Raw genomic sequence first — 69,443 nt, forward strand, 5'->3', positions numbered from 1 at the left:
CTTCACTGTGATCATTGAAGAATTACCAGGGCCATAACAATGTGGGCTTGCAGATGTAAATTAGCCTAAGGCTAACTCTGGTGTAATGCATCAAATGTTTACATTTATGTTATTAATTGCACATGGTCCCTTCTAAATAAAAATCAAAAAAAAAAAATTGGGAATGCTCATTTGGACACAAAGATGTATTCAGGGTATCATATATAGAACATATTGAAGAAATTAAGTTGAGCTTAAAGGTTCCCTGTGGAGTTTCCATTCAGTGTTTCTCACCAAAACACACTGGGCCTTAAGTCTTACAGCAATGTTAGAAAGTGGGAAAGATCTTTGATTAGGCTATGGGTCTTATTTTGCAGCCCAAATAGCTTACGAACCTTTTAAATGTGCATGCATTTCAAAACGCTCTGAAGGCAGTAACTGTACATACACTGAACAAAATTATAAACAAAACACTTTTGTTTTTGCCCCCAGTCATCATGACCTGAACTCAAAGATCTAAGACATTCTCTATGTGCACACTTTGGAGTGGCCTTTTATTGTGGCCAGCCTAAGGCACACCTGTGCAATCCCCATGCTGTCTGATCAGCATCTTGATATGCCACACCTGTGAGGTGGATGGATTATCTCGGCAAAGGAGAAGTGCTCACTAACACAGATTATGACAGATTTGTGAACAATATTTGAGAAAAATAGGCCTTTTGTGTACATAGAGAAAGTCTTAGATCTTTGAGTTCATCTCCTCATCAAGTAATACAAGAGCTAAATGAATACCATGTTTACATTAACTTTTATTTTACTCAACAAACTTTTTTTGGACACTGATTATTCCTTCACAGATCTGGTCAGGTTTGTTTTGACCATGTGTCCATCTCGCTGTCCCCTCAGACCTGCCAGATAAATCTGGGGTTTGGGCACACTGCTCTCACTGTCTCTCTTGCTTTGGCAGGCAGTGTTTTTCGGCAGCCAGGTCTGAGTGACGTTTTCCCGTCTCATGTGGCTCAGATCAGTCTGCGCTGAGTGCGTCACTTTGGTCAAGAGATCAGCCTAAAGTTATGACGAAAAAAAAACAAGCAAAAAAAAATGCATATCAGTAATAAATTAACAAGATTCTTTAAGTCAGACCTAATACGTAAATGAGTTGAAATCCATCTAGTGATTTCTGGCTCACCAGTTTAATAGCTTTTCTTCGCAGCTCCCACTCATTCCACTCGTACGACTTGACCATGTTTGACTCCACTGGGTGGATGTCAGTCTGTGTGCCGCTCTCACACATGGTGATGGGCTTTACCAGGAAACTCTCTCCTGGGTGCATCTGCAAAACCACAAGGCAACAACTTTTTTCTGTTGGATCAAATTGCCAGTGGTCAGCGGCATGCAATGCTGTCAGCCACAGGATCATTCTATTTAAGTAATACATTTTCAAATCTTACATTATAAAATGTTTAGCTTTCTACACTTTCCACACTATACTGTTGGTTTGTAAAGGGTGGTAAAACTGTGGCTCTATAACTGGGAAAGTCTGCCCACCTCAGAGTAAGGACTGATGCAAGAAAACTGTTGGTGGAGTTTGAGGAGCTGGATGAGTTCAGGGGAGTGCTTGGCTTTCTCTGCCACCTCTGCAATGAAGTCATCTGGACTGCAGGCAAATTTCAAGGCAGCTTCTTTGGAGCTAAAAACATAGAGCTTCTCCTTGTGTTTAAGGATTCCAATGTTTGGATTACCTGCAAAGGAAATGTCAGATATTCCAAACTGAATGGACTCAGGCACAAGCAGTTATATTAAGGTTGCTCATCATAGTGTTGTACAGAGAACAATCCCAGGGCTGGAGGAAACAAATGATGTTAACATATTACATAGGCCTCAGTAATACAAAGCTCCTGTTGAATTATCTAACATGAAATTCTGTGTTGACAGTGTGAACGTTGGCAGGGTTTGGACTCTTCTCTCTACCACTACAGTCACTTTTCATGTGTACAACCGAATCCATAAAAGTCTTCAAGGAGAGACTGTCTAAAGGTGTATGCTGTTTTCTGGACTACAAAGACCAGAAAAGAAGGGGCCTTAAGGGTTTACCCATTGGGTCTACATGCAATTCGTGTCCCTTGGGGTGTCTTGTGGGGTACCTATTCTGTTTGTGTCTCAAGGTGTAGCTGATGGAACAGTCTCAGGTTTGGTGACCTGAGGATTGGATCACTTCTTTTTGCAGTTTGCAAGCAAGTGTGGAGCACCTAGGATGAGAATCAGCACCTCCAAGTCTGAAGCCATCGTACCCAGGCTGAAAGAAAGGCTCTTTATGTCCATGTAAAGCACTTCAAGTATTCTAGAGTTCACAGGTAAGATGGACCAGCATACTGAGAAACAACTGTTTAACCCTGTGGGGTTAAACAGAGCTGAGCCTGAATTTACACTCAATCTAGGTTCAAACCATCAACTATGAACTTAGGTGAACAACTGAAAGAAAGAGATCAGGGATACAAACAGCCCAAATGAGTTTTCTTCGCAGTGTGGCTGGGCTCAGAGACAGGATGAGGAAGATAGGGAAGTGCTGCAGCTTCACTCAAACTCAAAGAAGAAGAGACCAAAAACCTTCACACTGGTGTATCACGAGAAGAGTACCTGGTAGAAGAAGCCCATCTCTGTTGACGAGTGTGTAACCACAGACTCCATTATACTGTGGCAGCAGCTCATTAAAACTGGCTGTTGTTTCAGGCAGGAGCCATTCCTGTTCTTTCATCTCAGCTGGAACAATACGCTCATCTGAAATGCATAAAGAAGAAAAATAATAACACTTAGGGGAGCTTGGTACACAGCCATTTTTCTCTCCAGTTTTCAGACTAGCGGAACATGGAATTTATTATTTTAGAGGCTGGCACAGTATCTGTTGGTGGCAGCAGCCATACCTGAGGACTCAGCCATTCTCTGTTTGTCTGTCTTCACCTCTGACGCTCCCAGCAGGCCGTCCAAATAAGCTTCAGAAAACAGCTTAGCCTGAGAGGCAACGAAGGGCTGCAAATCTAGCATGATGTTATTGAGGATGTTCAGCAGCTCAGCCTCATCCTGAAGTCCGGACCACAGCTTCGACAGGGCCTTGAACAGAGGCTGGAAAAAGTATCAAAAATAGAACAACAGAATAAAACACTACAATATGAAGAACGTAAGAAATTCTGAATTCAAAAACATCTGGCAAACGCTGCCTTTGCGTCTCATCCAGCACAGTGGGGGAGCATGGAGATGTTACCACCCTGCTGCCAGCGGAGAGAGATGGCCGGCATAATGACTCCAGCTCTGTACGTACCACACAGACATGAGATTGTCTTCATCTCACTCTCAAAAATAGCAAATATGTGTATTTCCCAAAATGTTGAACTTCTTCTTTAAGCAATGATATAATAAGACATAATAACAGCAGTAACCAAGACACTTACAAAAACCTTTGCAGTGGGTACAGCTGTCTTTGACTTCACAGTTTCTTTCAGCAGCTTGATCTGTGCTGAGAGCTCCGTCTGCAGGATATCAATGTGCTCTGCACATGAACATGCATCAGCCTGGTGGCAAAGGGAAAACTGCCTGCTTTACTTATCGAGCTGCAAAAATGCCTTTTTATTATATACACATTCACATTATAATAGTAACAGAGTTAGTTACATGAAAATATATGCAACCTATAATTCCCAGCTACTGTTACCTCACCAGTAACAATTTGAGGAAAACTTCATGCTGCCTGACGTTGTAGAGAGCCTGTCTGAGCAGGACCATAGGCAGGTCACAGGCTCCAGGCTGGCTGTCGGGGTCCGTCAGCTTCTCCAGCAAAGCGGTGTACTTCCAAGCCAAACTCTGTGAGACGCTCAGCTCGTTTTCCATGCTTTTACTGGTGACTGGAAGAGCTTCCTTAAGAGCTGTGGGCACTGTGGAGAAAATGTAAAAGGAAGTGCCAAAATTACTCAGAGTGTGATGTCCACAGGCTGCTGAATGCACTTTAGGAGAGAGTAGAACAGTTTGCAGACGTGCTGTATGAGACACTGGAACATCATTTGTGGGTTGTAATGCAGTGTAATGCTGCCGCTGTATACTCATGAAGCTCTAGCAAAGGTTCAGTCAGGAAGACTATTCTTTTGCATGTAGTTTATTTGTCATACCATCCTGCCAGTCACTCCTCTCACACGTCACTCATACCTAAAATAGTCTATGTACAATATACTGCTACCTTCCTGTTTAATACTGTTAGGAGTGTAAGAGAGGGTTTGAGCACTATGGTGACATGTGCAATATTTGCTACATACAGTATATACTGTAAATATATCATGTATATGGCATAATGTGAAACAATCCATGATTCTGTTTGATGTTTTGAAACTTAATACTTGGGGCCTTTGTGCGTCTGAGCCCAGAAGCCCATTCTCTCATGACCCGTACATGATGGCACATTACTTTGTTCTCTCTTCTATCATCTGCACCCGCTTGGGCCAGAGGGAGTTTACTATGTAAACTAAATCTTGCATGCTGTAATTTCATAATATTATAGCTTCACGTGGCAACTTAATGATTCCAAAGAGCAGAGGGGTAACAGTGTGGAGCTCAGTCCCCAGTAATGATCTAATGAATGGGGGTATGATGTTCTTCCCTGAACTAGCCAGCCCCACTTAGTGATCTACTTAGAAGGTGGTATTTTTACATAGTAGCTAATGTGCCTGATCATTTAAAAAAGGCACATCACACTGTCTGACCACATGTGATAGTAATACTAATAAGCTCATAGCATGTTACATAACAACAAATCATGTGTGTCAGTAGGCTGGGGTACTGTACTTAGTTCATGGAGGTCAGTCTCCTCCTCTCCTGTCTTGTTGGCATTGTTGAAGAGCCGGATCCCTGTGACAATCATGGCGAGCTCTTTGAGCTGCTGCTCCTTGTCCCTCTTTAAGAGCACCATGAAGGCTCCCAGTTCAGTCTGAGGGAAAACGCTCTGCAGGGCAGCTGCGACAAGAGAAGAGGAAGAGAAAATTAGAGTCAGGATCCAGTCCACATGATCATCATCATCAAAACAATGTACACTGTGTGGTCAAAAGCATGTGCTGGGATTGGCTCCCATTCAGTCACATGAGCATCAGTGAGGCTCAGCAATGGAGAAGGGTGATGAGGATCACAGTCGGCGTCCAGTTCATCCCAAAGCTGTCGGAATGGGGTTTAGGTCAGGGCTCTGATCAGTCTACAAAGCAGCTTTATGGAGCTGGCTGTGTGCATATCGATTCAGACAAACACACAAACACAAACTGCTGACACGAACAAAAGTTGGTCATAAAGTGCACCAGGCTTCTCAGGAGCATGTCAACAACATTTGTTGATTCTCAAAGAGCACAGCCCCAGACAGTTCTGTCAAACATTTAAACATAAAAAAATTTTTTGTGGAAGTTGCCGCATCCAATCTTTAGTGTAATGATTCAACAGTTTATCACCGACCTCCCTATTTACTGTCTACAAAGCAACCTCTGAGGCAACTCAGAGTGTGATGTCCACAGGCTGCTGAATGCACTTTAGGAGAGAGTAGAACAGTTTGCAGACGTGCTGTATGAGACACTGGAACATCATTTGTGGGTTGTAATGCAGTGTAATGCTGCCGCTGTATACTCATGAAGCTCTAGCAAAGGTTCAGTCAGGAAGACTATTCTTTTGCATGTAGTTTATTTGTCATACCATCCTGCCAGTCACTCCTCTCACACGTCACTCATACCTAAAATAGTCTATGTACAATATACTGCTACCTTCCTGTTTAATACTGTTAGGAGTGTAAGAGAGGGTTTGAGCACTATGGTGACATGTGCAATATTGGCTACTGGGTTAAACATTTTTTAGATGTCTGTTGATAGGAAATTATTGATTATTTGTAATGTATGCAGCATCACTGATACCAAAACGTATTTCCCCATGGGTGCAATAAAGTATATGTTATTGTAATTTCCTGCTGTCATTAATATTATGTTATATACACATCATCTGTTCTAACTGTTATCATCATTCATCCGCCCGTCTCTCCGGACTGAAGTTACTGCAGTTTCCAAGAAACTGAAAGTGTGAAACCTGTAGCCTCCTGCAGCGTGCTGACATCTGTAGGTGAGCCCATGCCGGAGCGCAGCAGAATGTAGCTGATGATTTTACAGTATAAAGCATCTAATTCATCCCGTGTTTTCACCCTGCTGTCGGTGATCTCTCTGCTCACTGGGCTCAGCCTGGACTCCAACAGTTGCTGGATTTCCTCAAGAAATTCACCTGCACAAACACAAACAACCTGCTTAGATGTGAAATTCATATGATCACTGGACTCTTCTCTCTTGCGCTTTAAAAGTTAACAAGAAAGAATTTGAATTCATTCTAAAACATGTGTAACATGCACCCCTTTGTTAAAAAGAGTGTTCTTTCCATTTAAAAAAATCCAGGAATCAATTAAGCTAGAATGTATTTTAGATTCAGGTTTTAATGCTGCAGGATCAAAATCCAGATTTTGTTCAATACTAAAAATATCTGTCTGGTCAGTTTACTTAAATTATATTTTCCATCTAGTTTCTGTCAGACCTGTACAGCATGCAGCAGAAAACTAATCAACAGCAATACTGATAATTATTCTCTGGTTTTAATTTCTCCAGTGTGTTAGGACATGCTGTCTTCTTTCCCTGAAACTGAACATCAGGTTTTGGGATGTTGGTCGGACATTTGTGATGTCATTTCTCACTATCTCACAGAAAAAACTGTCAATTAATTAAACAGATAATTCACAGATTTATTGATAATGATAATTTATAATGAAAATAATGTTTACATGCAGCCATAGATGAAAGTCTCTCAGAGTGGCAAACCCAAACACTACATTCAGTCAAATCAGTGTGGACCCCATGCTGAGGAGAAGATCTGTATATTCCTCTTTTTACAAACAGATGGCATTACTTTGTCATTCCATATTGTGACACTTACGTCTCGAAGTGTAATTCATGTCAAAATACACCTGCATTTTGATAGTGTCGAGGGACGGGCTGCACTTTTCCATTAGTTTATCCAGACACAGCTGTAAGAAATATTGCAGATGGAGATCAGAAACAAACAAACGTGTGGTTTTCAGGGTCACTACTCACACTGTTGATAATGAGGTCATGTTATGTTCTACAGTTCAGAAGTAACACTTGTTTCAGGCAGATTCAAATATTTTCTAAACCCAATCTTTTTCAATCTGACCACTTTCCGGTACATAAAGAATTCAGCAATCTCCACCAGAATGTATAGCCGGCAGTGTGGAGAAGGTTTTTAATCTACATCTAAATGCTGCAGTATTAACAGTTTAACAGGTAAATAGAATGTGAAGAATGTCAATAATTTTTTAAAATTAATAGAATTTTATAGAAATTTAGAAATTTAATAGATTTTATTTGTGGAGTCTAGTTAGGATATTCTGGTGGGGGCTTGGCCTCATGACCTCAGTATTTCTAAACCCCAAGCTAAATATTCAACTAATGAATGAAATGTACACAAGTTTACCAACATCGTGGTAACTTGTAGTAAATATCATATTTATAGTATACTGGCTCAACATACATACAGACATCGGTTCATTTCTAAAAAACTTGAAAGCAGGAAGAACTGAGGTGAGAGGGAGAAGAACCTGGCGTCAGTACCTCACCTCTTCAAGTTTCTGGACATCTTGTTTGGTCAGTGTCCGGTCGACATTAAACCCATTCCTGGGGTCCAGCACGACAGCCTTCACCTGAGAACATTTTAAAATCACAAACGTTGAGTTTTATACAGCAGTACCGTTAGTTTCCAAAATATAGTTAGGGCCAAGCTGCGTTCACGGGTAACGTTAGTGGAATATTTTCCCGAGAACGTCCGAAAAGTGACTGTTTAAATCCTCACAGCGTAACGTTACGTACGAACTTCACCGCACCGTGAAGCTTTAACATCCAGCTAGCTAACAGTTACCAACGTTAGCCTACTGACCATGAACGCCGCCAGCGTGTCGGACACCGCCTGTCCTCTCACTGCACACTGCTGCACTATTTCACCAATGATGTTCTTAATCACGCTTTCTGCGTGAGCTCGAGACATTTCTGCCGACATCGATCCTAACTTCACTTCACTGTTAGTAACACAGCCACCCCAGCCTGTTGATGCGGGTTGCCATAGTAACAGTGCCAGGGGTGCCAGTGTCCGCTAGAGGGCGCTGGAATTCAGCGAAAAGGTTTGTGTCGCTGCAAAAGAATGATGTCCACGCTTGAAGCAGCTTTTTAACTTTTCTTGGAATCTTTGTACAGAAAAAGCGCAATAGATAAAACACCACCACAAATTGTCAGTTAATCTGTAAGACAGTTACATAACATAGACTGTTTAAATACTAGCAACGCAGAGGGTAACTCTTTCAAAGAGCTTAACCTGCACAGTCCAGCTTGGCAATTTAAGCCAAACAGAAGGATTTTTAGCCAAATGTTTGTGTATTTCATTAAATGTAGAGAGCAACTTAAAAATGATATGCAATTTTTGACACTAGATGCATAGAATGGAAGTTCTACTAGTTCTATCTGGAGTGTTTCCAATTTACTTCTTGCTTCAGCAGGCTAAGGAATGCATTTGTTTCAGCTACTGTCTGTGTAGTAGATCCACTATGTTCAATGAAGTATGTGACACATGAACAAGGGACAACAAAAAAAAAAAATGCAGATTAAAATATTTATTATAAAAACAGACATGACATAAATAGCATGGTTTGGGTGATACATTGCTAGAGTCAGTCCAGACTGTTATAGTGCATTTAGAGAAGGAGACTCCGATAAAAACAGACTGAGCAGTTCATCTGTGCCATGACACAAGGCTCACAAGGTCACGTTTCATGGTGATTTTTAAGTCACATGACAGCCCCATGCCGTTTAGAGGCAGTTTACAAAAACACAAAGAAAGACATGCAGACAAAGGAGCACATGCAAGAGGTGCAACTAAATGACACGCAACAAAATCATTTCATGCAAGAGAAAACATTTTAAAAAGTAGACCATGTATAAATTATATGGGGCTGACAGGGGTTTTCAAAAGTCAGGTAATGAGATAAATGCAGCAGTTTTGGCACCACTGGAACACCTTTCACAAAAATCAATACTGCTGTGCAGGTGTTCACATAACCACAGTTCTCAGATCAGACGATATTTTAGAAAATTTGTGGCAAAACACTGCACTCAAATAGAAAATATTAAAGAGAAGTTTAACTTTAGACAATAGACAACACACACACTGTACCTGCAGCAGTAGCATTTACCATCAGCTGCCTGTTCAACAGACTGACAGAGTGAAAGACATTACCTGACCAATACTGTACACCACATCTTCAGTTATTACCAACTGCACACTAACCCACAGACTATCAGGTGGAGAATCACTACACAGGAAAATAACCATAAGTGAGACACAGCTCAGCTAACTGTTTTCTAGAACTTCATATTCCACAAATCCACACTTCTATTCTCCAGTTTACAACTGCTCAGCAAAAATTCATGTACATTGATCTTTTGTTTCGCACGATAATTGTATTACGGCCACTGCTAGGGAAAGAAATGGCAAAAAAAAAAAAAATTGCAAAAAAAAAAATTACTGAATACAGTTGTTACAAGAAAGTCATGTTTAGAAGTCTTGAGAGAAAAAAAGTTGTAATGTTATGACAGAAAAGTTGGAATTTTACATGGAAAAAAAAATACTGAGAATCTAATACAGTCACCATAATCATCCTCCATCATAAAGATCATTTAATAATGCTTTAAAAAAACATAGTAGCTGTGAACACTGCACAGCTGCACTGCTCATGCAACTTTCACCATGTCACACAAAGATAATTTGTTATACCAAATTTACTTTTAAAACTGTTGTATAAATACGCACTGTAATTTGATATTAGATTCATATATTTATATCTGGAGTCGGCACATTGAGTTTATGTCCCTCAAGTGCTCATTCTGGAAACAAGTTGGCAGACATCAATTAAAGGCCGGCTTCAATTCTAGTCCCTTAATCACAAACATTAATAAGCTTAGGCTTTAAGTCTCGGGCACAGACATACATTCCCAAAATGGGAAACTTAAGACACAGTAAAAGGTTCTTAAGGGAGAGTAACATTGAGGAATTGTATGACAAACACCAATTTCATCCTGGCCATGTTGGTGGATCTGAGATAATCATAAAACAAGTACCAGGTGATCACCTGTTTCAAGCTAGAGCCCACAGGTCAGGATCCACACAGAGTGCGAGGGGTAAAACGGACTCCACAGAAAAAGTCATCAATACATAAAGACAAAAAATATCCATGGCATTGTATTAGAGCTGTAGTTTTATTGCACTTGGTGAAATAAGATGAAGTGGTACATTACACAGTCCAGCGTGCACTCCCCAGGCCGTCTCAGAAGCACTTCCTGAAGACGATCTGCGGCCCGTACTCCTCATATTCTTCCTGACTGATCCATGCAGAGCTGAAGGTGGGCAGGTTGGCCAGAACTGCTCCGCCGCTCCACACTGAGAAGTCTCTGTCTTTGGGGCTGCTGACGTGAACGCTCTCCCCCATGTCGGGGGGAACCAGTCCTTTGATTTCAGCCTCCAGACGCTCAGGCAGGCCAGGCAGAAGAGTGTTCCCACCTTCAGCAAGAGATACAAATAACAACAACCGGCAAAGACCAAAATTAACTGGAACGGGACCATTTCAAATCCACATCAAAGCATAGAGAGCATGGCAAGCTGTGCTTATGACTCACTGGCACAGCTCAAACAAGAAACAGCTGTTACCTGACAGTATGATGTTTCCCAGGAAGCAGCGCCGCAGGTCAATGTCTGAGCTCAGGATTGACTTGAAGACGCTTTCATGCATCCCATAATGGTCTCGTCCAATCAGCTCAGGTTTGAAGAGAATCTCAGGGGCCCTGGATGAACAGTGGGGGTGGGGAGGGGGGTAAGTCTGTTAGAAGCAGTAGCTTCGCTGTCTCTACAGTCAGACATGTGTGCAGCACCTGCATGTAAAGTCTCTCTGCTACTCTGGATCTGCAGTTGAGCTGAAGACCAAGGCGAGGCAGACAAGGTACTGATTACGCCCAAACTGACTGCTGCAATGTTGGCTCTTCACCTTTTTTCAGAACAAATTAAGTAATAGGGTTTTGACCAAAACTAGTGACACTGCCTTATACTCCAAGACCCTGAAGTAAAAGACCGTACAGAGGAACTGAAAGCAAATACAGTGATCAGGAACAACAATGTACATGATGATTAACATGATGATCTTTGTTGACTGTTGGGAGAGGACTCATGCTTATTATGTTTACCAGTGAGATGAATTATTACAACATTCTAAAACAGTTCTCACATTTCCAGTGTTAATACTGGTTTCCTTTAGGACCCCACTTAGTGTCCATCTGGAGCAGGTGTGTGGACAGTTACCTGAACCTCTCCATGCCCAGAGTGACCACCTGTCCGTCAGGCATGGTGTAATGCATCTCTCTGAAGGACGACCCCCCGCAACTCAGCTCAGCTTCATAGTTGAGAGCCACACAGCAGCACTTCTCCTTCATCTCCCTCACTATCTCCATCTCTGCTGTGGTGCGCATGCACACCCCTTGTTCCTGCAGAAGCTTTAAGCAGAGGGACAGCAAAATGGTCAGGGATGGCAGACACAGAACATTAACCTACAGGTTCAGAAGGCTGTCTGTAGCGCTTTTGTGAGGGAGCTTTGTCTTTGTGTAAATGTTCTATAGTGACTTTATATCAGGGATGAAACCACCACAAGAGCCACAATGCTTGCACCATATCACCACCTGTTCCACAAAGGGAGCAGTGGTTCTGCTGGAGAATAGAGGTGAAAGTAATGATGTGTTCTCTCAAAGTGGCAATTTGAGCTTCAGAGATGTTCACTTGTCACACTTATACAGTATACACGGTGTATGAGGGATATACAGAACACATTGCACAAGGGGATATTCAGTCATCATGCTAGGATGAAGTACTCGTTAAGCTGTTTTGATTTTTTTTAATGTTTTGACAGTTGAAGTTGTGCTTCAATCCCTAAATATTACCACAATAACTTCATCATTTCTGGTCTAAGCCCTGACCCTGACTAAATATTCTGAAAGTGTGTATTAAAAAAACAAAAAAGGCAGTGAATACCTTTTTAAGATGCATTGTAACATCCACACCAGCCAGAGGGAAGCGCTGCACTGCATGAGGTAGGCAGTATCCCTCAAACACAGGGACACTGTGGCTCACCCCGTCTCCAGAGTCAAACACCACACCTGCGAGAAAGATAAAACACACACACACACACACACACACACTGTTTGTTCCAAGAAAGACAGTACGGCTGTAACACAGCAGCTTGCCAGGATGAGACATTAGTGCTATTAAATGACACATTTCCAACACAATGCAAGTAAAGTGCATACAAAGACAGAATTGACCACATTACCAGTGGTCCTCCCCGCTGCGTACAGTGCCAGCACTGCCTGCATGGCCACGTAGGTGAAGGGAACATTGAAAGACTCAAACATGATCTCCACCATGCGCTGACGGTTCTCTAGGGGGCTCATGGCTGCCTCGGTCAGCAGGACAGGGTGATCCTCTGGATCCACACACAGCTGCTGGAACGTGTGATGCCAGATCTAAAAGTCCAGTCAAACATATTAACATATTTATTCTGGGTCCCCAAAAGTGTGGTGTAGTGAGTGATTAGCAGCTGACAGACACAGTAAGCAGCTGCATTCAGTGAAGACAGGGAAGGAAAGGAAGTGTGCCTTCACTTTGAGCTGCTGAACAAACAGGTGAACATTTCTTTGCATTTAGAGTACCAGGAAAGGGATTAAAGCATGACCCGAGGATCACGCCTCCCTTTGTACTAACAGGAAATTATCCTGTATATGCACTGATGAATGCCAAACTGCAACTTTGGAATGCCAATTCAATTCATTCTTCACATCCATTATAACAAGTAGCATTATCTTAGTCAAAGATGATAAAAATGAACAGCCACCACTCTACCCTGATATCAAATGCATACCCCAGCGCCACTGGAACCAATCCACCCATACATGCAAAGCAGGCTGGTTCTGACATTTTCAAAGCATTAAAAACACACATTCAGTTCTACATCCCATCTCATGTCAGGCATATGCATTCTTTTCACTCACCTTTTCCATTTCATCCCAGTTACAAATGATCCCGTTCTTTATGGGATGCTTCAGAGCCAGGACCCCTCTCATGTGTTGAGCCTCATGTCCAATGTAGGTCTCCCTTTCAAGGTTACTATTCATTATTTCCTGCAAAGACAAAAGACAAAACTGAGTTCTTCGAATGAGAAAAGCTGGCTAGAAGCAAAGCATCACTGTTCCAGAGTATTACTTTCGTAGAGCACAAGTGAAGTATATGCCCTTACCTCATATTTTGGCATTCCAATAATTGTTGGAAATATAATGTTTGGGAGGTCTTGATCTGCAAATCCTGCTTTCATCAAACCAGACCCTGTATCCAGCACTATGGGGGTCTTGAAAGCTGTCATCTGCAGTCACATCACGAAAGATAAATTAATTTGACTCAAATGAACGACAATGCTGGGGATGCTCAGTGATGGGTAACACTCCTCCTCTTAAGGCTCATGACTGCTTTAACTCTTTCAGGTGAAGTACAAGGGATATTTTTCATATTCAAATTATTTTTTTTACAGTGCAATTTCACTTTAAGAAGTTCCAACACTGCGGAAAACAGGCAGAAATGCTTTAGTTCAGAGAGAAGATTGATATAAATCTACTGTCTCTGTTTTTTATGTGAGAGACATTGAAAGATCAAACTAGCAACTCCACGTATTACAGCAGATAGTGTACCTCTCTCATGTTTATGTTAAGCTGGGCCTGAATCCCACATGTCCCGGAGCCAGATATGCTCATGGTCTCAGAGCTCTGAACACCATCAGCCACTTCTTCATTCAGCTCATCCGCTGGAGGCTGGTCAGGAGGCGGCTGGGAGGCTGACTGTTGATGTGGGCACTCTTCTGCAGGAGATAAGGTCTGGATTTCCTCTGCTGGGTGTACATCTCTCTGAAACAAACATGCAGGTACCACTGATGCAGCCTCTTCATCTTTGGTGGTCTTTTCAGGCAAGTGGTCCAAGGACACCTTGCATGTTTCTGGGAAAGCACGGTTATTATTGTTGTTGTTGCTGCTGTGTTCCTTCACATGTGGACTGACAACAAAGGTGTGACTGATGACTGGTGTCACATTATCTGGCAGTGCGTCACTTGATTTATCTTGTAGATCAAGTGGGACAAAACCAGGATCTTGAGCAACTAAAGACAGAGCCGGATTCTGCAGCCCTGTGGAATGAGGAGTTTCCTGTTCAGCGAGGTTGTCATTCACAGGATGGGAAGCCTTTCTTGGCTTAGGCACGAGAGGGAGGTGTGGCTTTCCACCCGGGTCGAACGCGCCATCATCTGGCCTCATTTCAAGGGTTAAAGAAGGTTCTGGTTTGCATATGGTAGGGTTTTCACCAGATTCATCTAATACTTTCCCACAGACGCATCCCTGAGGTTGGACTCCCTTCTCTTCAGGAGGTTCTGTCAAACCAGAAGTACTATTAGAGGTAGTTATATTTAATACGGATGGTTCAGCTTCAGAGCAATGATCTTGACTTTGGGAATCTGGGAGTTGAACCATGTCTTGGAGCGTAGCCTCTTTGGTAACACCAGGACCCAATACTGCTTGAACATTTTCACTTTTACAGGTATCCTGGGTATCCTTCTGGACCCCAGATGTTGAATGCGTTTTCTGTGATCTGTTCCAACAACCTGATAAAAGCTCAGAGAGTGCTCGGTCCTCCTTATTCTCAGTTCTAGCCTTCTCCATTACAGAACATTTTACAACCTTTCTACCCCTCTCCTTTTGTTTCTTCACTTTAAGCTCTTTGCCCAAACTCTTCTCAAGCTTCTCCACCTCCCTTTTCTCCTTTTCCAGTTTTAACCTAAAAGCCTCCCTCTCTTTACTCATACTCGACAGCCCGTTCACATCCAAAGGTTTGCTCCCCATGAGTTCCTCGTTGGGGTTTTCTTTGCAGTGTCGCAGCTCGTGGATCTTCAGGTTCTCCTCCATGATCAGCTCATCCAGGACATAGACTTCCCTTAGCTCTGTCAGCAGGCCAAGTCTGCTGTGAAATGCCACAGCGTCTGCTCCTGAGGCAGCGTCAGTGCAGCGCCAATCATCTTCAGGAGCCTTCGTTTCACTTGCAGATCCAGTTGATCTGGGTTCACTGAGGTTGTCAGATTCTGCAGGGATATGATAATCCTCAAGGCCAAGAACACCAGCTTCAGCCAGCTCACTAGAGGACATCTTTAAAAACAAGCATAAGCATAATGAACAAATGTTCTACTGCAGCCTGCAGTTCTGACTGAAACAAGTGAATTTTAAAAGACTAAAATGCATATTTGTCACATTTTGATCAACTAAATCAAATCGAGCTCAAAAGTGAACAGAGCTGGCTACTCTTAACTTCTAGCCACAAGGTTTTTCCTTTTATATCTTTCCAGAAGCAGAAATCTGCGTTTTTGTTTTTTTTTTTTAATATAAGAAAATTGATAGTCGGCATTTCCAGTGAAGGCCACCAGGGTTAAAAAGATCACCGCCTCCAGTAATACAAAGTTCGAGACAAAAAACCCCCCCAAACACTTCAGTTGGCAGTTTATCATCACTTTAGCCAGAACTTTGATCTCTGGGAAATGTAGTGAAAATCATACATCCTGGAGATTATGAAAATGATTTTCCATAAGTCACCCAAGGTCACTGATAATTAAGATGTTGCAGTTTGCATCTTTGACTTAATCTCCAGAAAGCTCAACATACCACACCGAGCTGGTCCTCACTGTCCCACAGTGGCCACGGATCCTGCTGGTCCTCAGATCTCAGCAAGGCATCCAGCACAGCCTCCTGAGCCAAAACACTTTCTTCTTTCTGTAGAGCAAGATGTTCATGTGACTGTAAATACTATGGAAGAAGTGAAGATACATCATTGGGCTCTTGTAACTTTGACATTTTAAAGACTCAGTGAAAATGATCACTAGTTGTAGCAGGATCCAGCCCTTTACTCAAATGGTGCATGTCTTACCTCCAGTATTTCATCAGCCCTGTCCAGGATCTTCTCCACTTCCCTCAAACCCTCCTGCTCCTTCACGTCCCAGTCCTTCAGGGAGATATCAGTCAAGCTGAAGAAAAGCAAGAGAAGTGCCATTTAACTGTACACACCAAAACTCTACAAACCAATACATCCCACTGGTGTCTGGCCGTTGCTAACCACAGTCAGGTCCACTGAGAACTAACAGCCCAGTCTGCGGCTTTCAGATGCTTTCATATCCTTGTCTTAGTCCCTGTGATGACTGGTGCATGACGACAGCTCCTGCAGAGTTTTAATACATTTATACTGTGCTTTTAACATTGCACCATCATCTTTTAGCAGGTAACCAAAATAAATAGAATGAAAGTTGACAATCCATAAATCTCTGCAGCACTTTAAGAGTCAGACTATGTGGGTTTTGAACTCATAAGCAACACATAGTTTAATACAAAACTGCTGCTAAGGTTCACTAAGGTTCCGTCTCTTAAGTTTGTGCTACTGTTAAGATACGTTTAACATTTACCATCAACTCGTATTTGTTGTTAGCCAAACTCCTCCCCTGAACAGCAACTGTCCAATCATAACTAAGCAATTGTAATAACCTTGTCACAGCAGACATTTTGACTTGTTGAAGTACGAAAAGCGCAGGTCAAACACATTTCATTGACATGGTTCAGTTAGCGATGACAGCGAGTCAGCAAGACCCTGGAACCAGCTCACCGAACTGGGTTTTTGTGCTAAAAGTAAAAATCTGCCAAGTCATTTAATTTCATCTACAAAAACTGACTGTTGCCACCTAGATATGAGAGGCCAATTGTAAGAACAGTTATTTGCTTAGATCAGACACTGTAAAATGTAACTAGGTCAGCTGTAACAGCCCGTCACTCGTGTGGATGGAACTCTAAACCTTAAACAGTAACCGCCTAGCTAAAATGAATTTGAATTCAGAAACCGGTGCATTACCCATCAACAGCATCCTGATTCTGGTCATGGAGGTCATAAGAATCCCAGAGAAGAGTGGGAATCCCATCTGTGGTAGAGATGGACTTGTCTCTTCCATCAGTAATAGTACTGGAGAGGATGTTGCAAATGGGACTTAGTTCAGCACCCTCCAAACTGCTCTGTGAATGTAGTATCCAGTCCCTGCTTTGTGGCCCTCCGGTCGGTGTTCTGCTCAACGCCTCGGTCTGTGTGGGCTGATCTCGATACCTGTTGGACTGGTTGGAATCAGTGCAGGGGTCTGAAGGATCATGGAACTGTGGGTCTTTGTTTTGCGCGGTCGGGGTCTGTGTAATAGTAACTGTGTACGACTTTTCCAGATCATCAACAGGCAAGCTAAGCCAAGGATTATTGGGTAGCGCAGCCGAGCGCTTGACTTTGATCTCCAAGTTGAGTGACTCTACAGTTACTTTAGGCATGATCTGGATGCTAGCCCTGGAGGAGTTCCCCACAGAGCCAAAGTCAAAGTCTTCTCTGTGATCTTCACAATCCGAAACACTGGAGAAATTGTCTTTGTGGATTTGAGGTTGGTTCAAGTCAAGTCTCACAGAGTCACTGGTCCCAGCTAATCTAGACAGACCTTCCGCTGCTTCTTTCCCTCCGCAGGCCTCCAGCTGGCTACTCCCGGCCCCATCGAAGCCTGAGTCAAACGAGCTGAGGGAGGGGGGTTTGCCCTCGGCTGATATTATTCCAGAAACTGATGTGGAAGGTGACGTTCTGAGAAGGTGGGCAGCTTCCTTACCGCCTTCACATTTAGGGAGGTCTTGAATGTCCTTAGCAGTTTGGTTGGTAGCACCGTCAGCAGGGGAATGATTTACACGGCTGCTCCACAACAACTCATACTGCCACTTTAAGGCCAGCTGGAGGTGACCGACAGCCACTGGTCCCGAAGAAATGAGGAGTTTCCTCAAGGTCATGCACCTGGTGAATAAGATGACTACTGTCAATTTAGCCATTGATAGGAATGTGTCTATGTTGATAGACCATCTGTCAGCACACTTTCTGCTCAGCCAAACTGTTCCACATCAGACCCAGCCACCTCAAACCTTTGTCTGCAGACACCGTGGTGTAAAAACTATTTGAATGACCAGTATCTAAAGAAAGCTTAGTCTTCTTTTACTGTACGGGAACTTTAGAAAAGGGAATCAGGAACAAAAAGCGTCCCATCAACTACACTTATGCAAATAACTCCAGTGTATATAAATGACTCCTAATTAAAATAAATATGCATAAAGTTCACTGGTTAAACACAAAGTACACCTCCAATGAGCCAATAGTAAACTGCACTTCCAGGCAGAAAGGTGTGCTTGTTTAATAAGCACATGTTTCTAGTAGGGCTGGGCGATATGGCCAAAAATGTCAATATAAAAACTTTCATACCATTAAATATCGATACTTATCACGATAAATGTCTAATCATTATTTCTTTCTAGTTTAAAGGCAGATTTTTGCTTCTGAGCCCACTAATATTTCACATCTGTGAGACACTGCTGTAAGAAGACTAATCCAAAAGACAGCCATAGTCTTCTCTTCATCGCCTCTCTGTGAATAAATGCTCTCTCACCGCTGAGACATCTGCTTGCCCGCCTGCTGGACCTCCTCATCTGGGAGGACATTAGACAGATGAGCCAGATGAACCAGCTCCTCCATATCTGGTGGGGGATTCTTCTTCAGGAAAGTAGACATTCTGTGCCTCCATGCAGGGATCGCCCCCCAGTTCCTCCTTGGCCTCTGTGTGGAAACACCATCTCCACTTATGCCTGATAGCAGCTCCTGGAGGAAGTTCTCACAGAGGACCAGACTGTACCAGCTGCTGGCCTGTAAGAGGAACACTTACCAGTCAGATTACGTAGCATACACAATTATTTACTCCTTTATTTAAGAGGGACCCCCCCCCCCTCCACACAAAACCACATTTTAGTGCTGCTGTGCCGGCAGACCAATTATAAGCCACTACAAAATGTTACAGAAAACCATCAGGAAAGTTTGCGCAATGGTTAAAAACTACAGGTATCACAAGAGGTCTAACAGCCCAAAAAAGGAGGGGAGCCTGCCTCAAGTAGCCATTTCATGAACTGCAGTTGTTGGAACTTCATTTTACAGCCCCAGAGATTGCTGCTTGGTAGCAATGCGTTTCCACCCCCAGCTCTACCCTCTCGTCCAAATATTGTCATGTCTGGTTCCAAAAAACCAGATAGCAATGGCCAAAATGCCAGACTCAAGGCATCAAAACAGTAGTCAACAAACCAATAGGTGACGTCCTGGTGGCTACATCCACTTCTTTGATACAGTCTGTGGAGCGGACAGCAGTACAGAGGCCAGCTGGAGTCAAGTTTTACTCCATCTGAAGACAACTCGAGTAAAAAGTGTAATGAAGTTGTTGCTAAGCAATCTAAAAACAAAGCTGTCTGCATGTAGTGGTATATCTTTCTAATTCCAACATTAAGTTGTATTTAAAGTATAAATCATTTCTAATCCTGTTCTGAATTTATTCTATTTTGAAAATGGTAGGAATACTGCTGAGATAAAAACACGCCGATATGAGTTGGGCAAGATAAACAATACCCACCCCTACAGCTGGTCAGTGGCTTCACCCTGTCTTTGGGAGAATGAATACGTCACTGTTCAAGCCTTCACTGTTTAAGCAGTGTGATTTTGTGGGACACAGCACGATCACTTCCAGAGATGTGCAGGCTGTCACACTTAACTCTTTCACTTTTTATTTTTTTCTTATGTGTATAATATGAAAAACTGCAACTATATTGTTTGTTGTGTCTAAAAGAGTTTCAGTTTCTGGAGATTCAAGGCAGGTTTTTATCCACCTGTTTTTAGAAGACATCTGATCTGTGTTGAGCCATGAGACTGAATGCATGAAAACAGAAATGCTGAATGCCAACTTTCTCAAAATTTGGTCAAAACCTGTGCTACATTTGGATGGAAACCTAGATACAGAAAAGCTGCAATTCCTCATGTTGGAGAAGATTGAATTTATAGACTTTGAGAAATTACATGACACTGCATTTGATGGTCTCTAGACTACAGCAAACACCACACCAACGGGCACTGAGCACGAAGTTTCTCAATTTCTGAAACCTTGCCTTGCTGTAGTAATGATGGTATGTGCAAACTGCTTTAAGGGTTTGGAGAGTCAAGTGTACAGCAGAGTGGAGTTTCTCCTTCAGCCTCTCCAGATCCAGAACCCAGCTCTCTCCGGTCTGACCATTGAACGGCAGGATCTCCACTAACGTGTGGTTTACGTCTTCAGCACAGCGAACAAGTGCCTGTAGGTGAGAAAAAGTGGAACCACGGGGAAAATGACAGCAGTAACACGACACCGCTTGTGACTGATGTTACATATTCAAACTAACCAGGATTAGACACTTCAAGGACTATAAGAGAAAGGGTGAAAAACTAAAACAACAGGCTACAATGAAGTATCACAAGTTCTTACCATAGCAGGAGTGTGAATCGACGCCTCAAATTCGGACACCAACATCATTGCCTTTGCAGGATCCTTGACAATCTCTATTTTGTAAGGGTCAAGTTTGTCTTGAAGAAATGTTTTGATCTGCTCTGTGATCTGGAAGCAGAAGTAAAGACATTCCGTTCATAGATGTAGTTCAAAAGGTGAGCCACGGCTCACGGCGAACAGACATTTTAAAAAGGCCTCAATCATCCTGGCCAGGCCACCACCATACTGTTAAAAAGTCCATCGAGAAACAACAATTCATCACAATAGCAGGTCCTAGAAACATAAGATTGATTTCATCTTTAGTTGTGTTGCATTGGTACTTATTTTAAGAGGAGTACCATGCCTTTAACAACGACACTCAGGGCTCTTTCAAACCTGTAGCTCGGTTCATTTGGTCTGGACCAAGATTACCTAGGACAGTGAGTTCCGTGATGCAGACCAGTCTACAGGGCTGACACATGAAGATTAACAGCTATCCAGAAACCAACCATTTAACCTAACCTACGTCTCGAATTACCAGATGATTTGCATAAAATACATATGTTGCTTATAAGATCACTTCCTTGACAATTCACAGCAACTACAGGATAGTATGGCTTTTCAATTCATGCTAAAAATCACATCTTCAGTCAGTTTTGCTTTTAAAACACAAACAACTTTTCAGGTGTTCTCTGCCCTGTTGTCAAGAGTTTGATTAACAGCTTTTACACCAGCCCAAATGCACCACAGTTACGGTGAATCAGACAGGTCAGGTGTGAAAGCACCCTCAGATCCAAATGGAGTCCACTAACTCACCTGTAGTGCTTCCTCTCGGAGCTGGAACACCTGCAGCTGGAGACGGGCCTTAGAAAAGGCCTGGTGCCACAGCAGCTCCACTTTCTCCACAGCTGCAGTTATCCTGTAAAATAATTAAGCCCTTTAGCTAACAGCTGGCCTCAGTCCATATTTATCATAACATACTGTGTGTCACTTAGTGGTTGCTTTATCTCAAACACCTTAAGAACAAGATGACATTTGTATTTAATTGACAGTCTAAATGCTTTTTCATGCTGCTCTAGCTTTACACAGATGATTCCAGAGCGAACCGTTGTGATTTTGGTGCCATGAATAACCATAACACTTGAGCTACGATTATGTAGATTAACACAAACAAAAGCTAGTCTAAAGCATGTTGGCTCTGTGCTTCAGCTGTTCTTGCAACACAAGACCTTTGCAACATTGTTGTATGGTATGCAGGGGAAGTGTTATTACAGAGGATTAAGATAAAGGCAAGCAGTACTGTGTGTACTCTGACTGGGCATGCTGGGGGCTGGGTCCCTGCAGTACCTGCTGTGGTTCTGCAGCATGTCAAAGGCTGTGTGGGTGAAGAGGGCAGTGCCGGCCATCGCCTGGTAGCACGGCTCCTTCTCAGGGTAACGCAGCTTCTCCACCATACTCTCACAGTGCCTCAGCAGCTCATCCAGCCCCAGCTCTCTGCACCCCCAAACATCCATACAAAGAATGTGAGAGGAGATTAGAAATACAGCCTAGACACTGCTAATGTGGCAAAAGGCTGATTTCAGCAACCACCACTCCTGTGTTCCAAAGGCGCATTCTGTAAGATGATCCTAAATTACCTCCTTAAAAGTACTCAACATTAGAAAGCCTTGTGCAGTCATCTTAGCACAGCTCAGAACTGTTTTGATGTTTAAAATAAAACTGGCCATCTTTGGGCTACTTCAGTATCTGAATCAAGAGCAGGTTTGCATGTGCTCTCAAAATGGCCAGAAACAAGGAGCTTTCTATATAAACTCGACAATCAATTGCCGTTTTAGAAAAGGAGGGAAACTATTGTACAAGGCTGTGCACTTCACTTCATCCAACAGCACAAACCGGCTTTAAAATACTTCATTCCAACCCTGCTCTCAATGTATTCTTGAAAATAATATACTTTAAAAATAAATTTAGTAATGAAAAAGAACACGAGTATTGATAAAGAACCGTTAAGAGTAGTACCATCAATAAAATCCTAACAATACCATCTGACACACTGTGTCCTGAATCACTTTATTACATATAAAGATTAAAAACATGACAGTTAACTTCAGTGTTGTTGTTACTTGATAACCGCTAATAAATAAAACTATTTGTATAAGGGCAAGCAAAAACGACTTGGCGAGTACTCTGACCCCCGTACCCGACAGGGCAAGTGCAAAAAAAAAAAAAAAAAAAAAAAAAACAACCCTTAACCGTGAACCTGACCTCCTGAGCTGCTGGAACTTTGCTTCGTTGGTGAAGCAGAAGTGTTGGAGCTCTCTGAAGGTGGAGGGCAGGGGCAGCCTGGCCAGAACCTGCAGGGTGGAGATGCACGAGGGCAGCCGCTGGACTACAGACAGGAACTCCTGGACAAACGCATCGATCTCCTAGAAGGAGCAGCACAGAGCCAGAGTCTGTTTAAAAGGCCACATCATCAATAAGACCAAGATGATTCATGAGACGTTTGCAGTTGTGTTGGAAACAAGGCCATGCTGCAACTTTTCACTATGAACATTTGTTTGGATTAGCGTGGGTTTTTAGATTACGCTCTCTTTTAGTCTAATTGTGATTCTTATAATAAATCAAGCTGACCAACGGAAGCCGTAATTGCTCAACACCTACAACCTAAATGTAGGTCTGGGGGAGATGGTACAGTTGCATCCTGAATAGGTCTCCTATAGACAGATCTGCCATGGCTAATGAACCCCGTCATCACGGCCAAATGACTGAATGTATAATGTCATGCAAAGAGGGGCTCCTTTCACTTGCTAATAAGGTCAGCTGATTACGCGAGGCATTCGCACAAGCTTCACCAAGGTAACAGACAATAGATGCAGGCCGCTTGGACGGATCTCATGAATAGATTCACAAATGAAAACATCTCCTGAATGATGGAGCTGAGCACGCTCTCTATCACAACAACGCAATATTTACTGTGGCTGGAATATTGGATGTCAGATTAACAGATTATTATTATTATTATTATTATTATATTATTCTGCTTACGTCTGAAGTAGCACACAAATATGCTGGAGGGTGTATTTGTGTGTACACACACAGAGCAGCACAATGTTACTCTGTGTTAACGCCCCTGACTGATCATAAGACAGCTTCAACTGTTTTGCTTTGAATCACTGAGTTCTGTGTTTCACAATCAGAGCTGGTCAGAATGGTTGATTTATGGGCGGATGCTAATTTATAGCATATATTTACTGAATAATAGTATATTTGTCAAATACTTGGCCTCACGCAAGAACATTTTTGTATTCTAATCCTGCATCTAAGGTTAGCTTGTACACGTGTTCCAAGCCAAACCCTCTCAACTGTACAAACCTGACTTTAAAATCGCTTGTTTAACCTCAGTGAATTCCTGTACACAAGAGCTGTGATCATTAGCCTAATTCACACAAATTGCTATATAAGTCTACTTTGGCTGCGTTTGTTCAGCCCCATTTGTAGCAAAGTTTAATTCACAAAAATGTCACCCAGGAGCAAAAAGAACTTCAGAATTTCCTGTTAATAAACAGAAGTGATGTACTTTACCATTTTGTACTCTACAGCCTTTGTTGCACATATATACACACATACACACACAGTATTATGCTGTTTTGACTTGTCCCTGATAACTTTACCACTGTTTAGTGTCTGGTAGTGATGGGCAGATGCTTTTTTTCCCCATTTGTATTAAACCCCCCCCGAAGTGCCACCAGACCTTGCTCACGTGTGCTATGAAGTCCAAGAAGCCTGCATGTTCTTATTAAAAATGCTGCTGCAGAGGTTACTGTGCAACTCGTTATAATGTAAAATAACATATACATTACCTGGTGTCAAGGTCACTGGTGCATGTCACTATATTTCTCTAGTTTCACCTCTAATCACAGTAATGTGCATATCACAGTTTAGCTGCAAAACCTTAAGACAATCTGAACTCTGAAGCAGCAGTGACGTTTGAAGCTTCGGCTGTCACTCAGGGCGGCTGTGGCTCGAGATAGAGCGGGTTGGCCGTTAATCGGATGGTCGGCGGTTCAATCCCCGGCTCCCCCTGCATGTCGCAGTGTCCAAGATACTGAACCCTGAATTGCCCCTAGTGGCTGTTCCACCAGTGTGTGAATGGTGAATGCAGATGTAGTGTAAAAGTGTTTGAGTGGTTGAAAAGACTAGAAAGGCGCTATACAAATACAGAGCATTTACAATTACATGGTAGTCTTCAGTTGACACAAGCTCCAACACAATGTTTTAAAACCGTATCAAGTCATCCACCCATCTCTAGTGCTTAGAGAATACCAGCCACTTTGTTAACTAATCACAGCATCTGGTCACCAATACAGTAGCTACTCTTGTATAAAGTCCTTAAAGTAGACGTTTTTTATTTTAAGATACCCAAAAGAGGATAGTAACAAAAATGTAATTATAATTCTTGTATTTCCAGCCTCTTTGTTCACTACTGCTGCTTTTTTCTACATTGTTAGTTAGTTAGCTAAGCTAACTCCAAATCATGGAATCTAGGGCAAAATAATGTACAGTTAACCCAGTAGTACTTATGGGTTCCTTGGATGCAGTCAAGAGCAGAGCCACTGACAGAGGTATGACATTTTCCAAAAATGATTACCTTAATGAAGGCAACCCAACTGTGGTGACAGTAAATGAGGTAGCCGCCTAACGATGCGGTAAGCTGGCTTCGGTCAATGTAGATGGAGAGCTCCGAGATTTCTTTCAGAAGGATTTTCTGCAAAAAAAGATGAGATCAGTGCTGCCTAGTGAAGTCAATCAAAACAACCCCAGGGGTATGGTATGTGCCCTTTCATTCACCTTCACAGAGGCAGTGTAAGACTTTGATGGAGCTAGGAGTTTCAGCAAACGCTTAGCATCCTCCTTCTTTTTGGGCTGAATTATGTACACACTGTGGACAGTCCGTTTGTGCAGCTAGAGAGAAAGGAAACATATTTTTATATTACATATAGTCAACTGACTTGGGTTACTCAAGCAGTTGAGTCAGAATTCCAGCAATTTAATATTTTGCTTCCATAAAGTTGAAGGATCCTGAGACAGATTAAAGTCAAAAATCTAATCAAAATCAAAAGCAGCAGAGGCCAGGATAGGGTAAGCTCTGAAGACACAGGATCCTCCAATACAAATAACACAGCCAGCATGTTTCGGTCTGGAGGTGTGGGGGTCAGAGACATGTTCGTTTATGAATCTGTTACCAAGACTGTTAATAACTATTCTCCAAATCCAAGCCCAGATGTCATCAGCAGCAGCAGTCATTTTCTCACTGGACGCGCACGCACACACACACACACACACACACACACACAGCTCAGGCTTACTTAAGCCTCCCATGTGCACTATAGTCCTTCTCTGGCTTAGCTGGCCTCTGCCGACTCCCTATACATGAATATATCTGTCCTTTCCTTTGTAATAATTTTATTTGTAAGAAAAGAGAATTTGTGCAGCAAGTGACCTGCAATTCCAACTGTGGCCCCTACACCCATGACCAGATAAACCTGTCAGGGAGTCCCAACGCAAAGATTTGGTCTTGGCTACATATTGACCCCCAAATGTGCACAATATAAACCAAAACAATAAAGATCGCAACTACATTTTCACACAGGGCCCCTCCACAAGACAAGCTACCAGCGGACCAGTTTGAAATATTGCAGGGAGTAACAGAGAATCAGGAGCAGCACAGTGAGCTGAGAATAGTTGATCTGGGCGCAAAAATGCAGCATCCCCTACATAACTGTGGTCATTTAAAGTCATTTCACTGAGGCTTCCTATTAAATAACCAAGCATGTGACCAGCCATGCATGTGACCCCCACCCGCTTCCACACACACACACAATCAGACTACAGCTCTTTGATTCAAAACATATGTTGCATAACTTTATGCTGCAAGAAAGAGCTGTGCTAGTCAAGAGGGCACTCACAAGTTGAGCACGTCACTGTACAGCGAGTCCTGTTCATGCATAATTCAGACAGAACCAACTGCACAAACACCCAGCTGCCGTTTCACATGAACCCTGCGTCTGAACTCAACTTGTACAATACTTTAACTTGCAACACGCACGTTTGTTTTTTATATATAGTGTACTATAATGTTAGAGTTGTACTTTTCTCTCCCATAGGAAATGAAAAGTTGAGCCATCCTTTTTGGTAACTAGAATGAGCATTGTGTGCTGCGTTTCTGGACACTGATGTGAAGACGTTGCAGGTACCTCATGTTGCTTTTTAGGGCTGCCAGCATGTAAGGTAACAGTACCCGGTGCAGCTTTCAGGGCAGTAATGTGGAATCCTAATGGTGACAGGGCTTCTTTTCCATTGACAGTGGTGTACCTTATAGGCATGTATTTGAACCATCTTTCAAGTGTGTCATAATACCAATGTGGTATCAATCTGGCGCTGGGAGATAGTGTGCAGGCTGTGCAGTGGGCTGCACAACATGGAAGCATGCCAGAAAAACATTTGTGGCTTATTTTTTCATTTAAAGGGAGGGGATATTCAGCTTTTTGGCTTTCCCACTTTCCTTTCTTATTTTATATATCTATCTTTTTGTGCATGTAATGGGTTCACAAAGAAAAAAAAAAAAAAAAAAAAGGGGAGTTCCCATCTCCCACAAAACAACTCGATTGTAGTTCAGCCTTTACTTCCGTAAACTATCTGCGTCACTATGTCACATGGGTTGCCCAGACATTGATTTATTTGTGGCGGCCCACCACAATATTAACGCTGACCACCATATATTGATTTGATTTTAAAAACACTAGTCCCATTTAAAATCATATCTGACTGCAGAGCTGCGCGCAGTGCATCTATTCACGCAGCACCTCCTCTCCCTCTCTCATGAACGTCGCTGCACAAATCTTTCCAACACAACGCATTTAATAACGAAGACCCACCTTTAAAAAAAAAAAAAAAAAGCCTAGCTAATAAGGATAGCTATTTTAATGTTAGAGTATAGCTTGGTTGTCGAGGTTAGCACGCTGTATTAAAAAACAAACCACACACCACACACACTTTACTCCACTCTGAAACTCTTGCTTCAGTCTAGGTCGAGAAGCTGGTTCGGGAAAATGTACAACTCATCCGAAGCCTGGTTACCAGCTTGTCAGGACCCACCTTCTGATTGGCTAGTAGTTGTTGCCTTGGTTCTACGCATGTGCAACACCCAAAAAAGATCAAATAGAAGTCCGATGCTTCACTTGGTAGATAAAACGGAACGGTTAACACACTGGCTGAAAAGAGGTGCTGATATTCATGTTTTTGAAAATTAAACCATGTAAACCTATTCTGGCACAACCTCTAAACCTGAAAACGAGCATAACATGACCACTTTAACGGTTTTCATGGGAGTGAACCGGCACCATCTTGGAATCCAGTATTCTCCTCATGCATCCATGGTCAGTCCATTTTTTTTTTTTTTTTTTTTTATTAACCTATTACTGGGGAAATCTATGTGTCACTTTCTGCATGGGGTGGACATCTAGTTTCAGAGCAAATATTGGAAACATGCTGCAGGCCAGTTTCAGCAGCATCAAAGCGCACTCTGCCAGTACCTCAAGCAGAAGCAGAGTCTCAGTGATGAACTTGGTTGTAGGGAGCGAGGCATGCCTTAGATCAGCCACCACTGACACCAAACTCTCCTTCTGCTGCTTTTTACTGTTGAGAAAGAATGATCCAAGCATCAGCGCTGCCTGCATTACCTCTCACATGCATATACCAGTATACACAATAAGCTTTTTTTGAAGCCACATACTTGTGCAGAAACAGAAAGTAATTTATGAAGTCCACCACTTCTGCTTTGCTGAGTTCTGAGGAGAGTTTGGCTTGTCCATCCACTGGGAACACGATCAAAGGGCAACCATGTTGATCAAACGCACCTGTAGACAGATTCAAGTGAAAAAAAACAAAAAAAACTAAACATTGTCTAACATTTACAGGGTTCCCAGAAAAAAAAAAGACAGGTGTGGCAAACTATTCTATTTGGTATCCATATTTAGTAAAGGACATTTTAATCTGACACAGGCACTGGCATTTAATACGATTCATTTCGGTGTCTTTAATCTTGCAAACTTAAACTGGACTGCACACATCTCAATATTTAATTCACAAAACGTTGTTAGCGTTGTCACTTCAACACACTGACTGGGAAAGTGTTGAGATAAGCAAGAAGTCTTAATTAGTACTCTCCCAGCCAAGCTTGCCACAGATGCAGGGTCAGCCACACACGGCTGCAGATGTACAGTAAGAGGCAGAGCAGTGAGGACGAATAGCTACCGGGGAACAGCACAGCTCCGGAGTTGAGCACATGATCAGCAGGCAGCGGCGGCGGGGAGGGGGGGCACTCCGGGACGTCTGAAAGGTTCGTGGGAAATGATTGTTTTTACTGAAAACACGCCAGACAAGACTTTCCAACCCTCCTTGCTATATGGCCACTGGAGGAACCGGTCCAGCAAATTCCTCACCGCTTCTGAAAAAGCTGGCTAAAGAGCAGCAGCCTATAAAGTGATGAAGACTGTAACTTACATTTACTTCATTTTAACCATCAGTAAAATACAAGTGGCCGCAGTCACAGCGCACGCGACCAGCTCCTTCGTAAAGGGGATGAGGACGCTGCTCGCGTGCTGTTTGTTGCCCTGTCTCTCCTACCTGTTGCGTGCTGACTCATTTCCCCAGCAGTGTTGGTCTCGTAGTGTCAAAGAAAAGTGTCCTCTCACTCTGTACCAGAGACATGACACAGAAAGCAGCTCTACAGCGGTGCTGGAGCACTGGACCGCGGCTGCTCGCTGCCTCTCTCCGCCATGTTGCGTCCTCTCAGCAGCGCTGTTTGAGCTAACCCCGCTGGCTGGATGCTGTTCGGCTCATTTATAAACCAGAGAGGGCGGAGAAACACCGAGGAGGCGGACAGGAGCGGCACACCACGACACACCACGGCCCCAGGCTGATGACAGCTGACCGGGTCAGCAATACTGCCGTCGTAAGTGGTCCCTGGTCAACCAAAAGCAATTTTCATTTTGGCCAATGTCCTGATATTTTTTATTGTATGCTCACAACATTTGAACTTTTGTTACCAAGATATGGAACTTGTTTGGAGAAAGATATACTGTACTGTGTATCAGGCTTCCGTCTGTTCAGGGACCTTTTAAAGTGTAGATTGTAACTGATAGTAAATGAATTGATGCAAACAAGACATTAATTCCATAACTTTGAGCTTAAGATAAAAAATTAATCTTTCTGGCTCAATATAGTGTTATCACTGGTGTGAGACACTACTGTGGGAGATTAAACCCTCAGACTGGGCCAGAGGCCTAACGGGCCCTCACTCTCACACTCTATACTCTTGGATATAGCTGTAACTTAGACTTTGATGGTTGATGAGAATTGTGGTCGTTTCAATGTAAATTGTATTCTATAGAATGACACACAGATTCCAATAAAGTTCAAATAAACTTAAGTTTAGTGATAATTTCAAGCAAATAAACAAATACATGTGTAGCCGAGCTGGTCCTAGGAGCAGACTCCTCACACTCAGTATTCATTAATTGATAAATCCTGTCTCACTCCTCCTCTTATGGGTCTTAGGGTCAGACCCACCTCCACACATATTCAATATTAAAACAATAGTATATTCTACCCTACAGGACTTCTAAAGACATAAAACACCTCCAAAGAAATACAATATCATCAATTTGACATCATCTTGATATTAGCAAAACATTGTACATGCATAAGACAATCAACATTAACACATGCATTCCAAGTTTGTGTGCTGTGTCACATGATGACCTACAGAGCTGCAGCCTTCTTGCAAAGCCCCCTTTGTATTCATAAATCTAGTCTACTACACTTATCAGGCCCTCCTTACCAGGGCCTCCTAGATTAATAAATCTTAGTTTACTCTTATCGTGCCTGGACCCAGGTGCTATCAACTTCCAACAGGGCCCCATTGTCTCTCGTTTGGATGTCTAATTCATGGTGTTCACCCTAACTTCTCCTCTGGCCAATTTGCAGCACTTCTTAATTGGCCATGTGTGTGTCTTTGCACAGTGTGATGTATGTGCGTGTTTGCTCTTGTGAAGTCTGAAGCGTGTCTTTCTACAAATATGTGAAGGCCATAGGCTGAGAGTAATAAGGCCAAAGGCTGAGCGAGAAAACTGCAACTTAAAGTTCACCATAATCACCTTAATCATTATTCTAATAAACATGTTAAACATTATCCTAATCAAGCTACGCATATAAAATATTCAAACATAATAAATAAATATTTTCAACAATACCTGTGAGACACGTGACATACCTGTGAAATACTTGAGACAACTGTAAGATATTTGAGACACCTTTGAGACACTTGTGAGATACCTGTGAGACACTCATGAGACACATGTGAGACTAATGTGAGACACCTGTGAGACACATATCAGACTAATGTGAGACACATGTGAGACACATATGAGACTAATGTGAGACACCTGTCAGACACATATCAGACTAATGTGAGACACATGTGAGACACCTGTGAGACATATATGAGACTAATGTGAGACACATGTGAGACACATATGAGACTAATGTGAGACACCTGTCAGACACATATCAGACTAATGTGAGACACATGTGAGACACCTGTGAGACATATATGAGACTAATGTGAGACACCTGTGAGACATATATGAGACTAATGTGAGACACCTGTGAGACACATATCAGACTAATGTGAGACACATGTGAGACACATATGAGACTAATGTGAGACACCTGTCAGACACATATCAGACTAATGTGAGACACATGTGAGACACCTGTGAGACATATATGAGACTAATGTGAGACACATGTGAGACACATATGAGACTAATGTGAGACACACGTGAGACACATATGAGACTAATGTGAGACACCTGTGAGACACATATCAGACTAATGTGAGACACACGTGAGACACATGTGAGACTAATGTGAGACACACGTGAGACACATGAAACTAATGTGAGACACATGTTAGATGCCTTTTGAGATACTTGTGAGACACCTGTGAGACACATATCAGACTAATGTGAGACACATGTGAGACACATATGAGACTAATGTGAGACACCTGTGAGATGAAGAGGGAAAATGCTCAGAAACACACTTTCTCAGTTTATTCGTGGTCACTAAGTGTTGTATGTCTGAAACAATCTTGCCAGGAGTTTAGGACTTGCAAACTATAGGTGTAGGCTATGTATAGGATCCAGGATGTTTGGGGTTTGAACAATACTTGGGACTAAAAGTCAGGATACTGCAGTACTAAGTGCAGTGCTAAATCTCCGGAGTATACCTTTATACACTCTTCCTGTGTTCAGTCAATACTTTCATATTTCCTGTGTAGGAACAGCCAACCCAATCCTTCATTTCTTTTAATACACTGGACTGGTTTGACTGCATACCTTATGGCAACATCATTCTCACCCAGAACCTTAAGTCATTCATCAGTTTGACTATGATGTCCTACTCCAGTTAGGCCACAGACAATTACAAATGCAGGTTTAAATGGGAGAGATTGTTTCCATACGGAGAGACTTCATACTGAATCCAAACTGTGGGCTAAGCTTCATTAGACCTTTTTTGATTTGTCAGTCTAATCTTACGATTCTTACAGCCAACATATTATTCAGACTGCATACTGAAGTCTGAGAGTGTCCCCATTTGCACAGTCATCATACAATAGACTAATTTTATTACTATGAACACTTGGCCTCACTGATTTTTAACAAAGTAAAATTATTATTATTATTAGCTTACTTGTGCTTCATATAGAGGGTATGCGTTGATGTCACTTCCCCTTCCGGAACACGCTGGACTGAGTGGCAAAACATCTGTTACCATGGCTGCGTTTAGCAAACCGGGAGTAAAACAAGTGATTATTTGCTCAAATTAAAGGCAGTCAGACTCGATAGTGATCCTTACTGCTTACCAAAGAACCAGTGGTCCAGTGGTCTCTTTCCCATTTTAGATGTGTTGTTTGTGATTTATCTGATTCAAGCTAACACTGCTGCTCGTCTTTCTGCCACTCAGTGAGCGTAACTGTGTTCTGTGACATCATGCGCATACCCTCTGTAGTGATTACTGCCATTGATTATTTACTCCAACTTCCTACATAACCAGATCATCTTGGGGTTAAAAGATTAGACCAACCTAAACTGTTTTGTGTCTTCACAAAAAGAATCCACGAATCCACCAAAACCAAACTGGTGATACACGGGTCAGTTTAGAGCCCTTGTTGTTTTTAATTTACATAATGCTCTGCTCAGTGTTGGTAAATCACTGTCATTATGAAAATGAAACTAAATCATACATTTGTTACAAACTAACTTGGGTGGGTACTTGCCATACAAAATTGCAGAAGTTTTAGTAGTAACAAAAGTGATTTGTTAGAATTGTCTTTATGCATGTTACAGGGGCCACACAGATTACTTTTTTGAAAGTTGAGCAATTCTCAGCATTTTAAAAATCAGCTAACTCCAGGTTTCCCAATTTGTTATTTCAAAAACTCTCTACCTTCCGTCTTATTATTTCAGCTTACACACTAGTACACACAACTAGGTAGTTGTGGGATTTGGAAAATAGAAAATCCCATTTACTGACAGAAACGTCTACTAAATTGTATAAATGAAATATGTTTAAATCTTCAAAGCTCTGCTCAGTGATCATGACACTTGCACATACACTTGCTGAGGTGGTTCAGAGGTCCTTTGTAGTTTAGACTTGGTGAACAGTGCTGAACTCTCATGTGTAATCTGTGGAGCCAAATCAGCCTTGTAGCACTTGTTGACTTTTTGAGCCATCTCCATTTCCTCCCTGTAGGCACCTGTCATGCTTACTTCTTCTCTTTATGAATGACATTGTTCTTTCCGTCGGTCACATTCTTGGCAGGCTTCAGTTTCAGCAAAAGAAAGAGTTTCATCCATTGTTTATCTCGCATATCTGGGTCAGAATTACAGGGGAGACATGACTTGGCACAAGTTCCCAGCCACTCTCAGGCATTATGGGAGATTCCCAGCATGTTCTACAGGTTTCTTCACTAACATCTGAAAATATAAAGAACACTATCCCATAATAGGAATAAAAATAGAAAATATGAAAGAGGAAGGGGGTGGGGGAAAAGAAGGTGCTGACCTTCATTTTGACAAAGACAAGCATATTGGGTGTATTTGTGTTGTTGTCCTCAGGGAGGCAGTAGAGGACAGGCCAGCATGAGTGAGGTGAGCATGAACATTATCAACAAAGTACCCACTGATAACCTTATTAACAGATACATGGTAAATGTGTAGCAGTTACTGACACGTGTATTTATCATTTTTATAGCTGTGACCTGGACAGTTGTTTTGCTTGCTCTGTATTCCAACTTGACTCTGGTCACATGTCAGGACAATGTTCTGACTCAGTGAAACAAACCCTTTAGACACTTTAATAAAGATCTGGTTAGCGACATCCATAAAAAAGGAGACTGACGTGTTCATTTTTACATGCAAGCTCATTATATTGCAGACACTTTAGACATTTTTAAAATGTCTGCCGATTAGTTAAAAAAACAGCAGAAATACTTGATCACTTTAAGTGAAAGGCTATCCTGGAAACTGATCCTCACTGCTTATACAGGAAGAGTGGAAATTTAAAATCGAATCAGATGAAAACATTGATCCTTCTATTAACTGCTACCTATTATTTGCAAAGAATTACAGACATTGTGTGAGTACAGTGTCATCAGCACAACTTTCCATTAATAAATATAGACCAGACAGACAAACAGTGGTAAAATCATCCCTATGTCTGTAGGGGGCCTGGAGGAAAAAAGCAGTTGTTTGCCCCTAATGAGGTACCACACGTACATTTCCCCATCACATTTTGCCCAACACACATTTCAACAGGACCTGGCCTCAGGTTGGCTGCGTGTTATTTGATTTGTGATGATCAGAATCTGAATCAGACTCAGTAAATGCTTTATTGCCAATAATTTTTACACGTACGAGGAATTTGCTTTGGTGATGAGGTGCTACACGTAGACAAACATACAGCTGACATGAATAAATGTAGAAATATATAAATATGGAATAGACAGATGTTATAAATATATAAACTGACAAAATATAAAATATAGAAGAATAACGATTAACACTTAACAACAAACCACAAATATGTGCAATATACCAGGTATGTTCAATGATGTGTGCAAAGATTTACAGTATTTGAGAGGGCAGCGGGGAGTGTGTGAGGGCCCCGGGCCTTGTTGATGAGGCTAGCTACAGAAGGGTAGAAGCTGTTTTTGTAGTGAGAGGTTTTGGTTCTGATGGACCGCAGCCTCCTGCCAGAGGGGAGAGTCTGAAACAGTTTGTGACCGGGATGGGAGCTGCAATCTTTCCTGCACGCCTCCGAGTCCTGGAGTTGTACAGGTCCAGAAGAATGAAAATGATTTGGCTAAACACAGAACTGTTTAAGAATATGAATCAGAATCAGCTTTATTTGCAATAGGTTTACACATAGGAGGAAACAGCTTTGGTAATTTGGAGCATAGCAATAAACAGTGAGCAGAAAATATAAAGAAAGATGGGGGGGTATAGACAGATCTTTATTGTCATTGCATGCATACAACGAAATTCTGTTGGAGCAATCTCATCTCTAATTAGCAGCTTATAGTAACAAATAGATACTCTAAAAATATGAGAATAAAAATATATTTAAAGATATATATGAGGGTCAGTGTCAGTGGGGCCTTGTTGATGAGGCCAGCTGCAGATGGTACACAGGAGGAGAACAGGGTGGGCTGGGGTTATTAAAACTTTAACATGCTATATTTTTGGGACCTAGTAATTCAAATTAATACTTTTGACATGTAATTTTTTTAAACTTAGTAAGTAGTTTTGATTTTAATTTTAACTTAATCTAGCCCATATCTCACAATAAGTGTTAGCTGTATGCCAGAAATGAGCGAGACATTGGCTCACTGTCGTTCGGACTGGACAAGTGTGGTCGCATGGTATCAAAAAGAGGGAAACTGATCAGAACCGAGGGGGTTGAACTACCAGAAGGCCACATTGCAGATGTTCAGGACAGCTACAAATACCTTGGGGAAACCAGGAGGAGGCAGCATGGAAGTCCACCACAGCCAAATACCTATAAAGAGTAAGGCAGGTCCTAAAAAGTCAGCTGAATGGGAAGAACAATATCTGAGCCATCAACACATACGCCCTGCCAGTCATCAGATACAATGCTGGTATAATAAACTGACCAAAGGAGGAAGTGCCCTGACGTCAAGACTAGAAAGCTCCTCTCAATACATAGAGGGTTTCCCCCCATATCCAGCACCTTGACTGTACACCAAGCGTAGCGAGGGAGGCTGAGGTCTAATTAGTGTCAAGACCACTGTCCAAGATGAAACAACAAAGATCCAGGAGAACATCAGGAAGATGGTCCCCAAAGATGAAGTACTAGTCATGGCGGCACAAGAACAGGCACTCAGTACAAGATCAATAGAGGCTGGGGTCTACCACACCAGGCAGGACCCCAGGTGCAGACTGTGGAGACTAAGGATGCCCCTGAGACATTCCACTGAACCAGACTGAGAGACCAATTAAAGGCTCAGGAACACTTTGCAGGTGTTTTGGATTAATTAGCTGATTAGAGTGTGACACTTTGGGCAGCGCCCCTGCCCAGGGATGGGACCCCACCATCGAGCCTGTGATTTTTTGAATGCACCCAACAAAAGCACAATACTATAATAATGCATACAATAACAACAACCATCAAAGGAACAAAAAATAGTTTAGAGCAATAACAATCAACACAGGAAAAAAGAGGAAACCACCCACTGAACCAAATTTAGAAATAGTTTGAAGGCAGAAAATGGTGGCAAGAAGTATGACTAAAGTTGCATCGACTAAATATAGATGAAAACTACATTGATTAAACAGAATATTAGCTCATCTCACTTAAAAAGAGTCCAAGATAATTTAGAAGCAGGAAAACTGTCAATCTGAGGGCGCTAGGAAGGAGCGTGTGGATGTATGAGTGAATGCTTGTCTATGTCTGAGTCGCGTCTTTCTCTGTTTAGTCTTTGCATGTTGTCCCTGCCTCGTCTTGTCCTGTCCTTATTAAAGAAAAGCAGGGAAAAGCAGTCCAGTAAGAGGGGGACAAATATTCTACTAATTTTTTTTCTTCTATGTATGTGGAGGTAGCCTTGTGCCTCTCTCCTTTGTTTCGTGTTGAGAATTTTGAGTTGATGTTGAGAGGACTGAAATAAAAATAAATAAATAAAACAATAATATTAATTGGAGCACTGGGGGCTGTGACCCCAAAACTGGGAGAGTGGCTCCAGCAGATTCCAGGTAAAACATCAAAGGTCTCTGTCCTGGAGAGTGCAGTCCTAGATACTGATACCTCTTGTAGAGGACCCGAGCCTGAGGATGACACATAACAAGGGGAGATTTAAATGTAATATTCCTTGCGAAAGTGAGCTCGTTTTATTTTGTAAGTTGGAACCGGAAGTTACTTTCCCACATGCTAGCCTCCTTGTTGACAGTGGTGCTAGTGGATGTGATGCGGGTGTTGCTGATGTGATGTAGTTTCTCTTTTCATTTTCGTAGCATCATTGCTGCTAGCCGACTACCATTGCACATCTCGATATGTTGTAAAGGTAAATCCTCTAACCTTACTTCGAAACGGGTCGTGGGAACATAAAGGTGAGATCCTAACGGACACTTGTGATATTATCTGCGTGTTATTTAAAGTCGTCACTGTGTTCAGCCAGCGAAAGGTTCATGACGTAAGGCTAACGTGCTAGCAGTGAGCGTGCCCCGTATCAGCCTTATTTTCTACACTAATCTACGTGAAGAGGGTCCGGTCATGTGGTTGGAACCCTGAGGTCCACTAACGATACAGCGACATGTGAAGGAGGCGTTTGTCGGTAACTTAACGGCAACTGACAGTAACGCGAACGTTAACGTTAGTTATCAACGACCTGCGTCTGCGCAGAAATGAACACGCCGCTCGGACGGAACGGGTTAATCGGGCTTGCTGTGGGGGCTACAGCGGGCTTGGGCTTGGTTGCCTTCATCATTTACAGAGAGGTCAGCAGGAGAAGATGCCAGAGAGTGGTGCTGGAGGCCCAGCCTGCTCCCCGGCTGTTCGAGGCGGCGGATGGAGCAGCGCTGCTGCGGGAGACGCTGGAGGCACAGGGTGGGTAACGGGCTCTGCTCTGCCCGGCGCTGGTGCGCTGATGTGTGTGTTAGAGAGAGAGAGAGAGAGAGAGAAATGCTTGGTTCCAACTGCGCAATCTCGTCAGGTATGGTGATAAATGATGCATACCACATGTGTGATGTTAGAGGTATTTTTCCCGAAATGCATTGCAGTTATTATCAACCACAGCTCACCGTAATCACTGTTTGAGTTCGAGATGGGTTGTATTGCATTTCATTGGAATTTCCTATTACAGGACTGTTTATTCTGAGGCTTTAACCTGGCCTGTGTGTGAGCAGGGTTTTAGGGCTTACTGGCCAGAAAACAGCAAATAACCTGATGGTTCTAACATTTGCAAAGGTGCCTTATCTCAGTTGTTAAAACCCTGAGACTCCTCAGACATGTATTTCCTACACTTAAACTGGAGGTAATTAAATAAGAGATGTGAGCCTGGGGACAGCATGCTGTTGCCCTTGCCTCTGCCTGCCACGAGGATAGCAGTCCACATGACCTCATTCTTAGCCTTGCAAGTTGCCCTTAGTTGGCCCACAAGGCTGCAGCCCCACATCACTCCTTCAGGCTGAGCCTGGCCATTAGGTCTCCTACTTCCACATGCTGACAATACCTTTACATGGAGGCATCCAGAAGACACCCTAGGTCTGATCAGTGGCAGGCCTGGGATTCTTGCTGATCTTGGGGAGGTAGCCCTTTGCCAAGGTTGCGCTGCTCCTTAAAGGTTTTTGCATTGTTCTTACTTTGAGACCAGTTTGCCCCCCCTCTTCCTGCCCCACCACCATGTTAAAGCGGCAGTTCACTGAAGCCACAGCTTTACAATTTGCTAGATATCTGGAAGGAATGAAAAAGAAGTCCATGGTATTGGAAAGAGCCAGTACATGGTGGTTCAGGCCTCATTAGGGTGTCTTCTGGATGCCTCCATGTAAAGGTATTCTCAGCACATGGAAGTGGGAGGAGACCAGGGTCCAGAAAGAGCAGGAGGACGTAAGTAAGGAGAATCTGATGTAGGGACATCTGGGCTGCTGCCCAGTCAGCCTGGGTAAACAGGGGAAAATGGATGGATGGATGTTCATGTTTGGTGGGTGGGAGAAGGGTTAGGGATTGGGGTACAGTTAGGGATTGACTAAATTACAAATCCAAACCCACATGTTAATATGTCCTGTCTCCTTGTGCAGAGGTGGAGGCCCAGCAGCAGGCTCTGGCAGCAGTGGAGGCAGTGGTGCAGGGCCTGTCCCCAGAGCAGCAGCTGGAGCTCAGGAACCAGCTGGACCAGGTGCTGAGCTGCGTGTCCTCGCTGCGCGTGGAGGTAGCTGAGCTGAGAGGCGGCCTGCAGGACATCGCCGTGCAGATCATCCAGGATGTCAAGTGAGTGGTCGGACTTTGAAAGCTGCTTTTTATGAAGGTGAAACATACGACCTATAGCACAGTGAGAGCTGATCGGTATCAGTCCGTGTAATAGAGGGGGGTGTTAGCTATCAGGATGTTCTGATAATGGGATCAAACAGACCACGTGAGGGTTGGGGCTGATGTGTTCGTGTTCCTCTTCGCCCACATTCAGAAAGGGAGTGGAGGACAATCAGCGGGTACGTCGGCGGCGCCACGTCATCCACAGGGAGCGTACCGACTCCACCGGCTCCAGCTCCATCTACTTCACTGCCAGCCAGGGCGTGGCCAGCACCTTTGAAGAGACCAGCGAAGGAGGGTATGTCCTGGGTTGGAGTTGTTAAAAAGGACTTTTGTTTTTCATTTGTTATACTGATGTATGTGACTGATGAACCGGCAGACAGATTCATTCATTCATTGTCCGATACTTAGCGTCCTTTTTGCTGTGATAGTCTTAGTTACTTGATCTTGTCACTTTAAAGCTGCTGATCAGTGCAGATCTTTTTGTTGTTCCTGTCTTTGGTCTGTGGGGCAGATCAGGTGTCTGAAGTCATCTGCCTCCTTGATTCTTGAAAACAGCCTGGCCTGTGAGTCCAGTAGAGATGTACCATTGTGTAGGGCTGTGATCCCGGATTTATACCGCTGTGGACATTTGTAATGGTTTCTTAACAAGCTTAATGAGCTAATTCGTGTTAATCTCTAAAACGATTAAAGACGGGTAAATAGTGCCACGTGTGGCTAATATTATGTAACTGACTGACATTTATTCGGCCCAGGTGTTTAGAATGAAGCTCGCACTGGGCTGGTGAGGCATGTTTCAGGTACCTGTGAGACGATGAAATAGAACCCAGGAAGACCGGCTTGAGTCCAAGACCGATGAGTTTGAAGGCTTATCAGGTGCACTTGATAGTACAGCATTCATGTTAATGTAGTCGACCAGGAAGGCGGGCTTGCATGTCACTGATCCATGCTGATAGATTTAACTGTACATGTCCTTGTTTTGATTCTGAGACCCTTTGTGTCCTAAACACTGTGAACAGCTTCATAGAGACTACTCTATCCCCATGTGTGTCCCAGGTACTCGACGGCCTATGCTGAGTCGGACTACACAGACCGGGACACAGACAGAGAGGAAGGTGAGCGGGAGCCTGAACATGAGTCTGAGGAAGAGGAGGACAGGAGCTGTGCCACTGTGCTCACCCTCCGCCAGGAAGACTCCCAGGAAGAAGAGGTGGAGGAGAGAGGGCTGGAGGAGGAGGAGGATGAGGAGGAGGAGGAGGAGGGGGGGAGGAGGCTGCATCTGTTGACTGAAGTTCCCAGCGGGGAGCTGGCCCTCCTCCTGGCTCAGAGTGACATCCTCCACACAGGAGACGCTAGCTTAAAGGCAGAAGGCTTTCGCCTGCTGCTGGACAACAGAGCAGAGGTACGGGACAGGACTCTGATCACATGACCATTTCAATTTCAAAACACTATTTATCCCCAAGGGGCAATTGTGAGGCCCGTAGATTTGTACAAATTAAATAAAAAACATATTTCATAATAAACATAGCCTAATAAATTGATAAATAAATAGACAGATGTATATGAGCGTTGTCACCAAAGTCCAAAGCAGCATTACTAAATGATATAAGTACATTATTAAACATTCATAAGTAATTATGTAAGTATAAGTAATTCAGTAATTCATGTACTGTATAGGTGGATTGTAGTGAGTATAAATTCAAGGCACAATGCAGCCCTCTGCTTAAGCAAAGATGGAAGAGCTGTATCATCAATGTACTTCATCAAGCGACAGTTTGACTGGGTGTAAAGAATAAAAAGCAGAGGTGAGAGGACAGAGCCTTGCGGGGAACCAGTTGATGTGTACAGGCCATCAGATAATGTATCATTGAGCAGGACTCTCTGTGACCTGTTGGTAAGAAAGTCCATTATCCACAAAATCAGTCGGTCGTCTAGGTGGAGAGTTTCTCAGCGAGGATATGTGGCAACAAACTGTTAAATGCTGAGGAGAAATCGGCGAAAAGGAGTCTGGCTGTCGTGTTGGGAGAATCCAGATGTTTGTGGATAGTGTGTAATACAAACCTTTGCATCGTCCACCCCTCTGCCTGAGCGATAAGCAAACTGAAGTGGGTCCATCTGTGCATCTGTTATCTTAATAATAATTAGAATAATGGGTTACTGTAGGACCAATAACAGTAGCTGCTTGTCTTGTCACACACAGTCAGGGTCAGTAGTCATTAAAGAACAGTCAGTAACCAGGCTAATTCCATGAGTTTAATGTGGGGAAAGTAATCTGATTACAGTAACGTGCAATGAATTACTGGTACTTTTCTGATTCTGTGTTGGCAGTATGGAGACAGCAGGGAGTTTCTATGGCGACTGGCTCGGGCTTACAGTGATATGTACGAGTCCACTGAGGACAAACAGGAGAAGAAGACCTATGCGCAGCAAGGTAACGGACACTCACCCTTTACCCACACACAGCATTACATCAAAGGGAAGCAAAGGTAGAACGAGCCAATCAATGAAGCCTCAGTGGAAATACATTGGAGAGAAAGGGCTAGCGTGGCCCTGCTTGTGGGCCCTGCAGCACGGCTCAGATGAGTGTCTCGCTGCTCCGTCGCTAGTTTACCTGTGTAGGTGGATGTTGAAAGGTAGGAGCATCTGCGTAGAGAATGTTAAGTAGGTAGCAGTGCTCCTCTAAGACGATGTGGAGGTGGTTCAGGGGAAACACTGAGCATAGAAAGAAAACAGCTCGCTACTTCTTTAAAACAAATTCTTTCTGTTTAGCAAATCTACCCAAAGTTAAAAACTCCATTTTACACTGGCAAGTATCCATGTCGCTAAGTATTTCAGTCTGAAGGTCCTCCACCTTTCAAAGACTGTGGCAGAAACAAGACTGCCGGGGCGACCCGGGTAGCTCAAGTATCCTGGGAGGAGGAACGTACCCTGCAGAACCAGAACTCAAGTGACGCTGTCTGCTCTCAAAACTGCTGCCTTGTGACGTAACATGACTGTTTCAACCTGCAAGACTATTGTGGTTTTTGTGACTGAGCTGTGAGCTGCTGTTGCAGGGCGAGAGGAGGCGGAGTTGGCCCTGAAGAAGAACGGCCTGAATGCTGAGTGTCACAAATGGTAAGATCAGTGATCTCACTGTGGGGTCACAGATGTCGCTCCCCACCGCTCACCGTTTGGTTAAATGTTGGTGTTTTGGGTTCCAGGTTTGCTGTGCTGACGGGACTGACCTCGCAGCATGAGAGCATGCACAGCAGACTGAAGAGCAGCCACATATTAAAGGTAACCCAGCACACTTGGTGTGTGTTAGCCGACACTGTGGTGTGCAGTATGTGACAGGGTTTCTGTCTTCTCAGGAGCATCTGGACCGTGCACTCGCCCTCAGAGACGATGACCCTGTGTGTTTCTACCTGCTCGGCAGATGGTGCTACGAGGTGAGACAAAGGGCTGTGGTTTGCTGTTGTCGATGACTCTGGTCTTATCGGACGACCATCAGACATTCAGATGTCAGGACTGTGAACTACAGGCAGCCACATCGCTCCAAAAGTTTAAATCTTTTCGTGAGACTTTGACCGCACTCGAACTTCATTCAAGACCCGAGCTTTGTGTGTCTCTGCAGGTAGCCTCTCTGGACTGGTTGGAGAAGAAAGCGGCTGCTGCCCTCTACCGGAGCCCCCCCACCTCCACCCTGCACGATGCCCTGGAGAACTTCCTCAAGGTACTAGACTGCTGTCGCTGTCCAGAGATCTTTGCTTTACTCTGATCTCGCTTGTTAATATGTCCTCCGTCCAACTCTGCAACAATACACACCCAGTCTGGGGGGGGGGGGGGGGGGCTGACCAGGGAGGGTTTTATGGTGAACACACTGCCGCTTCTTGTTTATTGCTATGGGAGTGTCAGGCTCGCTTTTTGTGTACACTGTAAATAAGCAACCTACGACTGTTGGAGCCAGACTGCCCTTTGTCTGGTAGTGTCTGTAGTCCTGGAGGCAAGGGGGGGGGGGCATACAAAGAGCTGGAGGCAAGGGGGGGGGGGCATACAAAGAGCTGTCTGAAGCTGTCTCCTGTAAATACAGGTTAAAAGAGTGTTGGCGTTCCCATATTTAAATATTTATTGTGGTATTTTTTTATCCTTTGATGGTATGACAGAGAGAGAGAAGCGTTGATGTCACACCTCAGACCCACACAGACCAACAGGGCTGAACATCTGCTTTAGCAAGCTTCTCATTCTGTATTCATTTTCTTTATGGACATGCGGGTGTAAAACACTATTTCATATATTAAATCTGTGACTTGAATTTCCAGGCAGAAGAACTCTGTCCAGGTTTCTCCAGGACAGTGAGACTGTACATCGCAAAGGTAAAGAATCAGATCATTGAACAGACTGTACCAGAGACTTTACATACATCCAGCAGAGAGAGCAGCTGAGGCAGCAGAACCGTTCATGATTCACATTTGTGACTGTAAACAGATAGGTCCACACTGAGGTCACTGACCTTTCAATGTCTCCACCATCAGTACAGTTTTCGGCATACCTGAAACACTGACTCTCTCCTATCCATTCATTCAAGCATAAAAGCCAAGGAATGATGTTAGTGTGGAAACTGAGCAGAACAGGAGAGGGCTCAAAGGGCGAAAGGCAAGCAGTAGTTAGTTTTTTAGTGTTATCACAGTTAAGGAATGATTTTCACAGCTCACATAGCGCGGTGTATTCTTCAGTGTTTGACTGAGACTAAAAACACTGTTGGTTCACTCGTAGTGTCACAAGGACCTGGGAAACATCTCTGAAGCCACCAACTGGACTGAGCTGGCTCTGAAGATGCCCACAAACACTCATGATGTAAGAGCACACTATTCTGCTAGTCTGCGCTGCTGATTACAGCCAGCGCGTCACGGAGATGCGTACCACTGACACGCTGAGACTACCTGCATGCTATAAGGTTTCATTTTTCACTGTTGTCTTTTCTTCTTCTGTAAGGATGAAGAGACGTCTAAACTGGAGGCTCAGCTTCTAGTCTTAACTGGCAGAAAAATCTGAAGACTTTTTCCTCCTGAGATCCAGCCTGGCACCAAGTGGCGAGTGGGGCCGCGCCGCTTTGTTGGTGGATTTCTTTGTATACTGTCACTGTGAAATAATCTGGAGTTTATTGATGTATATTTATTTTCTGCTAACTTTAATATGGCTTTATTGAGTAATATGCAGTCTATTGAAATGTTTGTGTTTTCATATTTCCTCCCTTCCCTCTAGTGGAATCTAGTCATGCAGGTGGTTTAGCTTGTCAAGAGACCGATAACAGAGCTGAATCATTTCTACTTGTACTAATGAGTCTGAGGTTGCAACATAGGGACTAACAGGAGTGCAGACATTTCTCAGGTTCGGAGGGGAGGACGTTCCCCCAGCAGTGAACGATCTGAAACAGAGCTGCTGATAGGCCTCATCAGGGATCTTTTTAGAGCTTTAGGGGAAAGAGCACTACAACTAATAAATCTGATGAACTACACCCTTTATTGCTGGGTCCATCTCAGTGTTTAGTGGAGACGCTTCACTGATGTAGAGAACACGGTTTTCTTACAATGTGTGCAGTTAAGCCCCCAGTACACGGTGCAGTACAGCAGCTGTGCACGGCCTGTCTGACTGTTCTCAGTGGACCAGGACAGCGTCTTCATGCTTTGCGTGGTTTTGCAGTCCTTTTATGTTTTGAAGTGGAAGTAGAGCTGCAGTATGTCAGCGGAGTGTTACTTTGTGATTTAACATTTAATGGCACTTTTTGTTTTTCTACTTTTAATTTATTGTTGATGAGGCTCATGCTGCAGACAGTGGACATCATGTTAAACCTCAATATTCTGATCCCATGATGAAAAGTGAATATGCACTTAACTGACAAATGGATAACATTGAATAAATTTCTTTTTTGGATTTTTCTGGTAAATTTGTTGTTGCATGTTTAATCAAACCCTAAGTCACATATGTGTAACCATCCAGAAAAGCAAGAACACTGCGGTAAGTATGGAAGCTTTAGCTTTCCATGATAACAAATGAGACATCAATTTAATAGTAAAACAAATGAAGCTTATATACAGAAGGTTCCGGTGTAACAAACAAAGGGGCATAGCAGTAGTGACAGACGAGGCGTTGCTTCCCAGAAATGACCAAAGTAAGGCTTTACAGGAGCGCCGTCACTGCAAAATAATGTTTCTCCGAAAACAAGTCAGACATCAGCAGAACTGATAAAACTAGAGGCACACTGCATTCAGCGAAGAAAACTGAGACCTCGTCTGTAATTATGACTTCATATCTCATAATTATGAGCTCATTAGTTGGAATGGTGTTTTTGGCCCATAACACATTAAAGATCTAATAATTACGTCATTAAGAACTTGGAATTATGAGACCTTTTTTTAGTGATAACGTAATATAGATCTTTTGGTCAGGTTATATTTTTTGGTAAATATAACGGTAAAGATTTCCTTTTACTGAACTTTCATATTTATGGATGTTGTAAGTACATAGTAGAGATCTGATGAGACTGTAATTATGAACTATCATAATAGCACAGCATCTGGTAATAACGAGCTGCTGTATCATAACTGCAGAACGTCTCTCTTTCCTTAGCTGAGTGCAGTGTGCTTCAGTGTGAAAACTGATGCACCACTGGTCTCCAGAAGGCCAGGACCATCTCAGAGTCTGCCTCAGTCAGCACCAAACCAAATCATACAAGCCCTGACCTCCACATCTGGATTAGCAGGATTATCAGTCTGAGGCTTCGTGTGAGGCAGCAGTACACACAACACTTGAGTCCAAGAATGAGTCCGCAGGTGTGACGGCAACACCGCCCACCGCGCTCTGTGCTCTGGCGGCTCAGTCCTTGGCGTCGCCCACTCCATCAGCATTGATGGCAAACATGGCTTCAGCCTCTGGCAGGCAGGGCGAGTCGTAGATTTTACAGATCCTCGTCTCTCCTCGGCCTTTCCTCAGGTACAGGCTGCAAAGACATGACCCGTTTTAACGGTGGTGCCATCTTACAACCATCAAGCTGCACTTGTTTAAGCACCCTGAGTTCTGTTAAAGCTGTCAGCAGGAAGAGACGCACTGCATTGCTCACCGTGTGGTGGAGGCGTGAGCCATAATGTTGCCTCCAATTGGTTTCTTGGGATCTGCAGAAAACATGGCTGCCCCATCCACCTGTGCTACCACCTGGTTGGTTATCACCACGGCAACACCAAACTGTTGTAGGATTGGGGCAGACAAACAGTCATGTTAGAGAAGGCTGAGTTTGAACCCTCCCCATTAAAATCCATCACACTGTAGGTTCAGAGAGTGAATATGACCAAACTGGAATAAAACTTCTGAATGGCTGTCACATTGTCTGGGATACTTGATGCTACAGTCAGAGCGTGGCGTTACCAGGCAGTACACCTGCCTACAGCCGAGCCGCCTACCTCGTCAGCCAGCCGCAGCAACATGCGCAGGAAGCGTCCCAGGTGTCCCTGTCTGGCCGACAGCTCACCTCTGCCCGAGTAGTCTGTTCTGTACAGAGCTGTGGCGCTGTCCACTATCAGCAGAGCATACCTGCCACACAGTGAGAGAGTGTTAGCTGCAGGGCTGCACAACACTACAGGAGGTATTCAGTTACAGAGGAAAAGTACACACAGGTATATTTATAGACCAGTTAAGCTTCCAAAGACAGGTCTGCTGAAAGATTTACATTGGAAGTGTAAAAGTGCAGCAGGTGCTTTGTTTTATTTAATGTCTAAATAATAAAAACTCTCAGACAGCATCTGCATCAACAGCTGCCGGACTCTTAGCATCTGTGCTCAGATGCAGCACAGACACACAGGTTAACCCTCTGTTAGCACGACAGTTTGTGCTGCCTGACCTGGACTCGGCCATCATGGCGGAGGCCTGGTACAGCAGCTGGGTCTGATGGTCTGTGTTGAAGGCTCGGGCGTAGGCCACGTTGTCCAGAACGTCACTGCCTACCAGCCCATACCTGATGGCAAAGAGAGGCACATGAAACGACGGCACCTTCCTGCTATTTGAAGTGGTGCAAAAAGGCTGTTTGTGCATGTCCCAAATCTGAATCTGCCTTTCATCGCTCCAGTTTCCCCCAACCTCTCATGTAATTCCAACCTTTTCCCTTCACAGAACATTTTCCTACAATAACAAACATGTTCGCAGTGCAGAATGTGGGTGTGCTGAGCTGCACTGCTGGGCTAACAACTGTTGAGCGCTAATCTTTGCATTCAAGCTGGAAAGGAAAGGTGCGGACTGGCCTCTCCGCTACAGCGAGCAGTCTCTCTGGTCTGAAGGTTCCCTCTGTGTCGATGTACATGGCTTTACCTTCTCCGCCCCCCTGATCAATGGGCAGCTGTGGACACAAGAGACATTTTACAATTTCCAGTGCTCACCAGTAACCAGTACATACCTTTATTGTGTATACTGGGTATTTGTTCTTCTTCCAAATAGTTATGAGTGCTTTTGAACTGAAACAGTCTGAACTACAGACAAATGCCAGTGGATCATATTACATTCCACGACTTGTCCCGACAGCCCAGAGGCGCTCTCTGCAGTCAGTCTGAACTCTACCTGACAGGTGACAGCCAGCGTGTGGCACAGCTGGGTCTTCCCCGTCCGAAACTCTCCGAACATCTCTGTGATGGAGCCCGTCTCAATCCCACCTGCAGGACAGACCACAAGTCAATGCGGCACGCTTACTGTTCCTCCCATCTCCAAGTACTCCGTTCACATCATGATCCCAGGATCTGTCAGCCTGGGTCTAACGTCCACTGGGGCATCTCAAAACAGCTCTTTCTGGATGATATACGAACCCTGCAGGAGTTTGTCCAGCTCCTTTGAGCCTGTGGAGATCTGGATGATCTCTGCCCTCCTCTGGTGGAACTCAGTAGCTGTGGTGAAACCCATAGGCACAAGTTTGGCCGCTTCAGCCTGAGGAGGAAGGGCAAAAGGAAATGACCTAATACAGAGAAACCTAACAAGGCAGAAGAAACAGAGCTGAAGAGATAACCTGGTTGGGTCGAAATATCAGCAGATATTATCACAGGTGATACACGTGTGTCTGTCTTTATCTCTGCTGACAACTAGCAGTAAATATCAGCACAGATGTGTTTGAGGTCAAAGTTCTCAAGGGTTCCTTTTAAAAAATCTGATTATCTGCTGATATATCACCATCAGAATATTAGTGGATCGAAGTATCCCCGGTACCAGCCAGCTTGGACTAAGAGGCTGAACTGTTTCAGTAAGGTCAGAGCATGTTGTGTAATATCTACTGAGCACCTCCCGTGCAGAGACACAGCAGCAGTTGTGAATTTGCAAAGGCATTACAGTGTGACACAGAGACTACTGTCGGCCAAAGAAGCCCAGATAACTGGGGTGTTACAGTGATGCTGTGGCCTCTGGAAACCTCAACAACAACCATTCAAACTAAGCACTGGATCATGAAGCATGATTCTGCAGCTGACGGCCTTTTTGTCAGATTTATTCAGCGAAAGAATGTCTGGGTGGTTTTGGAGAAATGACAGCTACATATCTGCAAGTCTGGCTTAAAATGCCCCTTTAGGGCTAGGCTTTTCACAGATTACATAAAACATTACTGACACAAAGTATCCTCATGTCCACTTGCCCCCCTACAAGAAGGTGGCAGGCAGGCTGAATGCTGCATAAGGACAGTCCAGTAAGAACTCATCAATCACTCTGGGACACTGAGTAACATTTCTTACTAGGATCTTGTCAGCCTTGGCCTCGCTGATGCCCTTGATGTTGAGCAACTCCTTCTTGGGAGCATAGGCCACTGCCTCGATGGTGTGGAAACCTGCGTCCTCCAGCTTCTTGATGTCACTGGCACTGATTCCACACTGCTGCATGTGGAGAGATTGGAACAAGACACAGCTGAGCATTCATTCAGAGAGGAAACTGTAAACAGCAAACGTACCGCCAGTGAGCAGTGCCACGGCTGCAGAACGACATACTGTGAAATGAAGAAGTCAAGGAAGAGCAGCGCTGTGCGCTCTCTCACAGACTGCATCAGTGGGGGCGAGGCAGATGGCCGCCCACCCTGAGCCATGGTTCTGCTCGAGGTTTCTGCCTCTTAAAAGGAAGTTTTTCCTTGCCTCTGTCTCCTAGTGCTGCTCTTGGTGGGAACTGTTGGGCTTCTGTAAATATCATCATAGAGTACGGTCTAGACCTGCTCTTTATGAAAAGCGCTGTGAGATAACTGTTGTTGTGATTTGGTGCTATATAAATAAAACTGAATTAAACTGAATTGATGGATTCTAAAATGCAGACTGTTAGGATGGCAGCACGTTACCAACTCCACTGACCAATGGGCTGGACAGAACACAGAATCAGTCTACAGGTCACAGAGTGAAAAACGGCAAGACATTAGACAGCCACTCATTTCCCATTTAGTCACATGCTGATGGTAAAGTGCTTGGCCAAATACTCAAACTGTAAGCAGCTTACGTGAATGAAAGCTAAACTCCAATGTAGTGTGTCCCGCACGGAAAGGGGAAAATCATTGAAGATACATTTTTATAGATTCATCTGACATGACAAGAACCTCCGCCACGACTCAGAACTGGCTCATTCACAGTGTTTGGTCATTGCAACAGATTTTTATTGTCATGAATGGAAAATAAAAAAGTTACACTGATCTCAGAAAGCTCCAGACACATTTCCCTGCCATTCACTTCCATCCTGAGCTGCGTTGTTATGGAAACGTTTCTAAATGCGACCTGGCCAGATTCTCCTTGTGAAAAGTCACTCAGGCGCATATTTATACAGGAGACTGACATGTACAAATGACTAACACCTTTAGATAAGGAGGTCAACGCCACAGCTGTAGGAAGTATAAATATGAAATAAAATGTTCAGATGTTGACCCAGCCCAGTTTACTAACAGGCAAACAAAGCCCTCACTCAGAGAGAGCACGGGACATTCCGTTTATTTCAGGGTACATACCTCCAGCCTGCACAGAGGCTGTGGCCCGAAGTTTTCCTCCTCCTCTGCCTCTGCCTCCACCCTGGCCTCGCTCCTCATAGCCATGGTCTGCAGAGAGGGAGAGGAGGCTCAGCCACAGTAATGCTAAGAGACAAACCTTGCTGCCAAGTATGCGTTTTTTTATAACTGCTAAATGAATGGTCTTGATTGGATTCATTGGACTGTTCTCCCTAGTGTAATGAGCAACGGATGCTTGGTTTACCTCTTCCCCTTTTACTGTTGTTAGGTATGTACCATATGATAGCATTATAGTTAGTCATCATCTAATTGGAAATATTATAGCACTGTCTTTAAGTTTAAAGTACGCAGTGATGTTGATTTCGTCACACAGCGAAACTAAATAAAGTACAAAAGTAGGCAACTGTAGGCACCATCTTAAATTAGCAGGTTAACAGACTAACATTAGCTCATTTAACCTAAGAAAAAACTGTAACGTTAACCGGTGAGAACACTGAAAAGCCGTTAGCTTCACGAAGCTTCTCCTCTGAACAGACTTCACGGTCAGCAGTTTAACCCTGGTGAACTGTTAGCTTGGCCGCAGCACTTGGCGCTGTTTTCTCTCAGCTGCTTTGGAGGTAATTTAGCGTTAGCGTCAGTTACCCGCCGCAGACAGCGAGCTGACAAGTTCAATCCCAGTTAATACTTCTCCTCACCATCTATTCCAATAATCTGCTGTTTGATTTCACCTACCTTCTGCTTTCCCTCACACTCCGCTGTTTGATAACTAAATCTCCCGCGCGCAACGCACTAATAACATCCAGTGACGTTGTACGTACAGACGCCTCCTCTTCTTCTGCTGCGGCAGATTGCACGCAGCAGAGCCGCGTTGCTGCCCCCCACAGGTAATTTGTAGAACGACTGTGCCAGTGAAACGGAGAAAGTTTGATGCACATACACTGTTGCTTCACAATGTTCCGCCGTGAGTCTTGATTTCAAAGAATGATCTGTAACTTTGGGGCAGCTCTGTGCACAGGAGGCATCACTCTGTGTAATAAGGAGTAACATTAGTTTTTGACACACTATGGTGTCTCTGGACAGTAAATGAAGCGTGATGGGAAAATAAGAAATAAGTGCAACACTGAGAGAGCAGAGCAGGGGGTATCAACAGTGGCATGTGCTTCCAGTTTTCTGGAGGGCAGGATTGTTTATTGCTGTTCTCGTGTATTTCAATGCTGTGGCTTGGTGTCTCTGTCTGACAGTCTGGATGCCGATGATGGTGTGTATAGAATGGATGCTGATGTAGGATGGGAGTCTGTGAGCCAGTTTCAGTGCTTTGTTTTGGATTATTTGTAGACGTTGTAGCTGGTTATCAGAGATGGTGATCCAGATGGGGAGGGAGTATTCAAAGAGTGGTCTGTTCCAGAGTCTCGACTGAAAACTAAAGGGGACAGGCGAAAGGGCCCCGAGGCTCTGGAACAGCCTGCCCGAGGAAATTAGGTTAGCTGAGTCAGTGAACTCTTTTAAGTCCCTTCTTAAAACATACTTTTATAGGAGAGCCTTTCCCGATCTTATTTGACTTTATTTTATCCCTTTTATTTTATTCTCTTACTAATTTTATATTTATCTTAAACGTGTATTTTAGTCTTTTCAATGTTTCATGCTTTTATCTTGTATTGTTTTTGTATTATTGTCTCTTGGGTATTATTGTCTTTACACTTGTTAAAGCACTTTGTAATTTGTTTTTTAAAAATGCTCTACAAATAAAGATTATTATTATTATTATTATTATGTATGCCAGGTAAACTTTAATGATTGTAGAGGGTGTTGCGCCATGTTTCCCACAGAGGGCTTTGAGGTGGTTCAGTCGGTTTGCTTTTTGTTTCAGGTTATTGGTTTGTTTTGTCCAGGTCATGTTGTTTTGAAATGTTACACAGAGGAGTGTTGCTTCTTTACTGATATTGATCTTCTGGTTGTTCAGTGACAGGCTGATATTGTTGGGCTACAGGTGTTGTTTTTTGGTGAAGAGGACGCACTGTGTCTTGGCAGGGTTCAGTTTGAGCCTCCACATATTTGACCAGGTTTCTATTTCAGTTTTGCATGTATGAAGTTTCTTTGCTGCTTGGTTTAGAGATTTGGAGCTGGACCAGTAGCAGAGGTCATCTGCAAACTGTGAAACTGTGGCTATGATAGCTGGGGGGTAGTAGATGTCAGACATGTAGATGAGGAATAGAAGTGGGCTCAGAACTACACCCTGTGGAACTCCTGCTTGGGGAGTGAACAGAGTTGAGATGGTGGAAGCACCTTTAACTTTGATTTGGCAGTTATCGAGAAAGCTTGAAATGATGGACTGGGTGGTTTTTGGGAGTTTGGGTTTGGTGTCCAGTGGTCTGTATTTGAATCCGTTGTGCCATCATTTTAGAATGAGTGTTTCTTTTTTATTGAAGTTTCTGTAGATGGAGAATGTTGCCTGTGGTGGTTCTTCCCTTTCTGAAAATTGATTCTATGTGGCTGGGGAGACGTGAAGTGAGTATTCTTTCAAATAATTTTCCTATGTGGCTGAGCAGGCTTATGGGACGCTAGCTTGTGGTACTGTGTGAATCTTTTGACAATTGCAACTTTCCATGGTGAAGGGAAATAGCCAGTGGTGAGGCAGGTAGAGAGGAGCAGCCCGAGGTGCTGAAAGTAGATGGCTGGTGCTTGTTTTGTGAGTGTGGTGTCGACATTATCTTCTCCTGGTGCTTTGTTTTTCATCTCTTTTAGGTGCAGTTGTATTTCTTGGATGGTAACTTTTGTGAGGGGTTGGTTCTCTGTATTCAGGTTGCCGTTGTTTGTCTCTTTTGTGATGCGTTAGGCTATTTCTTGGTCAACCACAATTTTCCATACGTTGTCAAAATGGGTGTCTGTCGGACAAGAGTTAATCTTTTCCAGATCAGAATCAGAATCAGCTTTATTGCCAGGTATGTGTACACATAAAAGGAATTTGACGCAGGATTGTACGTTGCTCACCATGTGCTTACTCAGACAAAAATACAAAATAACAATAATAAAAATAAAATAAAATCAGACACAGACTTCAGTGTAGACAACACAAATATACACACTATGAACAAAAACAATATAGACATGTTGACAAATAGTACAGTGAGCAGAGTGCAAAGGATGCAGGAGTATGTACATGTCGGAGGTGGATGTGATATACATGCATACATGTGCACATGTACACAGTGCAATGAGTTACTGGGTTAGTGCACAAGAATTGTTCCTGACATCGTGAGTCAGAAATCAGCTGTTCATCAGAGTGATGGCTTGTAGGAAGAAACTGTTCCTAAGTCTGTTGGTTTTGGCGTACAGTGCTCTGTAGCGCCTACCAGAGGGGAGGAGCTGGAACAGATTGTGTCTGGGGTGAGATGGATCTGCAGTGATGTTTCCTGCCCGTTTCCTGACTCTGGAAATGTATAAGTCCTGAATGGAGGGCAGGTTGGCACGATGATCTTTTCTGCGGTCCTGACTGTCCGTTGTAGTCTGCTCCTGTCCTTTTTGGTGGCAGATCCAAAGCAGACAGTGATGGAGGTGCAGAGAACAGACTGGATGATGGCTGTGTAGAACTGGATCAGTAGCTCCTTAGGCAAGTTGAACTTCCTGAGCTGCTGCAGGAAGTACATCCTCTGCTGGGCCTTCTTGATGATGGTGTCAGTGTTGGGCTCCCACTTCAGGTCCTGGGATATAGTGGAACCCTGAAGGATTCCACAGCAGACACAGGGCTGTTGAGTATGGTGATGGGGGGCAGAGTGGGGGGGGGGCTCCTCCTGAAGGCCATCTCCACAGTTTTGAGCGTGTTAAGCTCCAGTTTGTTCTGACCGCACCAGAGAGCCAGCTGATCAAGCTCCCGTCTGTAGGCCGACTCATCACCGTCCCGGATGAGGCCGATGACCGTTCTGTCGTCAGCGAACTTCAGGAGTTTGACAGATGGGTCTCCTAAGGTGCAGTCGTTGGTGTAGAGGGAGAAGAGCAGTGGGGAGAGCACACACCCCCACCTCACCTGCTGACTCCTGTCAGTCAGGAAAGTTTGTGATCCACTGAAAGAGTCAGCATGTTCCTGGCCTGGTTGTACTTTGGGAGTTCATGACTGAGGTTAGCTTTGTTAAAGTCCCCAAGAACAATGTTGTTCATGATGTTTTTTCTCCACGTTAATTATCTGGTCGGCCAGGTGTAGTAACGCCTCTCTAACACAGGCCTGAGGTGGAATGTAAACAGCGACCAGAACAAACGAGGAAAACTCCCGCGGTGAATAAAAAGGTTTACAGTTTATAAATAATGTCTCTACGTGAGGGCTGAAAAGTGTGGCCTTTTCTTTATTGTCACTTATTGTGTCTGATGATTTGAGTGTTGTTGGTATGTGGTCTCCATTTAGGTTCTTGGTTTTTTGCCAGAATGTCCTGGGATTTGTCTTGGTTGAGTTTTCTGTTAGAGAATGAGCTGTGTTGAAGCGGAGTTGCTGCGGCCTGGTTTTATACCTCTCCCCGCCCCTTCATGTGTCTTTTTGCCCTTACCAACTTGATATATGTTCCTGTTACATATGTTCCTTCTTGCTGGACTTGTGTACAGCCCCTCAGGTCGTTCACCGGCTTCAATCATTTGACCCCGCCATTTACACACTCAACTTTTTTAAAGATATTTTGTCCCATTATCTGTGATAGGACAGTTGAAAGAGGAAATGCAGGAGACGACATGCAGCAAAGGGCCGTGGGTCGGACTCAACCCAAGGGGGTAAGCCAGAGTTGGAACAGTGAAGCCAACCAAAGCCTGTATGGAGGGCTCCATGTAGGCCCAAAAATGACTTCAAATCCCTGTGACAGCCCGTCGCACATGAGATATAACCGTATTGCTTAGATGATAAACTTTTGGCAATCTAAAAACATTCGGCCATCAGTGACGCTGCGTTGGTGTTTGGTAGGTGAGCCTTGTAGGTGGGCTGATTAAACAGAGACGAGCTGCCTCAAACACACTGAGCCATGAAACTTTTTGTTGGCGCAGCTATCAGAATTACTGTTTCTGCAGTTGCTCTACGTCATTAAACCACGGTCATGCAGCACGATCGTGCACAGTAGATGCTGGTGCCAACAGGAAGTGGCCCTGTAGTAGTATTTTATTGGTCCAAAACCGACTTCACTGCTCTCCATTCAAATCAGCGGGGTGGCTTCGTCTAGTAATATACTGTCTATGCCTCAACCGGGTGCGCGCTCTATCCTGCACCCCACCACTCAAGAGCATCTTTCTACACTCGTGCCGACGGTTACGTCATTGCCTTTACACCTGGTATCTTCCCTTTGCTGACCTCAGTATGTTCTTAACCCCAGACACCTTGGCAGCAGGGGAGAGGGAGTTCCCCTGGCTGTCCCCTTACTACAGGGCCTCTGCCCCGCCACAGCAACATCTGGAACACTTTATATTTCACCAGTGTTGGGAGTAACGCGTTACAAAAGTATTCCTTTTTGCTGTATTGCCGTAATATAAGGCATTACTCCATATCTGTTATATTATACCGGTTACAATCTCAGTAACGTGCATTACACGCATTTTAACCTGAAATAACGTTTTTTGTGTTTTTAATTATTCACCCAGAAACATTTCAGCCCCAGAAAAAAACAAATCCATGGGTAAGAGTATCGTTATTTCCTGCTGCGGGAATCCGATGGTAGAGATGTAGGGGGTGCAAACTACCGGGCAGCTCTCCTAATGGATCATGGGTAAATATATTTCTATAGGCTGTTTGTGCTTTAACGAATTACTTTCATGATCATAGGCTGCTGTCAGTTCATACTGACCGAACCTGTCGGAGTGTCAGGAGATTCAAACAGCATGATGACGTTATGCTGCTGTACCTCGTGCGTAAATGAGCACAGCGTCTCTTAATGGGGAGACGATCTATCCTATTTCACCCCCCCACCCATACAGCACAGCTGGTATCAGAAAAATGCGCCCATTAAACAGCAGTGACAGTAACGCAAATGTAAAGCATTACAATTCACAGACAGTAATACTGTAATATAACTCATCTCAAATGACAGCAAATAATAATCTATAATGTATTACATTTTGGAAGTAACTCACCCAACACTGTATTTCAAAACAGTAAAAATATTATATGAATATACTAACATATGAATATGCTGAAAATTACTGATAATATGGGTTTAACACCAACTCAATATAAAGGCCTTAATCGTGATCTTAACTATGGATACTCATTATGTTTTATTGGAAACTGATTCGTAACACCATGTTTAAACTTTGCTTCCACAGTATTCATTTGTAATTCATGGCAGCAACAAACCTAGCTACATTACTGTTAAAAAAAATAAAAATCAAAGACTCACATGAACAGCATCAAATACATCTTACAATGATTTGACACATGTCAGTCCTCAATTGTATCCAAAAACTAACATTTAGCTGGTCCTTCCTAACATTTCCATTTGGCTCCTGAAACAGTCACTGGACTGAATGTGAATGAGAGAGTCAACAAACTTTATTAGTCAAACTGTAAGAAAGACAGAATGTCAAAGAAGACACTACACAACAATAAAAAGCCAGAAACATTGAAAAGACATTTAAAAAGATTTCACGGGAGGAACACTTTACTGGGTTTTACACATCTCCTCCCCGTTAGGAGACTTAGGCCACCACTCCTCCTTCCTGTCTGCATCTGCAACACACAACACATTTACTTTAACAGTACTCACATTAATATACATAAACAGAATCAAATGACCCTTACAGGTCTCCATCTTTTGTCTTGTGATGTTCATAAAGGTCTTGGACAGATGCACAGGAGATTTGTTGTTAATAATGTGCCAGTAACAAACAGTAGTGGTTGTAATAAAGTGTTTCAGTCACCCGTCAGTGTTTGTTGTTGCTTCTAGTTGACTATGCCATCACAGGACACAGTTTATGTTTGTAGTATATACACAGGAGGTGCAGTACTATCTTAATCAATTCCCGCTTTTTAACTATGAATTGTGGGCATTTTCCCACTTAAGAAAAAAAAGGAGTGCAAACCCTCAAGCTAAATTCTAATAAGTCAAAGTCTTAAATAAAAATGATTAAATTCATTGAATCAAAATCATTAGAGAGCATCTTAGTTTGAAAGCCCCACTATTTTAACCTACCTGGTGACATTTCGACCTGTACTGTATTTCTGTATGTACTTTGTACCCCCTGTTAATATGACGGGTAGACTAAACACTGGAAACACCTCAGTGTGTAACAGAACAGCTCAAAGCACCACAAACTGCAGCCTCAAAATGAGCAGCCAACACATCTCTCAACAGTTTCAGCTCAAACTGAACTTCAGAGGACTTCCTGCAGGACTGCTGGATCATTAGTTTGAGCTAGTTGGTCCTACTGGAAAGCTTGGTGTACCCTCTCAAGCTCCATCTGTAATCATGACTTAACATTTTAGTGTTTTGACTGAAAGACTTGAAAAATTATTGGTCACTACTATTTTCCAGTAGTCCTAACGTTTCATGTTGTTTAAATAAGTTCATCTATCTTGACATCCAGCAGTGTTTACTCTACATCGATTTATTTGTAGCTGCCCACACAAATTAGTTGGCTAATAAATTTAGCTGACACAAATGAGTCAGCTAAAAATGACAGCCATGTACGCTGTACACTGCCGCTAGTCAATATCGACTTATCGACTGACTCAGGCTTTAAGGCTCAGTGGGAGACTGGTGAAGTCCCAACACCCCATGCTTCTGTTAGTACACCCTCAGTGATGGCCCAAACACAGTGATGTTACAGCAGTTACCCTTCTCTGCATCTGGTGTATCAGGAACTTGGGAAACCTCTGGCAAAACAAACAGCTCAGGTCTTTATGGTGTTAAGACTACCAGACAAACAGCAGTACAGGGAGGTGAACTTTAGATGTAGCTTACCTGGAATGGTCCCGAGGCTGGAGTTATCAAAGAACTGCCTGGGACAGGATCTGGACAGCAACTCTGAGCTTCCACCCACATCAAAGAAACTGCTTTTCGGAGAGTCCAACAGCTTCCTGGGAGACTCCAAAACCTTCCTGGGAGAGTCCAGGACTTTCTTGGGAGTAACCAGAAACTTCTTTGGTGAGCAGAAGACGTTGGAGGAGTCTGAGGCCATGGGAAGGCCCCTTTTAGTGGGAGTGCAGGGCGATGAAGGCCTGTCCACCTCTGCCGTGCTCTTCCCCTTCATCCTGATGGCTCTGTTCTTCCACTTGCTGATCTCTGCCTGCTGACTGGACACCGAGCTGGTGTGACGGGGGACAGATGTCAGAGCAGCACTAGAAGATGGACTGAATCACATGAACTGTCCCCAAACTGCTTGCCCTTACCTTTCCAGCTGGCTTATTTTAACCTGAAGCTGTTTGACTTCTTCCTCCAGTTTGGTCTTCTCCAGCAGAATGCTGCTCTTGATCAAACCTCTGGGGTTGGTCAGTCTGGCATGAAGGTCCTCTCCCTGCAGGACTGAATTCAACATGACCACATCCTCTTTAAATGCACTTTAAAGCTGCATTAATCAACGTTTGGCCACAAAAGGGCAAAAAAAAGTCAGCATCCATCACCAGCCTGGCAGGTGTGTAGTGTGCACACAATAGTGTCAGTTAGCTGTACGAATTACAGGCCGGTTAGGTCTTGTCCGATCGTTGAGCAGAGAGCTCCCAGTGTTAGCGGCAGGCTAGCAGCTACAAATGCTGAATTCATTCCTTTACTATAACTGTTCCATTACATTAGTCCTTGTTGTCTCAACATACAGTTGTTATACAGTGAGGCTACACTGGGAGCTCTTTTAGCAGCGCTGGCCTGTTTTGCCACAGATTTGCTGATACTTAGGACTTTTTCTGCTATTCAGCATTGTGCCATCTTTGAAATCTCTTAAATGTTAAAATGCTGTTTAACATTTGTTTGGGAATGAGCAGTCTATCTTTGTAACTTTGCTATAGAGGCTTTGTAGTAGGTCTGCAGGCATACCAAAGAGAGAACACATTCTCTAGTGTACAAACTACAAAGCTGAGTTACAGGTCTTCAGCCTCTTTAAGTAATTAGCACCAAACGAAGAAACTAAGGAGTACTTTTGTTTTTATATTCATTTAATTATGCTGTGTGACTCAGTTTAAGTTCTTTTATTCAGATATTGGAGTTTTGATGGGAGAAAAACATTTCTAATAGAGATGTTTCATTTAATATTGTGATCCAGCTTCCAGTGTTTATAAGGATTTAACTCTTGAAACTGGGGCTCAAGAAAAATCTAACTCAGTGTTGCCAGCCGAAGCTAACAGCTGTAAGCAAGTAGAACTACATTTTCCCCAAGATAAAAGACAATGTATACTAGGGCTGAATGATTAATTGCATTTGCTATATTATCGCCATGTAACAAAACGAGATTTTCTAATAGCAAAGGCTGCGATTGCACTCTGGGCACACGACACCCAAGAGGAAAGCAGTCTGCAGACGAAGGTGATGCTTCGTCTGCACGTTACGCTGTACCTTGCCTTCTTGTTGTACAATGGCCTTAAGTTTGACAGTCACACACACAGCCACCAGTCAGCTCAGGAAACATCTGTGAAACGGCGTTTCAAACCAAACTCACAAGTCTGAAAGAGGCGCAGTCTGTCCCGAGTTACAGCTGCTGACCAGCATCTGAGGGGGGAACTCCGGTGTTGTCGGAGAATTACTAAACTTGTCTATTAAACACGAGAGGCGTCACTTGGTTTTATTGTCGTTGGCCAACTTTTGAATTGAACCTCAAACTGTTTTTGTTGAGATGGACTGAACTGTGGGTTTTGTATTGAGCGCTTACTGTAGAACACACTGTGGTGAGTTAGTTTTTCTTGTGGTCTGTAGGCCGACCTGATGATATATCATATTATTTAATGCCATGACTTGACTCTCAAATGATCTTTCTCATATTAGAATTTGATATTTCTTCTCCACCATTGCTCATAATAATTCATGCATCACCTACTTTCATTTTAACACAGGCCTGGCCTACAAGAAGGAACAGTGTATGTTTAATCTATGTAATGTTGTGTTGGTCATATTATACACCGATTTACTGCTTGTCCATTTTGAACAATACAGAAGGTAAAGACTTTAAAGAAATTAATCGCATATTAAATCGCAATATTGGTTTAAAAAAAATAAAATTTATATATAATTTTTTTTTTCGCAATTAGATTATTTTCCAAAATCGTTCAGGTCTAACGTATACACACACTGCTGACTTACATGACTCCTCTCCTTGCTGCTGTGATTTCCTCAAGGTCTCCTTCAGTTTCCTCAGTGACTCTTCCTTTTCATTCAGCAGTGTGGTCATCCTCTGGATCCTGAGGGGGGCAAAGCTCTGGTCAGACCAGTCAGTCGTGGAATAAACTGAATAAACTCTGGAGGACTGGTACAACATACTACTGAATGGATCAATCATTTCTAACATGACTGGGAAGAGAAGGCAACCACAGAAATGCTATTAGGTACATCCAAGAGATGAGAGAAAACCAGAACAAACAAAACAAAGGGTCAGACTGCATCCAAAGTCTCTTACTCCTGTTTGTGTTTAGCAGATGCTGAATTCAACTCCACGTCTTTTTCGAACAGTTTAACTCGGAGTTTTTCCAGCTCAGCAGCACTGGGTGATGAATTTCCCTGAAGCAGAAAAAGACAAATATTAAAAAAGCTGCTCTGTGTAAGTCTAAGGACCCAAACTGAAATGGTTTACCCAAAAAACAAACAAACAAAAACCAGACCACAATAACAAACTGAGATCAGAACACGAGCCCTTTAGACAAACCTCAGACTGGTGCAGTCTTCTGTTGAGGGTTTGGATAGTATTTTCCTTGTCCTCGACTTGTGCGCGGCTGTCCTGCAGCTCTGTCTGCAGGAGCTGCATAGCCTCTTTATGGTTGGAGACCGTGTTGTTGGCTTTAATCTGAGCGTCCTCCAGCTGCTCAATTTGTGCACACAGAGCCTGAAAAACAGAAAATGTTTGTCACCATCTGCACACACACACACACACACACACACGTTTCCAAGTCGTGCCACTTTGAGATGAGACTTCACACGTGGTGCTCTAGTTAGTGTTTGGGGCAGCAGGACGGTGTGTGTGGGACTGAGTCAGAATAAACTTGTGTGTGTTCATGGTGATGAAGGAACATGTCACCCAGTGCAGTAGTGAGGCTCACTGATGGGTTTACTAGTTTGTGGACAATAGTGGAGCTGTGGCTCAGAGGAAGAGGAGACATGAGGCTGTGAGACACATACAGGACTTGTTAGCAGATCCATTCACTGTTTGTTTGTTGTCAACCAATCCCATCCCACAGAGCCAAAGTCCTTCTAGGCAAGTCATGCCACTCGGCTGCCATCTTGGCAACTGCTGCGGGCATGTACTTCGGACGAAGAAGACCAGGCTCCTATCTGAATGAATGGGTAGAGCGCTAGAACTGCACTTCTGCTGGTCACCGGGACATAAAAACTACATGAGTGGAATCGGCAATAAAATCTGATAAAAATCGCTGAAAAAGTCTGACAACTTTGCCCCAAAATATTGGTTTCAAAAGCGTTTTTCTCGGTTATACTTCTACTACGCATGTGTTAACACTTCCACGCATACACACTAGAAGAATAACGGACCCTTACGTGAGTGGAACCACACGACTGGCTGAAATATGATTCCCGCTTTGGCTGTTAAAAGCAGATGATTGGCTTTCTAGCGGGAGGGGCGGGATAACCGCCATCTTTGCTGTTACAGGCTTTTCCCATAGAGTTGTACTGAGGAGGTGACCGAGTGGCGTGTCTCCTCTAAAATGTTTCTGTTGACAATAAGAAAAATATTAACTGCTAATTTTTGTAATCCATTGAGTTTAAAATATGTATTGGCCTATCACCAACAGAAAAAATGCACTTTCCAAAATGTGATTAATAAAAAACTCATTTCATTCATTCACTGAGCCTAAGTGCTCAAACAGAAACTAACAAACAGACACATATTCATACACTGGTGGAACAGCCGCCAGGGGCAATTTGGGGATCAGCATCTTGCCCAAGGACACTTCGACACGCAGCCTGGAGGAGCCGGGGATTGAACCGCTGCTCTTCCGATTAATGGGCAACCCACTCTACCCCCTGAGCCACAGCTGCCCCGTGTGTTACTACCCTATGTGATGACATCAGTCACGAGCACATATAAAAGACTTATGGCGGACATACTTTGACTTTGTCTTCAGTTTGCTGTAGCTGAAGAACAAGTTGCTGGTTGTCTTTCAGCAGAGAGAGTTCTGTCTTCAGAGGAGCTCCCTCCAGCGCCTGCAGCAGAGTGGAACTCTTGCTTCTCTCTGAGCTGAGCTGAGAATAAGCCTGACTGTCCAGCAGCATCACCTCTTTACACAGACCATTCTGTTCATCAAAGATGGCCTGCAGGAGTCAGGTAGATAAAATGACATTAGAAAGACAAGCAATAACACTGCGATACATTCACTGGGGAAAACAGCAGTCATACCAGTCCATGAGGACAATCAGGCTGCAGGTGTCAATGAATTCTGTTCAAGTTTTCCACTCCTTCTTTCTATCTGCTTCTAAAAACTATGACTTAATGAATATGATATCATTGTCACCAAGAATTCTTGATTCCAATTGGGTGGCAGGTGAAATTGTAGTAAACAGACAGCTCTTGTGTCTCTGGTTTAGGGTTTGGTTTAAAGTTAAGTGATATAGTAAACATGTTTACTTACCTGCAGGGTCATAGCCCTGCTGTGAGCCACTGTAGATCTGTGGTCCTGCTCACAGCTCAGGATGCGGTGCAGCTCGCTGAAGCTGGTTGGCTGGTTGGCGAACACGGCCTGCATCTGCTCCGTGAACCTCTCCTTGTCTCTGACCTCAGCTGACAGCTCACTGGGGCAAGACGTCATGCTGGCCCACAGCTTCTCCAAAATGATGGCCATTTGCTACAAAAGCAAGTGTCATCACAAGGCTTCAATACAGGAATGTTTGAAAAATGAAAATATACAGGAGGAGGGAAGCACAATCACAGGCTGGAGAAACAACTTTAGTGGGTTTATACAGACCATTTAATTTCACAATAGTTGAAAAGCCATCCGGATGAGTGAACTGAAGACCACCTTTTGAAAAGGCAGAGCAGCAGGGCTCACCTGCAGGTAGAGCTGCCTCTTGTCCAGCAGCTCAGTCAGTCTGGGTTCCCACAGCGCGTGGAAGTCCTCGTCTTTGACAGAGTAGCTGGGTGCCTGCACTCTGCACAGCAGCACGTCCTGCAGACGCCTCTCCTCAAAAACAGCCAAATCTTTTTTCACCAACTTCTCAAAGAGAATCTTGTAGCTCCGTGCTCGCATCTGTAGGTGCTCCTGGAGAGGGACAGCAGGAGTTTTCAGGTTATCGTCTGGTCAAAAGGGTAAGAGCTTCAGGAAATTTCAAATGGAAGAAATATTGATATTTACCACAATGCTTTCCAGATTATTAACAGTCTGCTGTCCCAGGTAAGAGACAGCGTTGTAGACTTTCAAGGTGGGTTTCGGTAGAATGGGCAGATAAGAGTGCTTCATGGGAGGCCGCACTGTACGGACCTTGTCCAGGAGTGTGCAGCGATACTTGGAACAAGTGTCTTCAAACTGCTGGAATTTTCTGAAGGACTCCTGCAATGATACGAGTTCAATGGTTTCAGAGTTATATTGAACTCTCATGTTAGATTGTCTTTCCCATCAGCTGCTGGTTAATAAAAATGACCTGGAGACATCACCTGAAGCTTCTCAGCAGAGTCCTGCAGCCGTGATGACACAGTGTCTTTCACTCCACTGGTGCTGTGATCCAAACTGCTCAGCTGCTCTCTGAGTGCTGAGACCGTTGTGTTTGTTTCACTGAGCAACTGAACAGAGAGAAATATAAAACCTCACTTACAATAACCATCTTTACACACCCACGTGCCTACAATACTGTGCACAGTGCCCTTCAGATCCTTTATTCTCATGCTGCTCGCTCCAACTTCATACCATTTCCCACTGTGTCCTGTGTTACATCTCAGGAGATAAATATCGTCCTCAGTGTGTACTATAGGAAAAAGTAGGCTGGTCCTCACTTGCAACAAGAGAACTACACAATATAATTTCTGTTTTTCCTAGCTGCCTCAGTATACCAAATCTCTTCTATAATATAATTACTTTTCACAACAGGTCCCAGCACAGGCTAACTCTTCAGAAGTTAGTTCAGTATTTACTGAACTTGGTAAGACTTCCCAAATTCTGATTTCTGATTATATGAAGATCATAAATAACTGAAACAAAAAGACCAGGAAAACAAGTGATGACTAGTAGAACTGTTGGCTAACCTGCTGTGAGGAGTCAGCTTCAGCTTCAGCGAGAGCTTGTCTCGCCCTGCAAATTTGAAGCTCCTTCTCAAGCTGGTCCACCTGACAACAGCAACAGAGACAGCAACACATCATCAGAACCGGCATCACAGTTGACAGAAATGTTAAGAGAGGCATGGGGACAATTTCTGAGACCAAAACACCACTGGATGTTTTTTTAATGTGTGAAAGGAGGCCTTGTTAGCGATCATCTTGAGATACTATGAGTGTATGAGCTATGAGTGAGATACTGTATGTAAATACAGTCCGTTTACCATCGCCAGTTTGCCAGGCAACCAGTGGAGATTCCAAATGATAACTGCACCTAGCCAAGTAATAGTATGGTACCTACCCCACCTAAACCCACAACGTGTCATTTTTTATAAATTAACTGACAACAGAAATGCTTTAACGCAGTCTGCTTTGAGGCCTAAGTTACGGTCCTTGGATTACCAATGAAACTTGCAACAAATTTACCGTCTCCATCCTGTCCTCCAGCTCTGCTCTGAGCTGCTGCTCCTCCTGCCTCAGTCCCTCCAGTGTGTCCTGCAGCTGATCTCTCTCCTCACTGAGAGACGTCACTCTGCTCAGCAGCTTCTCCACCTCCTCACTGTGAGTTTGAGTGTTGGCCGTCCTCTCAGACAGCAGACTGTCTCTCTCTGCTCGCACACTCTCCAGCTCCTCAGCTAGAGTTATCAGCTGTAGAGAGGGGTACAATTGGAATGATCATCCTGCTCTGAAGTGTTTCATAAAAGCAAGTTGTTGCCATTTATAACAAGTAAGGTGTGAGACACTAACCTGTTGATCTAAAGTGCGTTGCTTCTCCTGATGCCGTCCCTCCAGATCAGAGTTCATCTGCTTCTGTTTACACAGCTTTTCTTGGACTGACTCCAGAAGCTCTTGTGTTTTAGAAGCCTTAAAACAAAATGTTAATGTAAATGTTAATTTGAGGTAGTGGCAAATCCCCCACCCACCCCCTTAAAAAATAAATTAGAAAAAAAATAAAAAAAATAAGTTTTGTGAATAGTTGAGAGAGTCTGTGACACTCCGTCTAAGACAGATTCTTAATTATTTGTCCTCTCTTGTAAATTCAGCAAATGTAACACATGATGTTATTCCTTTCTTTGTATAAAACAGTGTCAGTTTGTCCTGGTGTGTTACAGTAACGGCTCGTAAGCTACTCTGTCACTAGATACATGATATGCTTTGTTTACTGCAGATCAGCTGCTCAGATGAATTCACCACACACCGCTGCCCAGTTATTTCTTACTGTACATCATTCACTTCCCCCACATTGCTTTCATCTTTCACAGTTCTGTAGAATAATAATGCTTTGGGCTTTCATGGTACAGAATAGAGACCTATTCAGTCATTAAAGACGCATCTCGATCAGCCTTCTCACTTGCAAAATGTAACGTTGCTATTACCAAATATCAGAAGGCTAGAGTGTTGTGTGTTGACTGCACGTTACTTGCAAAAACATAGAGAAGATTTCTACGGCACATGGAAACCAATTTAAGCAAAACAGGAAATCAGTGTATTTGAACAGAGGGGCAAAACGTATCTTACTGATGGGCTAATCACAATGCACTATCACTGCTTGGAGCCCAAATGTATATCTACGGATGCAGGACGATTGCTTAATGATTTTGTTCTTAAAGAAAACTCAATTATTGTACATAAATGGTATGCTAAAACTCTTCCTGCTGTAGCTGTGTCACTGTACTCCGAGCTAAGCAGGAACACAGTATGGTAGGCTATAAATTTTAACAAACCTAGTCTAGTCTCAAAATTACCCAACTACATAACAACCTGCAATGTTTCCCCTAGGATTTCTACCAGGGGGGGTGGTAGAAGTGTTGCCGAGTGGGCTTGTTACAGATCTGTGGTGTTGTCATAGACGTTCTCTGTTCTTCTTTCACATTTCTACTGCTAAAGTAACCACCTCCTGATGGAGCTTGCTACAGTGATGCTACATTCACATACTGGATGACCAGACCTGGGATAGGGCACTATGAATCTCGCAAAAATTTTAATGGATTTCAGTTTTTTTTTGTTTTGTTTTTTTAAATTCTGTGTTTGCCGTTTAAATTTTTTAGAATTCTGTGTTTTACAATTTAAGCAGATTGTCATAAGAAAGACTGTAGTCATGTGGTGCAGGATTGAAATTTCAATATGAAAATATGACAAATTGAATCAATAAATGAATTTGATGCATCATGCAAATATGCATATATAAATATCCAAATGTCTGTGCAATTATTTATGGGGACAATTTACAATGAATGTATTACAACAGTAGGATATCAAAATACTATAACAGTCTACCATTTAATAGGGAACAGTTTGCAATTTATACATTGTTGCAGTACATGTATTGTGAATTGTTCCCTATTAAATAGGTTATTACTTGACAGCCTCCATATGCTGCTGAACACACGGTAAGAAGTAGGTCTGACGGAGGCTACTCTCACGTGGGCAGTGCGCCTCCTTATTTGCAAAGCTTGACCAGACGTAACTTTGATTTTTTTTTCTAATGGAATATCTAACTCCGACCACACAGTCATGAAGTCTGCAATGAGTTTTTGTCTTGCATCTGCCAATGTGGCTGCACTTTTGTTGGGGTGAGCTCTTGATAGCGCGGCGTCTTTGATATGATGCCGTGTCTGTGACTAGACCGAGGAGCCCCGCCCCTACTGAAACACAGAGAGGGAAGGAGCAGCGCCGGTAAACACCAGAACAATGATGTGCAACACAAGTTCAAATTAATTGAACTTTTCAGGCGACAAGCAAGAAGCGAATTGCCCATTTGTGAAAACAGCTTTATTATTTCGCACGTCCAGGGTTTTATTTTTTTATATAAAACCTAATTATATATTTTGTAATTCTTTCAGGGGGCGCAGGGTTTTAGCGGCACAGGCTGCTCTCCTAAAACAATGGTAGGGGAAACACTGACCTGTAACAGAAATAGAAGAAAGATGGAAGAGGGGCAGTGCGTGCTGTCACAAACCTCCATCTGAAGTGTCTCCATCCTGTCCTCCAGCTCTGCTCTGAGCTGCTGCTTCTCCTGTCTCAGTCCCTCCAGTGTGTCCTGCAGCTGATCTCTCTCCTCACTGAGAGACGTCACTCTGCTCAGCAGCTCCTCCACCTCCTCACTGTGAGTGTTGGCCGTCCTCTCAGACAGCAGACTGCCTCTCTCTGCTTCAACAATCTCCAGTTTCTCAGTTAGAATCCCCAACTGTGAGGCAGAGAGCAGTTAAAAAGATCATACAAATATCTCTTAACTCCAGCTGGGGCTTTAAACGTCACTAACATGGGATGTGCACGGCCCAGGACCGGAGGGCTCTGCAGCGGGTGATTAAAACTGCTCAGATCATTGGTACCATCTCCTGAGAATCAGTGATATCGGTGAGGTATCTGCAGAACCCAAAGGATACTAAAGAACAGTCCCCACCCAGCCACAGCCTGTTCACCCTGCTGCCTTCTGGGAAGAGATATAGAAGTTTCTGCTGCCACACCACCAGACTGCAGAGCAGCTTTTCCCCCCCAAGCTGTCAGACTCTTAAACTCTAATTCATCCTCAGCACTGCTCCACTGATGATAGTTTTTCTGTTTACCATTTTTCACGATTGATTCTTTATTAATGTATATTATCTCCTATGTAGCAGAAGGGAGGTACAAACTCAATTTCACTCTACAACTTGTTATATTGTGACAATAAACCTACCTACCTACACTGCTTATAATGCAAATATCCTATTACAACTGCTATCATGTGTACAAAAAAAAAAATGGCGTAACCCGACAAAGGATACTATTTAATGAAAGGAAATCTATCTGACACTAACCTCTGTCTGAAGAGTCTCCATCCTGTCCTCCAGCTCTGCTCTGAGCTGCTGCTTCTCCTGTCTCAGTCCCTCCAGTGTGTCCTGCAGCTGATCTCTCTCCTCACTGAGAGACGTCACTCTGCTCAGCAGCTCCTCCACCTCCTCACTGTGAGTTTGAGTGTTGGCCGTCCTCTCAGACAGCAGACTGTCTCTCTCTGCTCGCACACTCTCCAGCTCCTCTGTCAGCCCCTGATTCTGTCAGGAACAAATGGACGCCTCATTGTAATGTCAGATATTGGGACTGATGTGAATATAATATCTGTATTTGAATGAGCCTGCTTAACAATGTTTTCAAAAAATTCAAAATAATTTAAAAAAATTGTCTAAAATCTGTTGATCTATTTAAGAAGTAGGGCTGAACGAATTGGGGGGGGAAAAAAAAAAAAAAAAAAAAAAGTTTAAAAAAAAAAGTTTAGCTAAAGTTCAATAATCACTGCCAGTCTATTTTTGATGGAAGCCGTGTCAAGCACCACAGAGAGGATGAACTGGGCAGGAAGTCAAACACAGAAGGCAGAGAGAATTCGGTCAATTTTCAAAATAAAAACGCCCTGTGCAGACTCATCAACAATAAACACAGTTAAAAATAGGGGTGGGAATAGCAGGGTACCTCACGATACACGACAATATCACGAAACAGCAAATCTGTGATAATCAATATTTCGCTTGACAGTCCTAAAGTGATACATTACGATATCTGTCTATTAATACAAAATGCCTGTGAAAAAGTTTACCATTTGCTGCAAATCCAAACTGTTAGAAAACAGCACAAATCTGCTCAGTCTGTAAATAAAACTACAGAGCAACTATGAAAAATTATTATCAAAACATTTGTTTATAAAAAGGCACATAAAATGCAAATTCCCCATGTCTTCCTCTAGTTTCGTTTGTTGTTGTAAAATGTACATGCCCTGTGCCCACTCTGATTGGTAAATAGGACCATAACAGGAGGCGTATGGCACTTGTGATT

The 69,443-nt window shown here is 43.4% G+C and overlaps 5 protein-coding genes across 10 annotated transcripts in view; 1 reads left to right on the top strand and 4 right to left on the bottom strand.

Moving 5' to 3' along the window:
- Positions 1-768: 768 nt before the first annotated feature.
- cfap206 (cilia and flagella associated protein 206) lies at positions 769-8,174 on the bottom strand. Its single transcript, XM_038726480.1, has 12 exons — positions 7,981-8,174; positions 7,664-7,747; positions 6,964-7,054; positions 6,076-6,264; positions 4,807-4,974; positions 3,691-3,905; positions 3,426-3,545; positions 2,901-3,099; positions 2,617-2,757; positions 1,528-1,721; positions 1,169-1,312; positions 769-1,044 (listed from the first exon to the last, which is right to left on the bottom strand). The coding sequence occupies exons 1-12, from the start codon at positions 8,098-8,100 to the stop codon at positions 823-825; spliced, it is 1,887 nt and encodes a 628-aa protein (XP_038582408.1). The 5' UTR covers positions 8,101-8,174; the 3' UTR covers positions 769-822.
- A 518-nt stretch (positions 8,175-8,692) lies between these two features.
- Positions 8,693-29,959, bottom strand: LOC119908650. Its single transcript, XM_038726464.1, has 23 exons — positions 29,279-29,959; positions 28,907-28,984; positions 28,386-28,509; positions 28,186-28,288; positions 25,442-25,555; positions 25,242-25,358; positions 22,859-23,019; positions 21,944-22,090; positions 21,413-21,515; positions 20,597-20,725; positions 20,244-20,426; positions 18,710-18,963; positions 17,110-18,066; positions 16,141-16,237; positions 15,879-15,986; positions 13,872-15,368; positions 13,427-13,549; positions 13,182-13,310; positions 12,464-12,656; positions 12,166-12,290; positions 11,443-11,633; positions 10,798-10,931; positions 8,693-10,650 (listed from the first exon to the last, which is right to left on the bottom strand). The coding sequence occupies exons 1-23, from the start codon at positions 29,295-29,297 to the stop codon at positions 10,418-10,420; spliced, it is 5,319 nt and encodes a 1,772-aa protein (XP_038582392.1). The 5' UTR covers positions 29,298-29,959; the 3' UTR covers positions 8,693-10,417.
- Positions 29,960-37,167: 7,208 nt separating this feature from the next.
- Positions 37,168-45,169, top strand: rmdn3 (regulator of microtubule dynamics 3). Of its 2 annotated transcripts, XM_038726488.1 has the most exons (13): positions 37,168-37,840; positions 39,031-39,220; positions 39,414-39,557; positions 40,316-40,661; positions 41,588-41,690; positions 42,313-42,373; positions 42,460-42,535; positions 42,610-42,687; positions 42,873-42,971; positions 43,558-43,611; positions 43,824-43,891; positions 44,012-44,092; positions 44,231-45,169. In XM_038726488.1, exons 1-12 carry the CDS (start codon positions 37,639-37,641, stop codon positions 44,067-44,069), a joined length of 1,479 nt encoding a protein of 492 aa, XP_038582416.1. In that variant the 5' UTR covers positions 37,168-37,638; the 3' UTR covers positions 44,070-44,092; positions 44,231-45,169. The 2 variants fall into 2 exon arrangements, with proteins under 2 accessions (XP_038582416.1, XP_038582415.1); XM_038726487.1 differs by lacking the exon at positions 43,824-43,891 and having other exon boundaries at positions 37,170-37,840.
- Positions 45,170-45,182: 13 nt separating this feature from the next.
- Positions 45,183-51,036, bottom strand: rad51 (RAD51 recombinase). The gene is made up of 10 exons (XM_038726494.1): positions 50,961-51,036; positions 50,232-50,318; positions 48,991-49,128; positions 48,082-48,199; positions 47,840-47,931; positions 47,527-47,621; positions 47,130-47,243; positions 46,693-46,822; positions 46,356-46,477; positions 45,183-46,235 (listed from the first exon to the last, which is right to left on the bottom strand). Exons 2-10 carry the CDS (start codon positions 50,313-50,315, stop codon positions 46,112-46,114), a joined length of 1,017 nt encoding a protein of 338 aa, XP_038582422.1. The 5' UTR covers positions 50,316-50,318; positions 50,961-51,036; the 3' UTR covers positions 45,183-46,111.
- Positions 51,037-56,717: 5,681 nt separating this feature from the next.
- Positions 56,718-69,443, bottom strand: part of cenpe (centromere protein E) — a 30,738-nt gene continuing 18,012 nt past the window's right edge. Inside the window, exons 29-45 of one of the 5 annotated variants that reach the window (XM_038726462.1) lie at positions 68,438-68,653; positions 67,600-67,827; positions 65,388-65,504; positions 65,067-65,288; positions 64,572-64,652; positions 63,987-64,112; positions 63,688-63,882; positions 63,385-63,594; positions 62,968-63,180; positions 62,447-62,650; positions 61,032-61,208; positions 60,786-60,886; positions 60,473-60,570; positions 58,579-58,711; positions 58,151-58,494; positions 58,024-58,062; positions 56,718-56,916 (exon numbers count right to left, since the gene is read on the bottom strand). In XM_038726462.1, the coding sequence (XP_038582390.1) occupies positions 56,849-56,916; positions 58,024-58,062; positions 58,151-58,494; positions 58,579-58,711; positions 60,473-60,570; positions 60,786-60,886; positions 61,032-61,208; positions 62,447-62,650; positions 62,968-63,180; positions 63,385-63,594; positions 63,688-63,882; positions 63,987-64,112; positions 64,572-64,652; positions 65,067-65,288; positions 65,388-65,504; positions 67,600-67,827; positions 68,438-68,653 (2,772 nt within the window). In that variant the 3' untranslated portion in view covers positions 56,718-56,848. Of the gene's footprint in view, positions 56,917-58,023; positions 58,063-58,150; positions 58,495-58,578; positions 58,712-60,472; positions 60,571-60,785; positions 60,887-61,031; positions 61,209-62,446; positions 62,651-62,967; positions 63,181-63,384; positions 63,595-63,687; positions 63,883-63,986; positions 64,113-64,571; positions 64,653-65,066; positions 65,289-65,387; positions 65,505-67,599; positions 67,828-68,437; positions 68,672-69,443 lie in introns of all 5 variants that reach the window. The other 4 variants (XM_038726458.1, XM_038726459.1, XM_038726460.1 and 1 more) reach the window with 4 other exon arrangements.

The sequence above is a fragment of the Micropterus salmoides genome, unplaced genomic scaffold (assembly GCF_014851395.1).
Source record: "Micropterus salmoides isolate LMB-PRFRI ecotype aquatic unplaced genomic scaffold, ASM1485139v1 Ms_hic_scaffold_18, whole genome shotgun sequence".
Lineage (NCBI taxonomy): Eukaryota > Metazoa > Chordata > Actinopteri > Centrarchiformes > Centrarchidae > Micropterus > Micropterus salmoides.

Excerpts from the sequence above, each read along its gene's own strand:
- rad51 (XM_038726494.1), bottom strand. The coding sequence starts at position 50,315 with ATGGCTATGAGGAGCGAGGCCAGGGTGGAGGCAGAGGCAGAGGAGGAG. Across the intron at positions 49,129-50,231 it reads AGCCTCTGTGCAGGCTGGAG|CAGTGTGGAATCAGTGCCAG; the intron begins GTATGTACCCTG and ends CTCCACATGCAG. Across the intron at positions 46,823-47,129 it reads GCCATGATGGCCGAGTCCAG|GTATGCTCTGCTGATAGTGG; the intron begins GTCAGGCAGCAC and ends ACTGTGTGGCAG.
- LOC119908650 (XM_038726464.1), bottom strand. Across the intron at positions 18,964-20,243 it reads ACCATCATTACTACAGCAAG|GCCAGCAGCTGGTACAGTCT; the intron begins GCAAGGTTTCAG and ends TTCCTCTTACAG. Across the intron at positions 11,634-12,165 it reads TTACAATGCATCTTAAAAAG|CTTCTGCAGGAACAAGGGGT; the intron begins GTATTCACTGCC and ends CTCTGCTTAAAG.
- cfap206 (XM_038726480.1), bottom strand. The coding sequence starts at position 8,100 with ATGTCGGCAGAAATGTCTCGAGCTCACGCAGAAAGCGTGATTAAGAAC. Across the intron at positions 3,546-3,690 it reads TTTTCCTCAAATTGTTACTG|GCTGATGCATGTTCATGTGC; the intron begins GTGAGGTAACAG and ends CTTTGCCACCAG. Across the intron at positions 1,045-1,168 it reads GAAGAAAAGCTATTAAACTG|GCTGATCTCTTGACCAAAGT; the intron begins GTGAGCCAGAAA and ends TCATAACTTTAG.
- rmdn3 (XM_038726487.1), top strand. The coding sequence starts at position 37,639 with ATGAACACGCCGCTCGGACGGAACGGGTTAATCGGGCTTGCTGTGGGG. Across the intron at positions 41,691-42,312 it reads GAAGACCTATGCGCAGCAAG|GGCGAGAGGAGGCGGAGTTG; the intron begins GTAACGGACACT and ends CTGCTGTTGCAG. Across the intron at positions 42,972-43,557 it reads CCCTGGAGAACTTCCTCAAG|GCAGAAGAACTCTGTCCAGG; the intron begins GTACTAGACTGC and ends TTGAATTTCCAG.